The 72,089-nt window shown below is 35.9% G+C and overlaps 1 long non-coding RNA gene across 1 annotated transcript; it reads left to right on the forward strand.

The window, feature by feature from the left end:
- The first annotated feature begins 28,955 nt into the window (after window positions 1-28,955).
- LOC122479603 lies at window positions 28,956-54,476 on the forward strand. Its single transcript, XR_006296374.1, has 2 exons — window positions 28,956-29,093; window positions 54,258-54,476. It is a non-coding gene; the product is annotated as an uncharacterized LOC122479603 (long non-coding RNA).
- The last annotated feature ends 17,613 nt before the right edge of the window (window positions 54,477-72,089 follow it).

Here is a 72,089-nt window from a genome sequence, read left to right on the forward strand (position 1 = left end):
ATTAAAACGTTGGATTTATCTCAGGTGAGATTATGTAGTAGACACATGTTATGTAAATAATGCTTGTATTTTACTTTGGGACATCACTCCTTCACTCTTAGTCCATGTCTTTATGTAGGATGACTTCATTTCTGAAATCTAGGAGAAGCCACAGGATTCGTGCCTGGCCATTGAAGTACCACCGGTAACGTTTTTTGAGAATTACTGGAAAAGAGGGATTTTCCACTGCCTTGGTTACTAAGTAGCAGCATGGAATTTGGGAACTTCCGGGGCCACTAGAAAGAAAGTACCTACCTGACAATGAAGGTAACATGGAGCAAAGAAAGCATGGCCATGGTGGGGGACAGATAGGGTGGGGCAAAAACAAAAACAAAAGAGTCCTGATGAGTTTTGAGTCTCTGAATACAACCATACCTGAAGGTAAACTGTAGGACTTCAGGGTTTTATGAAGTCAATAATTCCTATTCTTTTTTTGTGCTTGACTCTATTTGATTATATTTCTACAACTTTCCAACTTCAAATAGCTAATTAATAGAAATAAGAATTCAGAACTTTTCGCTAATCTAATAGATGTTTATTGAACTCCTACTTAGGGCTTTAGACTTAATCGCTCAGCTCTGATTTTATATAATCTAATAGAATACTGTTTTCATGTTCTATATGATGTAAATTATAGAGATGCATAAAAAAAGTGTACGTTTGTAAAAAATGATAAAATTTACATTTGTTTAAATAGATAAAAAGTAACATCTCCAGGCAAAAGGAACATGCACATTAGTTTTCCTTCTGTTCTTGCAACAATAGGTGTGTCATTTTTGTTTACAGACCTAAAATGCTAATAAAGGCAAATCGGTTTCTTTAAATTAAAATGTAAAATTACACATGAATATTGAAATGATGCGGCTGGAGGGCTGGATGCTTTGTAGAAAAGATCTTTTGTAGCATTTAGTAGCATTTAGTCTGCCATGTCAGCCAAGCTTGAATGAAGCAGCAAGTTCAGCGAACTCAGTCACATGCAATATCATCTTTTGCAACCATATTACGTATCATCACTGATACCTTTTATATTCTACTGATGTTTATTATGTTGCATGAATGGATTGGCTAGTTCATAGAGACAGAGGGTCACACTGTAGAAAATAACATTCTTATTTAAAAACAAATAACAAATAACATAATGTCCTCAGTGTGGTTAAATCACACAATGTCAACATTATCTGTAAATTATAATGGCTCACTAATGTTGAAGACATCAGGATGAGATATCAAAGCCATCTCACATTTGAACCAGGAATACAACTATTCTCGTTAAGAATTATTAACATCCAAATAACTTTGAAAAAAGAAGCATCCATTCTAGTTTCTCTCCCCTTTCTACACTGACTTTCTAAAACACATCAAATTTGTTGAAATCCACAAAAAAATTGAGAGATGAGGTACAGAGCAAAAGGGTGAATGGCTAGAATAAAAGTGAGAATTGAGCATACTTTTGATATTGCCCTTTGCATTATTATTCTTTCCTCAATTTCTCCTATGAATGAGAACTCTTAATAGAAAATAAAGTGACTTTTTTTGTCTCTTCCTTCCATCTTTCACATTATGACATTATGTCACATTTCCTTTCAAACTTTCCCTGTCAACTTGAATAGTTAGTAATTCAGAAGGTTCTTTTATGTGACGGCCGGTGGGGGGAGTGATGACGGCCGGTGGGGGGAGTGAGGTCATAATTCAGATGTTATGTTTTCCTTTGGGTCAGTGCACAAATTTCTTTCCTATCTAACAAACAAATGATGACTCTAGATCAGAAGGATCAAGATCAAACTCAAACACCCTAAATGGATGGGTTTCCTTTTTCATCTAACAAAAGAGGAAATGCCACTTCCCCACCCCTTCCTCTGAAAATGCGTGGCCCACTCCTTTCCTCCCGGGAGCTGGAGAGAACAGGGGGACAGAACAGATAGCTCATCTATTTGGTCGTGGTGTTTTATGCACCTAAATTAACATGCTTCTTGGGCTTACTGATAACCCTTCAAGGAAGATGTAAATCTATTTCCTCAAGGTCCTATTCGGGAGTTTTTTGTCTAGAATAAATCTGGAAGTCCTAATGACAAAAAGAAATTCCTCATGTACAAACAAATAAAACACTACCACCACAACAAAATCTTAGAAATAGAATGAACTTGTGTCCAATTATCAAGACAAAAAAAATGTGTGTGTGTTTGTATGTGTGTGTGTGTGTGTGTGTGTGTGTGAGAGAGAGAGAGAGAGAGAGAGAGAGAGAGAGAGAGAGAGAAAGTCTTGATTCTTTGTATCTCTTGATAGACGGATGACGTTTGCCTAGGACAACCATCATGGTATTACAAAACTGTCTCAACAATATCATATATTGCTAACTTCTTGTTTCTTTTTGTTTAGACACAGTAATAATTAGCTTAAATACAAACTCTAGTCCTCATGTTGAATTTTCTCTGCTTTGTTTCAGGATAGTATGAGCATGACTGTAAGAATGACAGCTCATTATTTCATGTGAAAGCCTTCTTATTTCTTTAAACACCAACCATCATCCCCACAAAAATAAAAACTAAACTACACTGAAAGCAATTCAATGAACAAAGGGTAGACATCTCTGATGCACGGTTTAGAAATAGAAACCAATTTGAAATTACGCAAATCTGAAGTTGGCTCATAGTTTCTCCATTTATTGAATGTGTGAAGTTCTTCATTTCTAAGAAGGAAGAAAAGACACCATGGGTATTCAATGAGGTGCAGTTATTAAACCCTGTGGCTCATAATGCACACATGCAAAATATGTTAGTTCTTTCCAATTTAATTTGAAAAGATTTTTGAAAGTTTCCTTCATGCCAGACGCAAAGCTGAGTTGTGTGGATAAGATGGGTGGGAATGTGGTCCGAGTGACAGGTCTCTGCAGAGCCTGGCCAGGAGGGCACCACCAGCTACCTGGACACAACAGCCCGCTCTTTCTCAGAGCCCTCTTTCTCTTCTAAGTGAAGGCTTTCCTCAAGCCTCTGTCCTCTACCCTATTCTCTCTCACATTTTTTCCTTCTCTGGTAAACTTATTCATTCTAATCTCAGCTCTGTGAAGCTAATTTCCAAACCCAAACTGGAGTTTTCTCCAACTCTCAAAACCAACTCCATGAGATTACAGATCTGTAATTGGAAATACAGAAATAGGAATTCATCTTCTTTTCTGCCCAGAGCAGTTCCTTCTGATATCGAGGTTTTTGTTAATGACTATCGCTTGCAGGCCACTCTCCCAATTAGGAGGTTATAAGAAGTGAGAGAAGTATGGTGCAGTGATTAAGAGCAAGGTTTATGGGGGAAGGCTGCCCAGGTCCAACCCAGCTCTGTCATTGGAATAATAAAGTGCCTTAACACCTTAACCTCATGTTGCTGCTGTACAGATGAAATTTTATAGTTAATAATACTGTGTCGTGTATTTGAAAGTGGCTAAGAGAGTGGATCTTAAAAGTCTCATTGCATACAAAAAATTAAGACCGTTTATGGTGATGGGTGTTATTATGATGCGCATTTTGCAACACATACAAATATTTAATCATTATGCTCTACACCTGAAACTATACGATGGTAACTGTCAAGTATATCTCAATAAAAATAAGAACATTTTATAACATGCGTACGGTTCTTAGGATAGTGCATGGCATATGGCTAGCACTGTAAAGGTAGTTTATATTGCAGCAAACGCTTTTATTTGCTGCTGTATAAGTATACACTCAGGATTTGTGCCAGGATGGAATTAGGCTCCTTTCCCCTGTGTTTCCGCCTGTCCAATCACCTGATAATCATGAAACTCTAATCATCGTTCTCCAAAATCTACCAATCTGCTGACAACTATTTCTAATAGATAGATAAGGCTTTTTCTTCTTTACCCTTAACATATTTAATAATTTCTGTGCTTTCTGCTTCATAGTAACACTGTTTGTATGCTAATCTTATCCATTTTAATTAGTAAGATATTAAGATCAAGAAACTCTTCTTTACCCACTTTTGAATCATCAAAATATATATTTTTTGAATCTTCAGAACAAAAGATCCTTCACTGCAGGGATTGGATTGTAAAATCACTTTGAACTGAATGAAAAATATTACTCTACAAAATGTTAGAATGGAATCACATGTCACTAAGTTGTATACTGGATGTCCTGCAATTTCTTTCAGTTGTAGCTGCATAATTTATATGAAAAAAAAGCTATTTGGGATTTTACTATGTTATTGTGAGCAAATTCCACTTACCTGAGAATGTATTGTGAATGGACATAATGAATAATTGAGGTAAAGTCCCAGGACACTCATGTGGAGGAGTTGATGAATTACTTAACCCATCAATTTTACAGCCCTCCCCCACCCCCCCCAGAATAAGACTACTAATAACAACCGGTGACTGGACTTTATTGATTAAGGAATTTAAGTGCATATTTAGGAGAGAGATCTTAAGATGACTGATGTTGTTTGCTTGGTGTGACCTTTATAATGTGAGGTTTTTTCTTCTTAAAAGTTAATACAGGATTGTTAGGGCAGGAGACATTGCAGGATATGTTCTGCACTCAGTGTAACATTAGGAAGGATGATAGAGTCGCCGATAGGAGGAGACAGAGGCATGAACCCAAATCTGGCAGAGAAACAACATTTCTGGGGTTGGGACATAGGGTATGAGCACTAAGCTTTCACTAACACTTCCACTTGGGCTTGTATGTCATAAGAGATCTTAGTAGGCAAATCGGGAGGAAAAAGCTACTGATTTTGTAGCCTACTGAGCTTCCTTGTCAGTTTCCAACCGTTCCTTATCCTATGTTGGAAGCATGTGGTGTTTTCTGCCTGGGGCCACAGCTAAGTTCTCCATTTATTATTTCACTAATTCCTTTTCCCAATATATTTTAAGCACCCACATCGTTCATACATAACAGTAGGTACTAGGGGTAGAATGATTAATGAGATAGGGTCCCTGCCCTCACAGACTCAGAGACAGGATTAATTTTAATTAATTAATTAAAGACAAGATTAATTTCAATACTCTGAGATAGTCTCCCTCCTATTTCCAAAGTAATTATACTTTTCATTCATCCAGAAATGTGAAAACTGACAAGTCTTGCTTTATGAGTGAGATTCATGGTTCTGCAGATGTTGTGCTGGCCTTTAGCTCTAGACTTCACGAATATTGTTTAGTTTTGTTGGATTTTGGAAGATGTCTTATATTGTCTCATTTTCCATTAACGGTTTTTAAACCCGATAGCTTCTGCAAACCAATAATATCATGTCAGCATTCAAATATTTACTCAAAAACTCTATTTAATCACAAGAGCACTGAATCGTTTATTTTTCTTCTACTTTGGGTGTATCTCAGGATCTACCTGTGAAAATGAGATCTTGGTGCAAGCACTGGAAAATTTTGAAATCATATTTAGTCTCAACTTTTGTGGAGATGCCCCTCCTTTGATAAAAGGCAGCTGTTTGGGTACAAGAACTGATTATTCTTGAAGTGGTTCTTAATAGCTTCCTAGTTATTTTGCTGACATTTGTCAAAGGCTATACAAATTTAGCTTTCTTGGAACAGGGATGGAAGAAATGTTATAATAGTAGATTTCCTGAAAGCACCATGGAATTTATCTTGATGCTATAATGGACACTTGGTAGCCACAGATGTGGTCACACAAATCTTTTGTACCAATGATTCAATCTGTATCTTTGAGCAATAATATCCAGAAATCCAGAAGATGAAGCAGAGAAGTTATACTTCAACAAAATGGAAGAAGCAGAAAAAATCAAAAGTATAGTTGCTGAGCTGTTTAGAGGGAAGTTGAAAAAAATGCCTAGCCTTATTTACCACACTGTCAAAACAAACAGTTGAAAAAGAACATCATTAGCCAAAATAGTCATGTCTGATACAGTATCTGCACAGTGTAATGTAAGTAGCATAAAAATTAAAGTGGAACCAAATCAGGTTTAAATTCCTGTTTTGCCATAGCGCTACTTTTGTGGGACCTTACTTACCAACCTTCACTTTCCTCAGCTGTAAAGTTAGACTATATAATACTTACTTGTTAAAGACTTAAGTAAAACTAAGTATGTAATATATGGATCATAGCATCCGATGCACTCGATAAACAAATGTAGTCCTCCCTGGAAAAAATATATATCAACCAATTATAAAGAAAATTTTCCAAAATATTTTTTTTTCTATTGAGATAAGTACAATTGTTGTTTGTGAGGAAATAGTTTTTAAAAACTCTGCCAAATAATTGAGGAGAATGGTCTTTCTAATTCATTTCTAACTCTGCTCACAATTGGATTTCTGAGCAGCAACATGACATTTATTCTATTTTCCTCCGCATTGGAATAAGCACACTTTAAAATGTATCCTATTGATCAGGAATTGTCTTGACTCCCATGAGCAATCTTTTCACAGCTGTGTCTATGTAAGTAGACAACACAAAGAATTATGAGATTCCTTCAGTTATTAGAGTACATGCAAGAGTTCCCTGGCTTCCATTTTGAACTAATATGCATCAATGGTGGATACAGGAAGAGCATCCAGGTTAAATATAGCTGTCTGTTAAACAGCTCTCCTGAAGAATTGAACACTTGTGGTTAATGGTGACCCTCCCTGCACTTTGCTATTGGGTGTGAATTTCAGTGAAACTTCATATCCAATAAGATCTCCCTGGGGAAATCAGTTCTGAACATTGGAACTCTACCCTCAGCTAGATGGGGCCATGTTTACAGATACACTCTATCAAGGCTCTCCCAATGGTAACCCCTATTTGATAAAGTTGAAGAGATATGTCCTTAGATTGCTCAGTCTAGAGAGCAAAAGAAGAAAATTATAGTCTATATTTGTTATATTGGGGAAAAGTACACATATGTGCCTCATGTCATGCAATCCTGGCAAGAAATCTTTTACAAAGGCTTCACTAGAGATATATAAATATATGTCTATTCACATTTGTCATGTTAGAATAGTTTTGAAATTGCATCATGTACCTCTGGGTTGAAGAATCATTATTGGAATCTTCATGACGGTAAGTGTTTATATAGCCCTTACTATATGACAGACACTGAATATACAAAGCTCTTTACAAATGTTAATTCATTTAATTCTCTCTCCAGCTTTATGATCAGTGTCATCAATTATGAAGGAAACGTCAGCTGGGACCCAGAGGAGGAACCATCTCAAGGTCATTGAACAAGTGTGGTTCCGCCTTGTCCTTAATTGTTTTTCTACATCAAACCATCTTTTCAAAAAGTGACTTGATTCTAAAGTTAAAAATAAAAATGTTAAATAAAACCTTCTCCTAATTTAGTAGAAAAATGTTGTACCCAGAAAGTTCCTTTTGTATTTATTCCACTATTTTATCGGACATGTTGAAAGACCAGATAGCTGGGTTTTTTAGCGGGGGAGAATTAGAGAAAGGGCATATTTGTCACCTTCCTAGTTACATACAGTTTGCAGATTGGTTGCCAACATTTTAAATCTTCCCCAAATTACTTAAAAGTAAAGAAGGAATTTTATCGAATATTAGGACATGGCAGCATCTGTAGACACAGTGTTGTTGTTGTTGTTGTTGTTGTTGTTGTTTTTCTGTTCAGGACATAATGATTCAGTTTGTTTTCCATATATACATGAAATAATGGATCACATAGTTGAGAACTTAACCCAGAAGTACTATAAGAAAATACACTGTCAACTAATAGAAAATATGTCTGCAATCCTTGAAGGATGTGATGACAGACTGGAAGCATTTCTGTGGACATAGCAGTATCTATTTATTCTATTTTAATAATAGAACAGGGTCTTTTGGCTTAGAGTACACTTTAAGAGGTAAGGAGAGAATATATTTTGGAAGGAGAATGGATGTAAATGTTTTCAGAGAATATGAAGAAAGAGAAAATGACTCACTATGTGACAAAGCAGGTATGGGAGAATTTTAGACAGTATCAACCAAAGGTTAGCGTCTCTCAAAGTCTTTCTACTGGGACACAGATCCAAATACATGTTTTATGTTGTAATTTTGAGTTTGATGAAGGTCAGAGCTATGTTGTAGCCATGGTCTACAATGCTAAAATGACGTCTCTATTATTTTCGTCCTCATGTTACCTTTGAAAAATATTCTTGAAAATACCTAAAAGTCATACATATCATCTCCTTTTTTTTTCATTTTTAAATACTTATTTCTCCCTAACATTTTAGGCATTCTGGTCTCCTGCTCCATATGCCATTCTGAGACTCCCCACACCAGAACCAATTTTTGGTTTTACTTTATTTCCTCTGATGGGAATATTTTTATGCATTTTTTATGTTGGAAATTGTAATTCATTTTCACTTCCATTAACGATTTTCAGAGAATTAATTTAGGGTCTGTTCCTAGGTGGGACTTTCAACTGGTCTTTGCAGTTAATTTGAGTTATTTTTTTTTTCTTGCAAAATTGGGATTTCCCTTTTAAAAGATAAAATGTAGTAACAGAACTGGGGGAAAAGCGAGTTTCACCGAAGACATGTTCCTGTTTGTGCATACACTTCAGGACAGTATTTCAAATATTGCATTTCTAAGCATATTTCATATTTTTAAGGAATTGCTCTTTCTAATAAATAAAAGATTAATTCATTTAATTTTACTGTTGTATGTACATGTTTCAGAACCAGTTTTTTTTGTCATTCTAAATCTTTCTGCTTTCCAACAAATTACATGCCATGGAGTATAATTTCTGTTGCTGCCGTATACCACATCATCCCACACTGACATATCACTGCAATGAAAGGTAAACCTTACAAACGCATGCTAATTTAAAGATGCAATGAATGTTTTATAGACTCTTAAGTGTTTTCTGTTCTGGTTTTCATATAAAAATTATATAAATGAAGGAAATAATTTTTGAATACTTGGCTTACAATTTTCATCTTTATGTGTATAAATGTTCCTTTTTTATTTTTTTCTTTCAGTGGTTGGAGAATAACTTCTCCAAATGCACAACCTTATTATTATTATTTACTATTATTTACTTATTATTTACTATTTACTATTATTATTATTTACTATTATTATAGTAAAAAAGATACACTTAAAATACAACATGATTATTATGTAGTTTGATCTCCATGATAAATATGCAGCAGGTAATTAAGTATAATAAAAATAGTTTTGGAGAATTTTAAAAGGCAATTTCCATACAAATTTAATGGTCCATTTAATTTAAGGAGCTGTCGGTTATGAGAAGTTCCATCACGTATGACACAGGGCCATAGAATATTGACCAGTTTGAACAATAATAATGGTAAAAAGTGAAAGAATTTGATTCCAAAGAGAGAGTGGCCATAATAATAGTATCAGGATGAGTAAATTCAAACCAAGTTATTTTCTTAAATCTTACCTACAATTAATTTTTTTTAAAATTTATTTATTTAAGTAATCTATGTGCTCACCATGGTGCTTGAACTCATGACCCCGAGGTCAAAAGCTGCACGTTCTACCAACTGAGGCAGTCACGAGCCCCTACATTTCATTTTTAAATTCATTTATTTAACAATCATTATTGAACCCCTGCTAGGTTTTACACACTGTGTTAAGAGACAAAGTGCTAACTAGAACAAACACATTATCTGCCCTCATAGAACTTATAACCTGGACTACTATAATTTCTGAGCCATGATATTTCTGGACTTGCTAAATACCTATAAATTCACTGTGCTAGAGTGCATCAGGGAAATAAAAATGTTCCTGGGACAATTTAATTAAAGCTGGGAAAGTAGAGAGCCAAGATTTATGAGCAGAAACACAATGTGCCAATGCATATTCTGGAAGACTCCGTAAGTCTAAAATCAGCCATCTCTGGGACAAGCAAACTCAGAGTAATTTCCACAGGACCTATGTGTTAGGAGCTTCTGATATTATCTTAAAACAACAGTCATAATTTGAAGAGGCAGCTGAAAGAAAAGAGAGTAGTTGAATAATCTGACATTAAAAAAAAAAAGGAAAGAACAAGAATAAAGCTCTAAAACTTGTAGATAACCAGTTCATAACTATCCATTTCACTCCTTTATGCATGTGCATCAGAAAGAGTATAACACTACTAGGTATTTACCCAAGGGATACAGGTGTGCTGTTTCGAAGGGGTACATGCACCCCAATGTTTATAGCAATGCTACTGACAGTAGCCAAAGTATGGAAAGAGCCCAAATGTCCATCGACAGATGAATGGATAAAGAAGATGTGGTATGTATACATAATGGAGTAATACTCAGCAATCAAAAAGAATGAAATCTTGCCATTTGCAACTATGTGGATGTAATTAGAAGGTATGACTCTAAGCAAAATTAGTCAGAGAAAATTAGATATCATATGATTTCACTCATGTGAGGAATTTAAGATATAAAACAGATGAACATAAGGGAAGGGAAGCAAAATTAATATAAAAACTGGAGGGGACAAAACATAACAGACACTTAAATATAGAGAACAGAGGGTTGCTGGAGGGGTTGTGGGAGGGGGGATGGGCTAAGTGGGCAAGGGGAATAAAAGAATCTACTCCTGAAACCATCGTTGCACTATTTGTGAATTAACTTGGATGTAAATTAAAAAAAAATTTAAATAAAAAAAAAAGAAGATGAACTTGGGAAAAAAAAGAAAGAGTGTCACAGTTCAGAGATGCACTTTAACAATGATTTAACTTTGTTGTTGTAATCGTTTAGAATGATGCTTTGGCCATAGTAGCCAAAATCACACACAAGTAATGTGACTGACTCAGAGCAGTGGTTCTTAACTGGATGTACAATTCCTTAGAGGTCCTTTGAGAAGTGTGTTAGGACATTTTGATGTTACGGTAAGTGGAAAGACACTGCTATCATTTGGTAGGTAATTGTCAGGGATGCCAGATGCTCTGGATATGTATGGAAAAGTCTTGTAAAATGACTGGTTGAATGTCCCTGTCTGACTTTCTTTAATGCCCTCTGAGTATCCATGTATGTGAAAGACCTGTTTATAAATAACCAAGCCTGGTAAAATCAAGTGTTTTTATGAATAGTTTTTGTCACAGATTTTTCCAGTATTGCAAGTGTTGTTTAAACTGAGGAAAGATTGTACTTTGTTTTGCTAAGAATTATGCCAAGAGTGGTTCTCTGTTTCTCAAAATCACATCACTGATGGCATTGTGTTTCTCTGGTTTTTGAGGCAACAATACAACAAAATGAATCGATTTGGATTTTCATCTGTAGCATTTGAAGTGATGATACCTATAGGAAGGAGCATTTACCTATTCTATTGTGGTTGCTTGCATAGTCATGTCTAAAATTTACATATTGAATGTATATTTTGTTATAAATTAATTTACTTTTCTTCACTGATATACTTAATGATTGATGTTTTTGAATTGTGTGCTGACAGATGATATTAACTGTGAATTTTTTATTGGGAGAATTAAAGTGACATAAAAATATTTGTCATATAAGAGAGGTATTGAATTGATCAGATAGAGAACCAATGTCCTGTAGTCTTGCTAGTTCTTGATAATAGAAGTTTCTAAGAACAATTCTGTCTGTAACATATTTTTTTTCTGCAGCATCATATGTTCCAGACTTTTCTTGTCTCTAATTTTCAGTTGTGTGTTTGTGTGTGTGTGTGTGTGTGTATTTCCAATGATAAAAGTCAGTGAGGCAATTACTTGAAGATTTCAATAATTTAATTTATTGTATTCACTAGTTGTTTTGACTTTGTTGTCTTTAAAAATAAATGGATAAAAATACCAAAATACATTAGATAAGATATAGAACATTTTATTGATTGATATATTCTTAATCTTTTAGATAATTTAAGAACACCATTAGATACTTAGGTTTGTTGACTAGTTCCATCTAGAAATGATGATGCCGGGAAAATCAAAAACCTGATTATTAACCAGAAATATGATCACTCAGGTCATTCAGTAAGTAGCCATTTAAAGTTTGCTTTATAAAAACAACACTCCACCAGAAAATCACCATCCTTTAACTCTCTGATTATATTGTCATGTTGTTATAAACAGCTCTGCAAAAATTCTAAATTTAAATGTTTGCAGTGATATGAAAAACTCTACACATGCATTTATGTTTTCAATTCCTGTAATAGTTTTACAAATGAAAACAGAGGCAATAAAACCAGCCATAGGTTGTTGTGAAGCAATCATTACAGAACTATGGAAAATTGATTATATAGAACATCAAAACATTTTAGAATTGACTTTATAAGAAAAATCTTATTAAAAACCACTATTGACAAAAAGGGAAATGTGAAAACAATGGGAATATATGTGACTACTAGTGAAATAGAAAATAGAATATAAATGTCATATTAAAATGTGAACAAATAAAATGCAATATTACTTGTTTATATTACTATGAGTGTCTTAATGGAGAGAAAAATCTTGAAATGGCAAGGAGATGAACTGGATGCCTCAGATTCATTTTCAGTGACTATTAATGAATAATTACGTTCCATTTCAGAACCACATCTTTCCCAATACTTGCACGTGATGTGCCCTTTCTCCAGTAAGCTATTTCCCAGCAACACTGTGTGTTCATCAAGCCTCAAGAAAAAATCTCAAGAATAACAGACTTCAAATTCATAGACATCAGTCTGACAAACCATAGAATCTAGCAAAAACCCAAATTGCTTGAGAAACCAGTCCTAAAGTCAAGAGAGAGCTGCTTTATTTTCAGACATCTTCAGTCTTTGCCCTTAGAGTGTTTTATTTGTCCTTATATGAATCTTTGTGTAATGTTCTTGAACATTTTTAATCAATAGTTGTTACCTTCAGTGTTTAACCAATATTATTCAAACCCCTGTCTAGAATTTAGCCTTTAAGAAAAAAAGGAAATTCTGCAATATGAAACCACATGGATGAATCTTGAGGACATGATGCTGAGTGAAACAAGCCAGTCACAAAAGGACAAATACAGAATGATTCCACTTATATGCTTTATCTGCAATAGTCAAACTCCTAGAAGCAAAGAATTGAAAGTGATTGCCAGGTGCTGGTGTAAGGGCAAACTGTGGAATCACTTTTTTGTAATCTACGGTTATAAAATTTCAGTTATGTAAAATGAATAAGTTCTAAAGTTTTGCTATTCAACATTGTGTCTATAGATAACAATACTGTATCATACACTGAAAAATCTGTTAAGAGGGTAAATCTCATGTTAAGTGTTATTACTACAATAAAAAATAAAATTCCATTACCACTTACATTTCAATAGAAGCTCCTTAAAAATAAACATTCAAGGGGCGCCTGGGTGGCGCAGTCGGTTAAGCGTCCGACTTCAGCCAGGTCATGATCTCGCGGTCCGTGAGTTCGAGCCCCGCGTCGGGCTCTGGGCTGATGGCTCAGAGCCTGGGGCCTGTTTCCGATTCTGTGTCTCCCTCTCTCTCTGCCCCTCCCCCGTTCATGCTCTGTCTCTCTGTCCCAAAAATAAATAAACGTTGAAAAAAAAAAAATTAAAAAAAATAAACATTCAAGCTTGTTCTTTGGTCAACCCAAGAGGAATGTATCAGCAGAAAATCCTGTTAATAAGTAACAATTGCTGTAATGCATCCTGAATAAGGTATCATCATCAACAACAATAATAAAATAATATATAGTAAAGAGAAAGCAAGCTTTCGGTCTTGGAATACTTTATAATCTAGTAGCTCCAGTTTGTGCTTTTACATGACTAAAGTAAAATGATTCAAGCAATAATTCAAATAATATTCAAATATTATTCAATTAATTCAAATATTATTTGAACACTTTGTGTTCTGGTAAATATTTTTGTGTTTTGTACTAGCGTATGATAGAGAAATTTCCAAGTCAGTTAGGCTTAGTTTGTTGACTTGGAAAATATTAAAAATGCTTTGGAGATTAAAAACATAATTTACTAGGTTCTGTTGTTGTAGTTTCTCTATTGTATTGATTGTAATTATGGATTCTAAGAAAAAATATTCATGGGAAAGTTTTTTCTATCTCCCCATGTAAATGCTCACCATCCCTCTCCCTTACCTGTTTTCCATCAACTCTAGTCATCCCTACCGCCACGTTCGTATACCCAGCCACGTATCTCAATTTAATCCTCAGAGAAATTAAAAAAAAAAAAAAGTGGTGGCAGAAATACTAAAGTAAAAAGGACGGGATATTTCCAGAGCAGACCTCTCTTCCCGATGTTCTGCAACCTGAATTTAAGGTCACGATCCCAGCAGGAGTTCGGGGGACTCAAATGCTCCTAACTGTGTTTGAGCAATCGATGGTGACCAAACAGCTGCTTTGTTTGCCCACATTTTCTCCTGCACTGGGACCCAATTGCTCTCTCCTTAGGTCGGAAGGGAAACTCTGATTGATCTCATTGGGAGGTTTGCCAGGGAAAGGACAATAGTATCGGGCTCCTGACATCAAACTAATTTTTTACAGAATAGCTGCGAATCAGATTACATCCTTACCGGCATAGTGGAGACTAGAGAGAGAATAAAAACAAGGTGGGTACATATTTGAGAAGAATGATGTTCTATGCAATTAATTCATTGCTGTAAAAAGGAGATCCTACTTTGCATTGCCCAAAAATAAGTGTGTTAAGAAAGTGAAAAGTTCCGACAATTAAATAATACTTGAACTATTTCATATTTAAAAACTCATTAAGGTTTTTGAGACAATGTTACTTAGAGGAGTAAAGATGTGTGTGTGTGTGTCCCAGACGTGGTTAGAAAGTTGCACTTTTCACATTGGAACTGTGGATCTATGAACATCCCCTTCCTTCGTCTCTACCAGGAAAGTGTTCCCCTCTCCCACTGCTGCTGGCCATTATTTGGTAGAGTTGATTCCACCCTGAAAAACCTCTTGTTTTTAGCCCATGACGCCTCATACTGTGCTGTTGCTCTTATGACGTGGTTGAGAGGAATAATGAGGAAGGAGGCTGCCAGGCCCCACAACTGCAATAATGCTTGACATTTATTTGGCCCCAATAAATGTATCAGGACTATTAATGGCTGTTCCGATATTTTCTTGTTCGGAAATTAACATGAAAGAGTGCAGAAATAACTTTTATTCTCCTAAGAATCAGTGTTTCAGACTACATGAGGTTCTTTAAATTTTGTCCTTGCAGAGACATGCTCACATAATCTTATGCAAATACAACAATTATAGTGAATTATATACATGCTTGGAACTTTGGAAAAGGAGTGTTTTGTTTTGTTTCGTTTTGTTTTCTATTTCATCTCTTTTCTCTTCTCCCCTTTTCTATATCACCTCTGACCCACTACCACAACTCATGTTCATAAGTTTATGTTGCTGCAGGCTTATAAAATAACAAAAGAGGTCTACCGAACATCTATCTATCTATCTATCATCTATCATAATCACAGTAATCATCTACGTGCAATCATGTAAAGGAGTTATTTTTGTCATTATTTTACAGAAATGAGATCTCATACAAACTTTTCAGTATCCTATTCTCTTCTTTCAGTGCTAGTGTGAAATTTGCCATTTCAGACAACACCACGGGGGAGGAAGACTAAGTATAAAGGCAGAGTAGCCCCGCAGAGGAAAGCACTCATCTACTCTTTTCCACTGGTGTCCTTGGCAGGAGACTCAGGGTCATTTGAGACTATTCTAATTAGGAAATTTGGCTCTAAGGTATCTACTACTCACAGTGCTATTTGGGGACTGAGCTCACTGTCTCATTTAAAAGTACAGAAACCAGTTAATCTTGTTTTGAGTATACTTTCCTCAAAATGCCCAGGTCCTGGTGGTTGGACTGCCCCTCATAGCAGAGCCCTTGTCCTCTCTTCCTGGGCTTGCACGCTATGCAGGACATTGGCAGACCTCTTTTGTAATAACCACTTTGGAGGAAGAGGTTTAATTAACATAATGCAGCCTGGCAGTAGTAGGTAGCATATGGAAAGCTGAAAATTCCCACGAAGCCCAGACTGTTACATGTCCTCAGCCTCACTCATGATCAGCGCAGGGGCCGGGAAAGATCCTTCTGTCTGAAACTGCAGGGTGCCCTGTCTCACGCCTGCTTTCAGTGCTGTGAGAACCATACTTCTGGCAATCTGGCCTCTCCCTGGGTTCTTTGCCCCCATCCTGTAATGGGTTTTCTTCTCTTTGATGCACTCTCAGCAGAATAATCCAATCCCTCAATTACCCTGAAGTTGGAAACACACATCACTGCTCTCCTTTCCTCTTTCATGTGTCTTTCTCAAGTGGAAAAAACTGCAGTAACAACAAAAACCTTATTGGAAGACACCAGGAAGCCTTCTGCAGTTTTCATTTACTACACTTTTTTACTCCCTCTTAGCAATAGGACCAACAAGGTCTCTACAATGATCACTTTACAATGAAATATATTATATCCATCTCTTTTCTATTAAACAAATGGTTTATCTTGTACAAATACGATGAAGATGGTATTAGAAGGGCTAAAAATAACCATTCTCCCAATGTTTTCAGACATCAGTAAAAGAAGACAATGCAACTTTAGAATGAGAACATAGAGATGCTATAATAGAGTGCCACTGAAAGATCAGAATTGATGGGGAGAATTAGGACCCATTTCCTTCAAAGGGAAGGTTGCATTTCAAGAGAGGTTAATAAAATCAGAAGACACTATTAAAATAATACCAAAAACATCCAAGCGTTGGTGGGAAAATGACTCGACTCTCTCAAGATTATTAAGCAGCGTTTTATTGCTAATTATAACACAGGGACCTTGGTGCCTGCTCTAAGGACATGGGTAGCCCACAGTGAAAATGATAGCAACCCAGATTTTTCCCCTTCTTTCTTAGATTTAAAGATTTTGGTTTATGAAGTCTTTCTTTTTCATCTTTATTTTATTATTTTTTATTTTTTAGGTTTATTTATTTATTTTTGAGAGAAAGAGACAGAGAGAGCAGGGGAGGGACAGAAAGAGAGGGAGAGAGAGAATCCCAAGCAGACTCCACACAGTCAGCACAGACCCCAATGTGAGGCTCAAACTCATAAATGGTGAGATCATGAACTGAGCCCAAACCAATAGTCAGACGCTTAACTGACTGAGCCACCCAGGCGCCCCTCTCTTTGTCATCTTTAAAGCAAACTAGTCCCTTTTCACTACAGGTCACACTGCTGTGTGTTCACAGCCTGATCTATTTTGCACAATTGGAAGATAATTCTCATTTAAGCTATATGGTACTCCAGTGCTTTACAGGGGGTTACACTAGACCTGGGGATTACATGGGTCTGTTTTGTTGAAATGTGATGGCTCCATACACACCCACTCAGATGCATTTGTACATAGTTTATCTGGCAGACGTCTCTACAAAGTCTAATAGTAATCCTTGATGATTCCTTAAAATCCCTTCTTTTCCTTCCAAATATATTTTTTTTCTTTTCAATCTATAGACATTTTAAATAATTTCATTTCCTTATTTATTTTCAACCTTCCCTCCTAGTTAATCAAATTCTGAAAATTAAGTGAACAAGGGTGGAAATAGCAGACTGCATCTGATTTTATTAAGTAATTTAATTAGAGTTTTTAAAGATTGATTATCTTTGTTGAAATGCTGAGAACAACTCGGTGATATAAGAAGGTGCAGAATTAAAATATCTCTTGTGGTAGATTGTAAAATATAATCACGAATTCTCCCCATTCCAGTCCACCCCTCTGAGTATGCACTCATCTTAGGACTCACCTTGACCTGTAGAGTCTGGTGGATGTGAACCATGTGACTTAAGATCCAGCACTCCAAGTCATTTTGTATCTCCCGCTGTTGCCCTTTTCCATGGCTGGCTTCTTGGGGATGCAGCCTGTGCAGTCTCATGGGGGCCCTGATTAAAAGGGCCCACACTTAGTTTAATACTCTGCTGCTCTCATCTTTAAACTCTTAATAATTTTTTAAAAAGGGGCCCCATATTTTCACTTTGTCTGGACCCAAGAAATTCTGTAGCCAGCCTAGCTTATGTGAAGCTCTAAGATGACCATAGTCTGAAGAAATCAATGGAGTCTCCTTGAAGGACCACCTGGAGAGAAAGACTCAACCAGCCACTGATTGACTCACAGTTGAATGTAAATGCAGGAGTGAGTCCAGGTGAGACCAACAGAAAAATTGTTCAGGCAACCTGTTTGGTTATGAGAAATAATAAATTAAGGTTGTATTAAGCCAGTTAGTTTGGAGTGGTTTGTCACATAACTGAGTCTCAAATACTCAGAATAGGAACATCCATAATTTTAGAAAAATAAATTTGTATTACATACAGAGACAATTTTTTCACCGCATTAAATCCTTAGATTCTGTTTTGCTAATAAATATTAATGCATTAATTATGAAAGCATATTACACAATAAGTGGTTGCTTTAAGTTTAGTTTTTAAATGGAGAATACATAGAGACTAAGAATATGTAAACTTCTACTTGGGACCTATGGCCAATTATTTGCAATATGATTCAGACATATTATTATATTGAAATTTGCAGGTAACACCTATTTATAGTGTTGTTTATATAGATTTTTTAGATATAAAGTTTATGGAACTAGAGGTTCAAATAGTACCAGGAAAAAAATCTTCATAAAATATTATTTAATAGCTGTTATTATGAGAGAAATGGGATTGCTCTAAAATTGAGATAATTTTGATATGTGGGTGATCTGGCTGTGACATCTGTCACCCCACTGGTCACCAGGATTGATTGGGTTGATCTGGCTGGCTAAGTGGTGTCACCTGTCTCCCTCAATGCTCCATGTACCTCCCTCCTAGAGCTGTGGGCCCAGCGGAAAAGGGCGACCTTTCCCCACAAAGGAGGGCCATTCTTCAGTCAAAGGTATACAAGTAGCTGTGCTCCCTGCCAGAACCTCCAAACAAGTTCTGAAGGTCCGTTTGTAGGAGACTGTTGGGTAGTCAAGCTTCCAAGACTCCAGCCACATCCAAATGGGGCAGTGAACATGGCAGTCTGCTTTTCCTTAAAAAAAACAAAAAACAAAAAACAAAAAAACCCAAAAAACTACATAAAATTGTGATAATATAAAAAGAACAAAAATCAAAAATGAAACAGATGGACATAGCTCTGAAACTGAGTCAAAGCAGAGTGTAGCAAGTTGACACAATTAAGCGTTATTCAAGTAGTGTAAAATCTAAATATGTATAAACCGTTTTTATCAAAAAGGGAATACATCGTTGTTGTTTTTTAAACATTTTCTAACGAAATTCTTGATAATTAATGCAAACTTTTTCCTCGGTTCTTATGAATCCTCAAGTCTTAATTTTTTTTTAATGTCTATTTTTGAGAGACAGAATGCAAGTGGGAGAGGGGCAAAAAAAGAGGGAGACACAGAATCCGAAGCAGGCTCCAGGCTCTGAGCTGGCAGCACAGAGCCTGACGTGGGGCTCGAACTCTTGAACTGTGAGATCGTGACCTCAGCCAAAGTTGGACACTTAACTGTCTGGTCATCCAGGCACTCCTGAATCCTCAAGTCTTAAAAATGATATTGCACTGATGGAAATAACTGTTGCTACAATTAAAAATAAGGATGGTTAAATTAGATCAGTCTTTGGTCTGTTAAAAAATAATTATGAGTCTGAATCCTTTCCAATAGTGTTATCTTGAGACAAAAGAGGTAATCTATACGATTCATTAATATAGGGCTGTCTAGACATTTTAGATTTTCGCATGTTTGAAAAATCAAACTCCTCTTAATCGTGAATGAAATGGAGTGCAAATATTTTCAACGTAAGTATTTTGGTATTAAGATAAGTCAACAATTTGCAGCACAGGCATTATCAGGAGCACAGGTCAAAAAATTTCATTTGAATATATTGCCTTTAATGTTCCTGAGTTTATTGGAATAACAGCCTTCCTCAGTACACATGAATTGCTTTGTAAAAATAACATATTTGTTTCTACTTAGGAGAAGAATCTCTTAGAATCACTAAGAGATATTTTGAATAATAAAATAAATGTTTAATGTAGTTTTATTTATAGTTCTTTACTACTATCCATTTAAGAGGCCTTTGTTACATACACTTAAAAATCTCAATAATGCCTTCTTAGTACCGGATGTTAACTAATCTCACATAAATACTTCCCCATATTCTAATACACACCTAGAGCCATAATCCCAGGCCAAGATGAAAAAGTGAAATGCTAAGGAGTTTGTTTTGATTCTTCTAAATTGTGAGCAAATAATGCAAATTGCTTTTCAGGATTGATAGCTCATTGAATAAGTCTATACAAAATAGTTATATATTACTTAAAAACATTTCTTAATGCTTCTGGTGTTTGAAACCAATCTATGTTTATATGAACTTTGCTAGTTTTGCAGAGTTGTGAAGTATGGAATATGTCAACATAAATAGTATTACATTTGGTGTTTGTTAGCTGAATACATGAGACAAATTCTGAAGCGTGAATAAAATATATGCTGGTGTAAGGACTTTTCATTGCTTTAGTAACTCAGAACTGTAGGATATAAAATTTAAAACGAAATTCCTATATCTGGCCAGTATACAAAATGGTGTCCAATGGCCTAAAATGATAACATAATATCCATAGAGAGGAAAATGCTTTAATAAATTGTAGCATAGCCGCATAAAGTAATGCGAGGCAATAGTGAAAATGATTGAAATGGAGCAATGTGTTTTAAAATGGTAAAAACTAAAAATAAATAATGCTGAGTATAAAAACACATTGTAGATGATAAAGAATGTTATCATCACATAAAAATTTTTAAAATGGAAAACACTGCTACATTTTGTTTACAGAAAAATACTTTTATAGTAGAATTATGAAAATGCATAAGGATAATAAAAAATGAGGTTGTTGTTGTCTCTGGAGTATAGCAAAGAAGGAATTTGATGGTAAGTTACACACAGAGGCTTCAAAGGTATTTGAAATGTTTATTTCTTATTTGGAGAGATATACAGCTCTTAATTTTAAGATACCCAATACTTTTATATTTGCCTGAAATATTTTATAAAATGTTTTAAAGATAATGTATCAAATATCTACTGCCTAAAACAATAACAACTCTAGATCCCCATGTCTTAAAACAATAAGCATTGACTAAATGTACAAATGCAGGACATCATTACTATTTGGCTCATCAATGCAATTTTCAGATCCTAGCTGGTCACATTAAGTGTTTGGGGAAGAGCTTGATATTAACCGGGATAGGCTGGTCTCAGTTTGTAAGACTAGGGGGACTTAACTATCCTCCATGTATCTTTGATCTTACTGAGTAGGTCATCAGGGTGATGACAGAAGCTCAAGAGAGAGAGAAAACAGAAGCCCACTAGGTCTCTTGAGTTTTGGGCTCACAATTCTGTTGGTCAAAATAGGCCACATGGATGAGCCAAGAGTCAGAGAGAAAGATGACCACAAACGTATGTGCCAAAGAGTGTGAATCCAGAGAGATGAAGAATTTGAGCCATTATTCAAGGTCCCAGTCTGCTCTTAATGCCACAATTATTCATATTTGTCCCTGATACAAAATATACTTGCCCCTCACCAATCCCACATAAGCTTCAACTCCAGGATCCTGTGGTCTATATCAATTTGAATGCAGTTATTTTTTTTAAACATTTATTTATTTTTGAGAATAGAGCACATTCAGGGGAGGGACAGAGAGAGAAGGAGACACAGAATCTGAAGCAGGCTCCAGGCTCCCAGCTGTCAGCACAGAGACTGATGTGGGGCTCGAACTCAGGAACCATGAGACCAAGACCTGAACTGAAGTTGGACACTTAACCGACTGAGCCACCCAGGTACCCCTGAATGTAATTACTTTAAATTTGGAGTCCTATGAAACAAAGAAGACAACTTTTCTTTTTCACTAACATCCAACATACAGTGATCAAACAGAAGCAGGGTGATAACAATAAATACTACTATTTGAAAAGACCAAGAATCTGAGGCTCTTTAGAAGTCACTCATCTGGACTTTTAATGACAGAGAACAAACTGAGGGTTGATAGAAGGGAGGTGGGACATTGCTGTGTTGAGCACTTGGTGTTGTATGTAACTGATGAATCATTAAGTTCTACTCCTGAAACCAACATTACACTATATGTTAACTAACCAGAATGTAAATTAAAAATTTGAGGGGAAAAAAAAAGAAGTCACTCATCTCAAAATCCAGAAATTTCAGTCTGTGATGATAGCCAGGTCCTCTATCCTGGGGCTGGAGAATTTTCTTTGGTCCAATTCTGATATCTAAGAAAAGTTTTTCATTCTGTTATTCTCTACAGATTTTAGTTCTGCTCTTTGGAGTATCTTTCATTTCCCGCGAGGTCCTTTGGTACTTCTAAAGACATCATTGGAAAGTTTGCCCTATGAAGATTATTCAAAACTTGTTTTCTAATTATATAAATTTAGGGCTTTAAAGATCTATCTACATTTTGCAAAATCTCAGTCCAGTTTTGATCAGCTGGGTTATTCTTTTGCCAATACATCTCTCTCAAAAATGTTGAATGCGTTTTAAATATTTGATCCAGTACACCTTAGGATTCAAAGCCATACTCCCTATTCTGTTGTAGACTTGTATCTCTTTCTAGACTCAATTATCTGGTCCTTCTAGCTTCCCTCTACTTGTACACCTCCAGCACCACTCTGAGCTCATCTCTTGATGATTGGACATTTTCATATATACAGCAGCTATTGTTTTCAACTTTTTGACTGGAAATCTCTGTGTTTGAGGTTAAATATTTATTAGCTACCCTTCTAATCTTGTAAGTTAATGCAGGTAAGAGGTTACCAAGTTTTGCAACGACATAATACGTCACCGTATTTTAGCTTTCCTTGGCAGCTCCCTTTCCATTTTTCCAACCTCCTTTTAAAGTCTCTTTGTTGTACTTACAGCCCCCACCTGCCACTCTGTCCCTAAACCCGTGTCACATATTTTAGATTTTTGCTGTAGTGTCACCCTGCTCTTTGTATCAATTTCCATGTCAGTTATTCTTACTACAATAACACTCCATGGGCAAACATTCCAAAAGTAAGTGACAGGTAAGAATCTTACTATTTAGCTGAATAGGCTGTGTGCCAGCAATTTAGATTTGACTCAGCTTGGGGTTCTTTGGATTTCAGACTCATTACCATGTCCAAGGCTGTGCTGACGACTGTGGGTTAATCTAGGCTGGCTCTAGCTGGAATGACTTGGGCAATTCAGCTATGTTCCACATGTCATTCTCCAGCAAGCTAATCTGAGCATGTTTTTTACGGCAGTGACAGAAGTACAAGTGTTCAAAGACTCATGCGACCCAGAGAGAACTGACACACTGTCATTTCCAATTTTATTGGCCAAGACCAAGTAATTATAAAGTAGCTATGAAGTTACTTGGCAAAGGCAAGGACTTGGGAAAGGTAAATTTTGGCAATGTTTGTGCATTCCATCACACATAACAGAATCTTATCATCAAAACCAGTTTATAGATTTACCGTGACAGTGCTTATGTGAATTACTTTTGTAGTGGGGAAAACTTTCCCAGATTTAATTTTAAACAGAGCCATTACACTCACTCCTACCTAACATTTTATCTTCCAAAAGAATTATCTGTACTTCAGAACAGAACCATAACTGTACACACTTGAAACATTTAGATAGTTATTATTTTAAACATGCATTTGTAGACTAGTTACTTTACAACTCAAAAAACTTCCTCATGAAAAGCAATGATATGAATCTTAAACACAACAAAATTATTTCTTGGAGAATTAACTGCTGGTTTCAAAGCAGCCTTCACATAAAAGACACCCAAAAGCCCATATCAAAATATGCTTTTTATGAAAGTGGTTCTGTGTTGTAGAAATGTGTGGTACATTATAAATGGCTGCCAAGCCATTTACTACTCCTCTCATTAAAAGATGGAGTGTGGTTTTCATCACCTTAAATCTAGTTTTTAGTGACTTCTTGGACCAATCGAAAGAAATAAAAGCGACATTCGGGGATTTTTAAGACTATGCTATTGGAAGCCTTCAATTTCCATACAAATCTTCTATAACCTGAAGCCCTAAGACACTATGCAAAATGTCCTTCTGTACTAAACTAGATAGACCACTTGTAGGCACTTCAGTGGATAGTCCCAGCAGAGGTCAACCTTCTAAACATCCTTGTGAAGGCTTCAGACATGTTTTTATCCATATTTGACAATCTATACCACCCTCTGCCAGCTGAATACCACCACATAAACTCAGGCAATGTAAGAAGAATTTTCTGGGTCCTGATCTAATTCCTGACCCACAAAACCATGAGACATAATAAAGTGATTATTGTTTTAATCTGCTAATTTGGTGTTATTTGTTTTGCAGGAATAGCTAACTAGAACACAATTTGACAGTAGGAAGTAGGAAACTGAGCACAGGTAAGAGGTGGAAGCTGGAAAAAATCTGAGGACATTTTCTGAAAGTTGGAAGAGCCTTGAAAAGACTATTAGTGAGGGATTGAAGAACCATAAGTAAAACATTTAGAGGTTAAAGCAAAAATCACACCTTTTATATAGTGGCAAAAGTTTAGCAGCTCTGTTATCTACAGTATGATGGAAAATAGGAAGGTCACCAAATGAAGTCATCGATCTCACTGGAGAGATTTCCAGGCAGAATATAGAAAGTGCCAATTGACTCTTTACAGATCCTTAAGATAAAATATGAAAAGAGAAATAAACTATAGATAAAATATTTCAGTCTTCCAGCAGAATTTAGAGGAAACATAAAGGAGACAGGACATGCTAGACGTGAAATTAAAACTGTTTCTGGACACCTGGATGGCTCAGCTGGTTAAGCCTCCGACTTTGGCCCAGGTCATGATCTCACGGCTGCTGGTGGGTTCGAGCCCTGCGTAGGGCTCTGTGCTGACAGCTCAGAGCCTGAAGCCTGCCTCCCCTGCATACACTCTGTCTCTCTCTCTCTCTGTCTCTCTAAGATAAATAAACATTTAAAAAATTAAAAATAAAATTGTTTCTCATCCTCTCTTTCTTTTAGTAAAATATTCTCAAAGTATAATGTGGTCTTGGACAAAGAAAAACATGAGAGTTTGGACAAGAACCTCTTTATAAGTCTTCACAATATTTAAGTTTATGATTTTTAGACCCTCTCTTTTAGACAAAAGGATTTCTAGTAAATTTAAAGATGTTATTTCACGATGGTCTCCCAGGTAGCCAGTGATGGAGAGGGACTGGTCTCAAGGCAATATGTGGGTGTATTTTTTTTGATTGAGTTCCAATAAAGCATGTAGAACACACACAAAATTTTTAAGAGCATTATACGACCAGCTTAGACTAAAGGAGAAACTGATAGTACAATAAGAAAAGTGGCTTTAGGACTCCAAACTTCTGCAAAAACAAAGCAGGATGAAAAGGCTACATAAGTGTCAAATACTGGCCATTTCTTATAGAAAAGGAAGGGTGAATCAAGGGCTTGACGAATATCCCAGAGAGCAGAACCAAAGGATCACTTCTAAGTTCTAGTAGGAGGTCCCTAACAGATGAATTGTCAACATGTGCCCAAATGTATTTCAGAATTTCTATGAACCATACGACTGGTGGGGGTTCCTGTTCTCCCTCTGCCCCCAAGAAAGGGGGTGTCTATTTTAAGCAACCTACAATAGCATAGGATGTGCTATCTCATCAATGTTTGGTGGACGTGTGTGTGAGAGTGCTAGATAACTTATCTCATTATTTCATAAGGCTTCAGAATGAATGGAAGCCTATGAGGCCATGTGCTAGGGAAAGCACACCCAGGGAGCCTCATCCACAACTGAGGCTCATTTAGATGACAGGATCCTTGAACCTGAGCATGATACCCTAATTTGATAACACTTTAGGAAGTCTTTGGAGGGCATGAGTGCATTTTGGTATTTAAAGAAATGTAAATGATTTGTAATTAGAGCTGGGACTATGGCAAATTATTGGACACTTCCCTCGCGGGTGTGCAGTGTATTTCCTTTCCACTGAATCTGGGCAGCTTCTGAGTGATAGATTATGGTAGAAGTGACATTGTGCCAGTTTCAGTTCTGAGTCTTAGAGGACTGGCATCTTCTACTCTCTGTCTCTTGTAATGCTCTCTCTGTGGAATGTCAATCATTACATAAGATGTCCAATTACTCTACCATGAGAACACCCAGGTAAGCCATTTTAAGAGGCTGTATTGGAAAATATGGATTATCATAACCCAGTTTTTCAAAGACTCCCAGCCCAGGCACCAAAAAGTGAATAAGGAAGTCTTTAGGTAAGTCTCTTCCTAGGTCCTGACTGAGTGTCATAGCATGACAGATACTGAACGAGAAACACATAACTGGGGCCAGTAAATCTATAGAGTCATGAGAACTAATAATTTTATTTCTATCTATCTATCTATCTATCTATCTATCTATGTATCTATCATTAGTGTGAGCAGAGGAGAGGCAATGAGAAAAGAAGACACAGAATTCAAAGCAAGTTCTAAGCTCTGAGCTGTCAGCACAGAGTCCGAAAAAGGGACCCTGAGATCATGACCTGAGCCTAAGTTGGAAGCTTAACTGACGGAGCCACCCAGGCATCACACGCTTCCCTGCCTTTTTCTTTTCTTTTCTTTTCTTTTCTTTTTTTTTTTTTTTTTTTTTTTTTTGAGAGAGAGATAGAGAGCAAGCAGCGGAGTGGCAGGGAGAAAGGGAGACAGAATCCTAAGTAGACTCTGTGCTGTCAGCCCAAAGCCAGATGCAGAGCTCAAACTCATCAATCTTGGAATCATGACCTGAGCTGAAATCAAGAGTCAAATGCTTAACCAACCGAGCCACCGAGGTGCCCTTCAAAATAAATAAACTAAAAAAAAAAGTTATTCAAAAAACTGACGTGGAGCAGAAAAATCATTCAGTTAAGCCTTGTTCAAATTGCTGAATCATCAAAAATATAATACAATCAATTATGTTTGTCAACCTTTAAATGAGGTAATTTTTAAGTAATAGGTAACTGATACAGAATGTAAATTATACAAAAGAGTAAGTCAATTCAAACCAGAATATATGTTTCAAGATGAAATAAGAAAATGAAACCAACTCCAGGAAATTATAAATTTTTCCAACAAATCCTTGTAGATATCACTATGTGATGAAAAAATAGAGAAAGATAGAATCACATGTTATTTAGTGAAGTTTCTCCTCTTCAAAAAAAAAAAAAGAAATATTGCATTATATTTCACAGCCATTTTGGCCTGAAGCTCTTAACTCTACAAGTTTTCTTTAACATAAATCGTCTCAACTTAATTCCCTGGGCACAGGCTGTCTACAGGACCACTGAATTATAAAATTAGCACATTCAAAACCCTAATACACATTCCATTACATTAAATCTTCATGTCCAGTATAACCAAGAGCAAGAATATCCTGCTCAAAGTCCTCCATAATTAAACCAGATACCTCTCTGAAATTATAGTCACTTTTCAAATGATTTTGAACTCTTTGAGTTCTTTACTTTCTAATTCATATATTTAAGAGTTACAAAATCTTATACAAAAAAGTACATAGGAATATTACGTGCTTTCAGGATGGTATCAGTTGTAAATTTCCCTAGGAGAAATTATTTGCTCTCTCCTCTGTGCTCTCCTGGAGATACCAACATTGCAAGTCTCTACCATCAAAGTACTTATTACATAGTACTTACTTATTACATAGTACCACAGCCATTGGCTTCTGTGCTCTTCCTAAAATATATGTTACAGAAGTACATTTACTGATGCTTGCAATAAAAGGGAAGGTGATTACATAAACCGAGCATATTTTTTTCTTTCCCAATATTAAAAAATCTTTTAAATTTGGAGAGCATCTTATTTATTATAGGTACCTTAGAATGCTAGAATTTGGGCACATATAAAGCAAAGAAAATGCATTGGAAGGAGGAATTACTTAATGGGCATCAAGAGGAAACAGAGAAGAATAATGGGAAAAATAATAAGTAAAGAATTTTGGGTTTCCTGAGTTACCTAAAATAGAGGAAAGGGGACGAAGGAGATCTGGAATGAGACAAGAGGGAGCTTCTTTAAGTTCCTGCATAGAACTGGTTGTTAGCCACCTCTGAGAGTGCTCCAGAGATCACAAAAAGTTTTATTTGCAAGTAAGTCCTACAGACATTCATCTTCTATCCTAAGTCACCAAGCAACAATAGAGTAGCCAAATATATCTTCTGAATTGCTATTTCCAAGTAGACAGGCTTGTTCTAACACTATGTTTACAACCACCCTCATCCCAGCCCCTTCCCAGCCACCTTTTAAGGAATATTCATTCTATTGTTAAACAAACTAAATACAAAACCAACTTCTATATTCTATCCTGAAAAGAAGCAATGAAGGGTTTGCCTTCAGTCACTCAGAATGGGGATATATCAAGTATTCTATGGTATTATGGTTGAAACTCCTAATGGTGATTTGGAATGATGCTTTCCTCTAATAGAATGTGCAAGAATAAATACATAATAAACTTGAGGCATTAAATATTCAAAGAAGAATCAAAACAATGCTTAATATAATTTCTGTAGTCAAGACTGGATTATGAAGAACAACTTCTGGAATACATATGAAGTTAAACTCAGGTCTCTGCCATCCGATTGCTGCTGTGGAGCTGGAATACTGCTGAGTTTAGTTAAATAGTTTGTGTTAATTATTATTTCTTTTTTATGCCTTCTGAACCTCAGCCCTAAGTAAAAGCAATGTGATATTGTGCAATTCTACATTTTTATTTTGTTTGAAAACTGAAAGCATGTGGATTCAACTACTATATCTTCAAAGTCTGTGGCACATGACATTTCATGCTAAAAAGGCTATAACAGTGACTTGAAATTCAAAGTAGTTCGCTCTGCATTCTATATTAGCCCTGGTTTTGAATGGAATGCTAGTATAACCCCTTAACTCCAGTGTCCTGGGGAAGCTAACTCATTAATCAGTAGACATTAAGAGATGACCCATTAAGATCATGCTCACAGATACTTAAGTGAACTCTGGAGAAATAGCAGCCCCTTTGAAGCAGTCTGCTTGCAAAATCAAAAAGAGCCATTTAGAAAATCCTCTATAAAACTTAAATTTCAAAAAAACTATCTGGACATTGTTGGCTGCCATTTGGTGTTCCAAGATTCTGAGTGGGTATAAATTTTTCTTCTATCTTTATCCAGATGTGAAATTATTCATGAAATCACCATATCAGCATGTTTATGGACTAAATATATCTATTTGTCATAGTAATATGTTCAACTTCTGTTATGAAAATAAGAATGCATTCCATAGAAAACAAGTTATTCAACAGAATTTGATAGTTTAACTTGTTAATTTCTTTTGGCAGTGGAAATGTTGGCGGTGATTTTACCCAATAACAGATTCTGACATTTAGAACTTGCAGCTATTACCTACAGCAGATCGTGTTTCCTCTATAGCGACTAGCTATTCCCTCCCTTCATCATCTTTTACTCTTTCAGGGATGTCTTTTAGATGAGCTCTAATTTAGGATTTTTATAAGTGAAAGCATCATATTAATGGTACCTAAGGTGACAGAGTGTCTTGATTTTTGCATGTATGAGTATATATTTGGAATAAAAATATTCTTGGGGAAGGGGACTGTTAATATATATTATAAAAAGAAAATTTGCTCTTATTTGGATTCCTGGGTACTTGAAAGGAAAGGTCACTTGAAAAAAGAGCCAAGATAACTTAATGAGTGAACTATTCATTTAGAAGAACTGATTATTTTACAAATTTACTGAAATCGAGATGGACGAGGGACATTTCCCCCTTCAATTTGTAGGAGTTCAGACTCTAAGATATAGCTTTTAAATTTAATTATTAGGTATTTCCTTTCCAATTATTTGTCATGTGTAGTATATTGAAATATTCCATCCTGAGAATTCACCTTGATTTAAGCAAAGTGGGTATAAAACTCTGGACAATTCTTTGGTAAGGGATTCATAATTTCCCCTTAATAAAAAGCATTTAGTACATGATTTGATTAGACAAATTCAATTTGCGTAAAACTTTCCAGGACACATCTATCGCATAAAAGGAAGGCAAGCTTTATTTTATTAATAAAACTGTTCTAAACCCTTGATAATAGTTTGGTATGTGATTTGTGTTTTTGTTCAGATTTTAATTATTTGGAGAATCTAAGCATTCCAGAAATATAATCTTCTACTTTGACATTGCTACTATTTTACTCTTCAGTTGTGCAGTTTGGTACTTGATTCTCTTTATTTTTTGATGGCCTATTATTATCTGGCACACCTGACTAATCAATGAAGCCTAGTAATTTAAAATGAGTTTTTCCATTTCACAAGAGATAAAGTAGCATTCTGATAATTTACAATCATGGCCCAAACAATGGAAAAATAGGAGATGTTTTCCTGAATTCCAAAGCAAACTGTGTATATATGAACAGGAAATAGAAATGCTTTAATTCAGTCTTAAAATTATAACATCATGGTAGTTCTTAAGACAACTATATGCATGCATAGCGATTCTCAAAAATTTGTTGAAGAAGTGGATAACGAGCAGATTTTAAACTTATCCCAATTAAAGTTCTGTTGCTTTCTATTCTAACTGCCACAAACAAGGACTACTCTTTATTGTTAGGTTGGGTTCTCCAGGAAGCAGACACCAAGGTGGAATTAAATGTAAGAGAAATTTGGGGGTGGGGTGGGAATGGCTATAAAGGGTATAGGGGAGGAAAAACGGAAGAAGGCAAAGACAGCCTATAATGTGGGTGTGATATCTGTGAAGGAGTGAGGTCAATGAGAAAGAATGGATAGGAAGAGCCTCAAATTACAAAAAGCTTTGAGAAAATCTTGACTAGACTACTGGGGTGTCTCAGAGTAATGACTTCTCATTAGAGTTTAGCTGCACTGGGCAGGAATGCCTTAGCTCTGGTACCCCCACCATGGTCAATTTATGGGAGTGACCCAACACGAGTGTGCCTCACTTTGAACATTGCAGTAGATCCCAAAGGTATGGTAGGTAGAGACTGTCAACTGACTATATTTCCCATTACTGGTTCTCCCTTCAAGGGAGACTGAGAGACTCCTATGACAGCCACAGTCTGTGTTCTCCAAAATATTTAATTACTCAACATAAGGTTTCTGATCCCTTGAATTTCCTGAATTTGTGTTCATTTTGTTCTCTGATATCTTGAAGATGATATCTATCTGTTATACTCTGTGTTCATTCTCTTTTCTCCCATTGGGAAAACCTAACATTCAATCATACACTCTTATTTCTGTAACTCTTGGAATATACTGGTTGTAACAATGGTAAAGAGAGTGAGGTCTCTCTGCAAAAATACAGGATAGAAGGCAAGGAGAATATTTATAGGTGAAAGAAATGACCCACTGAGACCAGAACATGTATCAGAGTTGAAAATAACATGCCTTACTTTTATGGTATTAGTAGAAACACAAATGATGATTGAAGATCTTTAAAAACACAGTAAATAGAGTAAAGGCCAGAAAGAGATGGTATGTTTGTTAGTGAGTGGTATATTTATATAAGGTACTCCAGCCAGGGGACTCAAGTGACAGAAATAAATGTACAGTTGTGCATGGAGGAGTCATCCAAGCATAGGCAATAGGCAATCAAAGGTCCTGAGCTAAGCACATGTTTGGTGGAGTCAGAGAAAAGTGAGGAAGCTACTATAAGCTGGATGGAATGAGGAAGGGGGCAGGGGTAAGCGATGAGCTAAATGGGGCAACGTTGTCAGGATAAGCAGGGAGATTCTACTGTAAAACCTTGATTTCTATTCTCTCTCTCTCTCTCTTTCTCTCTCTCTCTCTCTCTTTTTTCCTAAGTTCATTTATTTATTTTGAGAGAAAGTGCGAGTGGCGTGTAGAGGAGAGAGGTAGAGAAAAATCTGAGATGACAGTGCAGAGCCCGACCCAGGGCTATCTCACCAATCTCAAGATCATGACCTGAGCCAAAATCGAGACTCAGAAGCTTAATCGACTGAGCCACCCAGGCACCCCTATCCTGAATTTGATTTTGAGTCAAAGGACAAGCATCATAATTTTCGCCAGATGAGCAACATGCTCTGATTTGTTTTAAAAGGATCACTCTGGCTGGTGTCTGGCAAACGGGCTGAGGGACTATTATTAAGGATAGAACATCCTAAGCATCGGGGAGGGTCCCTATATGAGAACAGAATGTCCAGTTCACCAAAAAATATAAAAATTCTAAACATGTATACAATCAATCAAAAGGGCTTGTAAAACATGAAACAAAAGTGCCAGGAGATTTAGAAAACTTAGCATAAACATAGGGAATTGCAATACATATTTTTTAACTTCAAAGGAACAGACAAAAAGTCAGGACAACAAAGTTTATCCAAGAGATATAACAAAAATTCTGCATATAACAACTAAGAAAGTTTTCTCAGACTTCCATGGAACATTTATAAATACTGATTATGTAAATAGGCCAAAAAGCAGGCCTCGGAAAACTCTGCGGTAAGATAGGTATGGGATAGGTATATAAAGGTCTTCTTTTCTGGTCACAAAATGATTAAATTAGAAGTACATAGCAAAAGAGATATGAGAATTTCCTGAATAATTAGAAATTGAGTAATTATACACTGATATTTAAATAAATCATAATTGAAGAAGAAATCCTAATAAGAATTTAAAACTGCCCAGAACTGAGTAATAAAGAACACACTACATATCAAAATTTAGACCTTGAGGTAGGCAGACTTTTAAAATCAAGACAATTACATGTGGCTGTGAAAAAAATATATATTATATTTTACTATGTTAAAATGAGTTTTTCCCTTTTTTTTGGTTAAAAATACTAAAGAAACTAAAACTGACAAGTCAAAACCAGAATGCCTACAAATAAAAAAGAATTATTAATACCAGTGATGCACAAAGAACTTCTTAGGATTTGAAGTTCAAGAACTAATTAAAAAATGGTGGAAAAGAAATGAGTCAGCGTATTATTAAAAAAAATATGAGTATGAAAACTATATCAAGATCATAATGAAATGCTAGTTTATATTTATTCTATGGAAAAATTTTCAAAAAATCTGACAATACTAGGCCATGAAGATGTGGATCCACTGGAGAACTTGCGTATTCTAGTGGGAATGTAAATTAACACACCCCCTTTGAAAAACAAAAGCTGTCTTGCAAAATTATGCTTTTTTATACCCTACAACCCTAGGTTTGTTTTGGGCCAAACTCCCTCGAAAAGGAGACAGGGGTTCTTGGGCAATGCTCTGTTAAGGTTGTGCACACAGGAGAAGCTTGTAAGGGAGCGGGTATGCAGAATAAGGAGAGCGGGGAGCCAAGCAACGCCGTAATAGGGGTGATCTCTCCACATCTTCCCTGCCTTGAGGCAGGGTGGCAGGCATTTGTACACTTTCATTGACTCCCAGCCACCCCAGGATGATAAGGAGATGAGGAAGAAACGCAATCCAGGCAACTCAGGTGATGCTGCACCTATTTCCCAAGAGCAACTCTCCAGGGAAGGTTGCAGGTCCAAGATTTTAGCGGCAGCACCACAGCAACTGGTAAACGGAATCTGGGAAAATCTGGGCAAGGCAGTACCAGCATCTCCCACAGCCTGAGAGAAACATTCTACACATATGAGATTTTCATAGATGCATTGCTCACAGTGGCCCCAAACTAGAAGCAACCTTTGTTTGTTTTTTGTTTGTTTGTTTGTTTTGTTTTTTGAAGTTCATTTATTTATTTTGAGAGAGAGAGAAAGTGCGAGTGGCGGAGTGCCAGAGAGATTGAGAGAGAATCCAAAGCAGGCTCCACACTGTCGATGCAGAGCCTGATGCGGGGCTTGAACTCACAGATTGTGAGATCATGACCTCAGCCAAAGTTGGATGCTTAACTGACTTAGCCACCCAGGTGCCCTGTAACCTTTGGGTTTATTGATATGACAGCTCATATATCAACCGTGGGATATTCACATAATGGATTTTTATTCAGTCAGGATGAATTAACCTCAGCCTCATGCAACAAATGGTTAAATTTCAGCAACATAAATATGAAGCAATAAATAAATTTTCATATTCCATAAAAGCCTTTTTATGGAGTTAAAAAGTAATTAAAATATATAGCAATACATATTGATGAGTTTTAAAATATACAAAACTATGGAAAAGAAGTGATGAACAACAGATCTTGATGGTTGCTACTTTGGCTTACGACTGGTAGGACGATGGGATGGGGGTTGGGGAACACATATAAAATATTCACAGGGTGCCAGTTTTTATATTGAATGATAAATTTAGAAGCTTATTACATTATCAAAAACAAAAAAAATGAATAAAATATAAACACATTTCAAAAAGACTCTGGATGGATGAGTGTGTAATGAATCAATAAATAGGATTAATAAACTTCTGGGCATCTATAATATTAAAGAAATAAGATTTTCTAATTATAAAATAAAGTTTCTGTTTAAAAGATGAGTTGGAGATGGTCTTAAAATTTTGTTTTGCACCACCGGAAGAATGATTGTCTTTTACTTAAGTGGGAAGATTAGAAGGAAAGAAAATATGGAAGCAGATGGATGGTAGGAATTGAGATACTGGTTTCGTATTAGGCTAAGTCTAAAATGCTTATTCAATACTCAAATAAATACAATAGGTAGGCAGTTGAATTTTGACATTGTAGTTAAAGGGATAGTTCTGGACTAACAATACTATTGTAAGTTGCTACCACATAGTTAAAGCCATACACCTGGACAAGATCACGCAGGAGGTGAGTGTAGATGAAGTGTTAAGGTCTGAGAATGGATGCTTGCCAAGCACTGCGGCCATTAAAGGTCCAGAAAAAGAGAATCAAGCAAAAGTATGTGAGCATTAGCGCATTGAGGTAGGAAGAGGTTTAAGACCGAATAACCTTCCAGGAAGCCGTCGTAGAAAGCAGATAATTCATTGTGTCAAATGTAGCTGAAAGGCATAGTAAGATAAGGACAAAAGATCATTGGATTGTCAATATGAAAGTCATCGATGTCCTTAACAGGTGGTTTGGGGGGAGTAGATGTAAGGATGACTGGAAGGAGAGAGGTTGAGGGTGGGGGGCGGCAACCATAGAAACATCTGATTTAATGTGTGTCTAGTGGAAACAGGTTTAAGAATTGGTGCTCTGGCCCATTTTCTTTCCCTGAGACAGTCAGCTTCAGTGTTAGAAGTAATTACAGATATACAGATTTTAAAATCCAGAAAACACCCCTAGAATGAATTAATGCAATTCCATCATTTTTCACATGAAATACTTGGAAAATTAATACCCAGAAAAATAATGCTAGTTGCCTGAGAACATAAAGCTTATGAGTTAATGAGAGAGCCAGACCGAAATCGAAATTTTCTGAATCTTAATTCAAGAGTATTTATATCTCACTGAAAAAGTCAGCTAGGTTATAATTTTAATTTTTTTATGCAAGCAGGAATAAAATGTATTTGATTTAGCTATCAATATAATAGAAAGCTTTGCTGTTGGACATTATACAAGATTTATTCAACTACTTCATTTCCAGGATGTACCAAGTGTCTCCACTTTAACCCGTCCAAGTCCGACTCATCATTCTGGTTGCAGCTTACATGTCAGGAAAGTAAAGCCTCTGACCCCAAATTATGGAGCACAAAGCCAAATATAATACAATTTGTTATTATTCATGCTTTTGAATTATGCATGAAGTTACCTCTTCTATTTGCAGGAATAATTGAGACGTTATAAGTATATGAGAGCAAATGACTTCTAGCTTCTTTGAGAACCAGGAAGAGCCCTTTTCTCATCCTAGTAGTTTTTTCTTTAGTTATCAAAATGCAAATATAAGTTGAAAAACTTAGAACTGTATTGTCGATTATTTATACATTTAACCTGACAACCAATTCAGCGCTCATCAAGGGGCTTTTACAGTGAAAAATATAATATCCCAAACAAATGACAGATAAGATATACACATTTTGTGAAAAACTGACTTATATGTACGTTCAGGTCAGGATACATATCCACTTATGAGGAATTATAAGATAATTTCTCAGTCATGTCAATTGAAGGTAAAAGGAAAAGCTTCTTTGAAGAAATAACATGTCACGCTCTTTGGGTGCTTTCATTCAGAAGAAACATAATACCCTAGTAATATTAAAATCCCCTAGAGTGTGTGATATGGCTAATGTCATCTTTTTCTCTTTCTCCCTCTCTCTCTCTCTCTGACTACTTTGGAAGTCATCCAATGAGAAAAGTAAGGATTTGTTCCTTTCAGTGCAAGGAAGAGACAACTAAAGCATATCCATTATTGGAACTGGAAGTTAATGCAGTGCTCCTTAATAATACTCAGGACTAGAAATCAGTACAGGTCCTACATTAGACTTCCCTTTGAAGGATGAGTATATTGATTTCACTGGCATAATGTTCAAAAGGGTGACCATTTGCTAACTCTCTTCATCTTCTTCTTTGGTATAAAATCGAGGCTTTAGCATGTATTTTGAAAATCTCCTTTGTCTTTAATATTTCTCATTAACTCTAAATGTTGGGTACATTTTAAAGAAAGTTTAATATGCTAATTTCTGATTCATTTATACTGAAATCTTAAAACTGTTAAGTTTTGATATTTAAGAAGACTGAAGAGACCTATTAAATCCTTCAGTAAGTGAAAAAAAACATATTCTGAAGAAAATACTGTTAGAATACTTAAAATTTAAGTGTTCTTAATGTAAAAAAAATCCATAAATAAAGATGTGTTTTTCATTACAGAAATTTCAGTCCCTTTTCAAGATAGCCTGGTAAGAAAGGGGAAAAGGTGGAGTAAATTAATATTTGGGGGGCAGCTCTCTGCACTTTGGTGCCAGGTACCTTTTGCATATTTCCTATTTAATTCTCACCTTAAAATTTGACAGTAATATTGTTGAACCCACTTACCAGGTGAAAAGACCAAATTTTAGAAAATCTAAGTAGTTTTCCCAACAATACTCCCAAGTAAACTAATTTTCCCACAAAAGATCTCTGAATATAAATATTGGCCTTGTTACTAGAGCTATATTAATGAATAAATTAATGAATAAGTAAATAAATTAGCAAAAAAATATTCCCATAATTTCACTTAGTATAGGTCTTACTGTTTTTGTATTATTATCTAATTAATTCTTTCTTCCCTACAAGAATGTAAGCTTTTTGGGAACTTGTTAGATACCTATTTTTGTGTTTTTATAGGATTTAGCCTAAAGAAGTGATCTATCTATCTATCCTTCTATCTATCTATCTGTCTACATCCAACCATCCATCCATCCATCCATCCATCCATCCACCCATTTATCTATATGAATGATTGACCAATAATCTATGTTTACTCTTTTGCCTCTTGTGTGGAACTCAATCAAGCTTCAGGTATTATGTGTTTATCTTTCAAAGTGTTACAAATTTGAACTTTCAGGTTTGGCTGACCAATCTATCAATTTACTTCAAAGTTATCATTAAACACTACATTTTCCAATAATTTACATATAAATCATTGAAAATAAAAACTCCACGTGTATATTGTAATACTTATGATGAACACCTATAGTGTTTTTATATCTCAATGCTTGTTTAACTGTATTCCATGCTGCCACATAGTCTATTCTAGCTTATATCTGTTATAAAATGTTCCACTGAATGAATGTGTCATGCTTTATTTAAATATTCTCTTATTCCTAGGTAAAAATGTTGCAATGTAACTATTTCCTATAGGTATTTTCTTCAGGATATATTTGTATAAATGAATACCTAAGTCCAAAGCCTGTGAACACTTTGTAAAACTTTTGATAAATATCACCAAATTTGTTTTCCAATTTGATTTTCTAAATTATTTTGCCCTTAGAAATATTTAATATGTCTGCTTTTTTTGAAAGCTTGTTCAAAGTATTACTGACACTTAAAAAATGAAGTAATAATTTTTAAATGGCACTTAATGTTTAAGTATTTATTTAAATTAGTGAGGTATAAGACCTTCACATCCTTTTTACTCATTTTATTTCTTTTAGAACATGACTTTTGAACAAAAGTAGATGATTAATTTGTTATCTCAGTGTACACAACTAAATTTCTTTTGTTATAGAGAGGATTTTGAATAAGTTCAGTAATAGTGCCACTCCAAGAATTTAGATTGGAGCAAATTATTTGATAGCCAACATATTATCAGAGTTCATGTACCTGTAATCAGAAATTCTGCTAAATGGCTATTTAATTTATCCTTAAAAGTCTTTTCTGAAATAATACACTGCAATTTATTTCAACATGTAAATTGCCATTTTTTGGTGTTGGGGGGGGAAGAATCTTTAGGTTTGATAAATGACTGTACTAGTTTTTAGAAAAAGGAGGAGATGTTTTTAATGTTTTTAAAATATAAGACATTTCCATTGTTACTTGATATTTGTTAATTAATCCTAAACTAGAACCTAATTAATTCATTAATGGTATCTATGTATCACCAGGGATCTAGGATACTCAGTTTAATATTTGTAACAAACCAATATTGAAACGAGGGAAGAAAGAACCTGCGACAGGACAGAGATGAACTAGTTTATGATCCTGGCAATGCCACTAACTAGGCATAAAGTATTAGGTTTTCTTGCCCAAATTTTGAGAAGTTTCTTCCCTTTCATAATTCACAAAAATGTAGAGAATCTAGAGTGTGAGACTGCTTGTCAAAACTCTTTGTAACATTGTCATGGCTAAATTATTATTACTGAAAGACTTAAAATTATAAATTTCAAAGCTTTGTACTAGTAAAATGCCAGATAGCAGGGTATCCATAGTTGGATATAAATTGGTTTTGCTGCTAAATCATCCTTATTAACAAAATGAACTCCTCTAAAGTCAGTGTTAATATAGAGTTAGATACTCTTAGAACCTGAGCTGCAGACTCCATCAACATGTAGGGAAAAAAATAAACTTATACACAGATAACAAAGTTTGTTCATTTAGATTATTCATTCATGCACAGAATCTGTTCAAATACTATGAGAACACCTAGTATGTGCTAGTCACACATGAGCTATCTCACACACTGAGATATAATGACAAGCAGAACATGATTTTCTTTTCACATTCCGCTGACATGGAAAAGTATGAAAATAAGTACAGCACTAAAAATGGTTCTATTTGATTTTATAGGAATATATCGGATTTATTTACTAGAAGATTTAATAAGTTTAGCCAATTTGAAGTATTTTGTAACTAACTTTAATTGGTAGCTGGGTAATTCCATTTGGGGTCCAGTCATGCAACATTGCCTTCTCTCAGGTAGATAGTGGTTCTGATGCAATCAGTTGGGGGCTGAGGATTTCCATTTCTGTCAACATATACCACACAAAAAGGGTAGAATATACCCTCAAAAGCATTTGATAGGTACTAAAAAGAAAATTAAAAGTACATAGATTTAGGATTAAGGGAAGGTTGAACCCAGCTGGACATGTTGAGCACTGAAGCTAGCATTAGCCTTGAGGGGATTTGCTAACCTGATGACCTCAAACTTTGATTGTCATGGATTTGAGGGACACAAGAGACAGGAGACAAAGCTCAGGAACTAATCACAACAGGGTATCTATTAGGAAAACCTTACTATAAATTAATTATCCTAAGAGCTACACTGTCATCCTCAGTGTACCAGTGGATAAGAAATACCCATTTCCTTAGTATCATCTCACCCAAAAGATGAATTACTACTTGAATCTTAGTATTGAGCAGGAGAAGTATCTGAAAAGTTGTAACAGTAAGGGGGACCTCATAGATTTGTAGCCTATATTTATAATATCTGAAATACCCAGAACATATCTGAAGAGACTGAGCAATTACGCTAAAGTGATCTCAAAATGGTAGTGCCTTGAGTCACCTGACAGAAGAAAATGTAAATCTTTTCTAAGGGAACTCACTTTTACCATGTGTCTCATGGAAAATGTGCAATCTGCAATCAACACTCAGTAAGTACATCTCAAAACAAGGCTAATTTATTCATTAATTTGTTCAATAAATAGTTATTGAACATCCACTATATATCAAGCCCTCAACAGTGAAGAAAATAGTTGAAAATCCTTATTGTCATGGTGCTTATTTTCAAATGGGGAAAGAAAGAATAAAATAATGAAATAATTAAAATAGAAAACATGTTAGATGGTAGTAAGAGATAAGGAGAGTGTATATTATTGGTTTTAGGGATGGAGGATGGGGCCACAAGCCAAGGAATTCAACTAGCCTCTACACCTATCTCTCTATATCTACATCTACATCTATATAAATGCAGAATAAATCTTCAATGGAATGCCATTCCCAGCAAACTGGCCAAGACAAACCAGAGTACTGGTAAGGATAAAGTACAGCAGAGATACTTGCTCATTGTATTCATTTTATTTTGTTGCTGTGAAAAAGTCTTACAAATTTAAAAGGATGTAAATTTATTATTTTACAATTGTGTGGGTTAGCAGTCTACCAGTCTCCCTTTTGGACACTCTGGGGAAGAATCTGCTTCCTTGCCTTTTCCAGCTTCTAGGAGCTGGTTAAATTCCTTGGCTCAAGGCTATGTGTGTTCTTCAAATCTGGCAAAAGTAGGTGAAATCCTTCCCATGTTGAGTCACTCAGCCTCTTCTGCCTCCCTCTTCTACTTTTTATGGGCCCTTGTTTATTGAGTCCACAGCAGGATAACCCAGGGTAATCTCCCAATCTTAAGGTTCTTATTCTTACATTTGCAAATTCTTTTTGCCACATAAGGTAACACATTTACAAGTTCTAGTGATTAGGACATGGGCATGTTTGAGGTGTGAGGGGCATTATTACTCCTACCACTAATGGGAACATTAATTAACACAATTCTGAAAAAACCATTTACATTACCTAGAGCAGTTCAACAGGCACATAGTCTAAGACTTAGACACTTTACTCCTAGGTATACAAGCTAAGAAATTTTTCCACATATTCACAGGGAACCATGTATAAAATGTTTTTAGCAGAATTGTTTTTAATAGCCCCAGAGTAGAAAAAATCCAAATGCCTATCAATGGTAGAATGGATAAATATATTGTGAAATGTTCTAAAACAATATTATAGAGCAATGTCAATTAATGGTTAAACAATTATAGGCATCAACATTAATGAATCTCCAAAATGAGACATTGAGGTAGAGGAACAAGTCATAGAAGAATGCATAAGGCGTGATACCATTATATAGAGTTCAAAACATTCAAAATTAAATAGTATATTCTTTAGGGATGAATAATTGTTATGAATTTTAAATAACAGGAGAGTTTTCAGCCTGAGTGATGGGTCCACATACACAAATGATTTCTTGACTATTCTTTTTTTGTTTCATTTACTTGATTTTAAATCTTTTCTGTAAATTATATTTTTTTTTACATTTTTTTATCATGTAAGGTATATTTTACAATAACTTAAAAAAGATTTGTTGGGATGATCTTAGCTTTATTACATGCAGGCCTGTGTTTTGGGGCCAATTATTTCACTGAGTTTCATGGTTAATCATTTGCAAAATGGAGGTAATCCTATTTACCAATGTAAGAACAAAATTAAATAATGCATATAAATGGCTGAAAAAGTAACCCATAATATGAAAGATTTATATATTTAAGATTGATATAGTCAGTAATCATAAAAGAAAATTTGTAATTCTATATCTGGAAATCCATCAACTGAGGCTATTAAACCGTTAAGACTTTTTTATAAAATGATGAGCTGACATGATGGCAGACCAGGGGATGCTTACTTTTGAGAAAATTAAAAAAATGATCACATCATAAAAATTTGATAATTGTTTTTATCCTCAGCCTTTTTGTGCATTCTAAACAATAGGTCACAGCCTTCTGTTAGTCTGAATTGCCTTTCTTCTAAAACGTATCACAAGTGTGATTTTTTATTTTCCTCCCGAATATTCTAAGCCTCATTATAATGAATTCCATTATCCAAAATAATTCAAATATTCTTTCAATTTGTTCAACAAGTATTTATGGAGTTAGCCATTGTTTCAGATACTAGAGATATAGCAGTGAACAGACCATGCAGAGTCTTTGTCCTGATGGAGTTTAGAGTCATTCTTGTGGAAGGAGACAGAGCATTAACATATCCATTATTGATTCATTCATCTGTCTGTCCATATGCCTGTCTGTTTGTCCATCTATCCATCAATCTCCATGTATACAATGAATTTAGATAGATACATATGACCATGAAGGTAGCGAATGAACTGGCTACTAAGACTAAGAGTAAGAATAGTGGATCAAAGGTTGGTGAATGGCAACAGAGCACTGAGGAAGGCTTTCCTAAATAAGTGAAGAATGATGAGTTGACTGCTGTGAGGCAAGATGGACTTAGGAAACCATGGCAGAAGGTGTGCTATTCTTCTCTGCCCTGTGTTCATCTTTTTCCACCTGATGGGAGACTGATTGGCATAGACTGCATCAAGAAGCATTCTGACCTCTGACTTCCAGTTGAGTTTAGCCAATGGGGAGTATGAGCAGGAAATCAGAGTAGAGCGGGAGACTGAGGTGTAGGGGATTTATTTTTTCCTAGTGGGTATATGTGAGGTGACTTTATACTACTAAAAAAAGTCAAAAGTCCCATCAGCTGGCCCTGAACACTTAGCTTTCTCTCTCTTCTTACTCTTTCAGGCCTCAAATGGCAAAGTATCCCACTGTCACTATCATTGGCCATTCTCCCATTCCTTGTAACTTTTCCTAAACCCTTTCCACCCCTTTGTAAATAGTATCCCCAATAAGCTTGAGGATGCCATCTCTTTTTTGCTGAGGTCCTGACTGATGCAGAGGCTGTTGAAGTAGACCATGTGAACAAAGCCAGAGAGAGGGGAATAGAAGTGGCTATGGGGAGAGGTCATTTTCTTCATATATTCTGGAGATACAACCAACTTGATGATGAATTGAAAGTTCTATCTAAAGTAAAAAAAGAGAAAGAAAGACTCCCATGTTGGGTTGTCGTGGAACGTGTAGAAAGTGGTACCATTAAAAGAGATAAAGAGCATTGAAGAGCTGGTGAGGAGGAGGATGGAAAGCAGTCTGTACTTTCTGAGTATGTTACATTTGGGATTTTTTAGATTTCTCCTTTCTGCTCTTGTCCTCCACGTGCAAAGGTTTAAAGGAGAAGGAACAGGTAGGAGGAAGCCAGGCTCATGAAGATGTATACTGGGTCATGAGGTTAAGGTTAAGGTCAATATTTGTTTTAAGCGAGGTATGGTGGTCAGGGGAGAGGTCTTTTCTGTGGATATAAATTTGGTCATTGTCAGCATGCAGTTGATATTTAAGCCAAAAGTCTTGATAAGATTCCCTATGAGGAGTGCATGTGTCTGTTCCCTAAAACCTCCAAGTTCTTAATAAACACATCTACTTTCTTGGTCCACTACCATTGAAAAAAATCTCTTCTGTACTCTATATAGTTTGGGGACTACACAACTGTAGATCTCTATTAACAGTGACTGAGTGCCAAATTATTTCTATTTTTCTATATCTTTCCCTCCTTTCCTGAAATAATTATGGACAGCCTTTCTTCCTACTCACTTGCTTACCTTAGCTCTCAAATGTTATGGGAGTTACTATATTTCTTCTCACTTTTCCTTGTATATTTTTCACCTTCCCTCCTTTCTATTTATTGTTAAAACACTTTCATCTTTCAGTCAGCAAATATCCTCAGTCACAGCATAATGCACAATGTTTCTTTAGCTGCCTTCTCTAAGTGAATTCAATTTTTGTGCTTTTAATTTTTTCCTCTATTTTTATGCTTTATTTTTTCAAGCTTTAGTTTTCAGAGCTAACAAACTGTATCATAATGGATAGGTTGGCTCTAGATTTCCCTTAATTAATTCTCTGCATAGAAAAAAGCAGTAGTTATTTTCCTTCAAAAAAAAAGCCATCATTATGAAAGGATAATTATTATTTTTTTAACTGGAGTACTACCAGGGACATCATCTCCTAAAAACAAAACAAAACAAACACTTTCCCTAGGTTAGTTCCCATATTTGTAAAAACTGTTAATCATTATTCTATTTCATCTATGAGATAAGACAGAAAATGATCAATTCTTAGGCTTTTAGGTAATGGAATCATGTCTTCCTTTTCTTCCACTGACATACATGGGTTGTATTTAGAGATTCCTTGGTAATTGTTGATCCACTGGGGTAATCAACAGTCCTAGTTTGCCCAAGATAGTCCCAATGTCAACACTTCAAGTTCTGTGTCCAGTGAAATCCATTGGCTCCTGCCGACCAGGACTGTTAGTCACCTTACAATATGTTGGACTTTTTGAATCATTTGAAAGTTCACAGATGTAATGTAGAGATAAAGAACTTGCTGGAATGATTCAAAGTAACAATTAGGTATGGAGCTGATAGGTTTCTCATTTATGAGGATGCAGTTCTTAGAAAATAAACTACTTTTATAAAAATAAAATTAATGGCATCCTTTTCTCATATTTTCATCCTGATAAAAGGGAGTGTAATGTATTTCTTATCTGGTCTAGGGTGTGTGATTTATATGTGCCAATATTTAGTATTTGGGGTACATAGCCAAGCAAAAACAAAACAGAGATAAATATTATATAGTATATATTCTTGGAGTTTTATAAGAACTCCAATGTGATGAGAATTAAAGCAAAACAAAACAAAACAAAACACCACATCCTTCTTGCCTACTATGTCAAAGGCAAATGTATTCATTTTCTATTCAGGGCTCTAGAAAACCAGCTTTTGTGTGCAGTCTCATGTCCTTGGCACCCTGTACACTTTATTTTTTACCCGTCATTGTCCTATTATTTTCTTTTCTACAACTTTATCAAAATAAATTGTTTCCATGTTTTATACTGCATCATCCTCTTACAAGAAAGGAAAACTTGGGGCACCTGGTGGTTCAGCTGGTAAGCATCAGACTCTTGATTTCAGGTCAGGTCATGATCTCTGGGTTTGTGGTAGAGGGCCCATGTTCAGCTCTGCACTGATAGTGTGGAGCCTGCTTGGGTCTCTCTCTTTTTGCCTCTCTCCCATTCGTATGTGTGCACATGCACACATGCACATGCCCACTCTCTCTCTCAAAATAAATTATGACTTAAAAAAAAAAGAAAGGAAAACCTTCATTTTCTTATCTCTATTAAACAATTATAATTACACAATTGTAATTAAACAATTACAAATGTTTTAAGATTGTGAATGAAAATGGCAAGGTTTGAGAGAATTAGCTTCTTTCTATTACCCAATACAAGCCAAAAAATACAAGTTCTCTTAGAATTATGTAATTTGCTTACAAGCCATAATCATCAAAACAGTATGGTATTGGCACAAAAACAGACACATAAGCCAATGGAATAGAATAGAGAATGCAGAAGTCGACCTACAAATATATGGCCAACTAATCTTGGACAAGGTAGGAAAGAGTATCCAATGGAAAAAAGACAGTCTCTTTAGCAAATGGTTCTGGGAGAACTGGACAGCAACATGCAGAAGAATGAAACTGGATCATTTTCATACACCATACACAAAAATAAACTCAAAATGGATGAAAAGCCTAAATGTGAGACAGGAAACCTTCAAAATCCTACAGGAGAAAACAGGCAGAAACCTCTTTGACTTCAGTCTCAACAACTTCTTGTTTAACATGTCTCCAAAGGCAAGAGAAATAAAAGCCAAAATGAACTATTGGGAACTCATCAAGATAAAAAGCTGCACAGCAAAGGCAACAATCAACAAATCTAAAGGCAGACTACAGAATGGGAGAAGATATTGGAAAATGACACATCGGATGAAGGCTTAATATCAAAAATCTATGAAGATTGTACCAAACTCAACACCCAAAAAACAAACAATCCAGTGAAGAAATGGGCAGAAGACATGAAGAGACATTTTTCCAAAGAAGGCATGAAGATGGCACACAGACATATGAAAAGATGTTCAACATCCCTTATCATCAAGGAAATACAAATCAAAACCACAATGAGACACCATCTCACACTAGTCAGAGTGACTACAAGTAACAACTCAGGAAACAACAGATGTTGGCAAGGATATGGAGAAAGGGGAACCATCTTGCACTGTTAGTGAGAATGCAAACTGGTGCAGCTACTCTGGAAAACAGTGTGGAGATCCCTTAAAAAAAATTAAAAATAGAATTACCCTATTACCCAGCAATAGCACTAGTAGGTATTTACCCAAAGGATCCTGGAGTGCTGATTTGTGGGGGCACATGTACCCCAACGTTCATAGCAGCACTATCAACAATAGCCAAATTATGGAAAAGCCCAAATGCCCATCAACTGATAAATGAGTAAAGAACATGTGCCATATATATATATATATTATATATTATATATTATATATATTATATATATTATATATATATATATAATGGAATACTACTCGGTGATGAAAAGAATGAAATCTTGCTAATTGCAACAACATGTATGGAACTGGAGGGTATTATGCTAAGCGAAATAAGTCCATCAGAGAAAGACAGATCATATTATTCACTCATATGTGGAATTTGAGAAAGTTAATAGAAGAAGGTAAGGACAAATCAGTTATAAACATAGAGGGAGAGAAACCATAAGAAACTCTTAAATAGAGAACAAACTGAGGGTTGATGCTGGTGGGGGTGTTGAGAGGGTAGAGGAGGTGGGTGATGGGCATTGAGGAGAGCACTTATTCGGATGAGCACTGGATGTTGTATATAAGTGACAAATCATAGGTATCTACTCCTGAAGCCAAGACTACCCTGTATGTCAGCTAATGTGACAATTAAAAAAATATATATATGTAACATACCTACTTTTTTTCTCAAAATTTTTTTATCTAAATTCTCATTAGTTAACATACAGTGCAATATTGCAGGAATAGAATTCAGTGATTCATCACTTACATATAACACCCAGAGCTCATCATAACAATGATGCCTATCACCCATCTAGCCCAACTCCCACCCACCTTCATCCATTAACCCGCAGTTTGTTCTCTATCTTTGAGTCTCTTATGGTTTGTTTCATGCTCTCTCTCCTCCCCCTCCATATGTGCATCTGTTCTGTTTCTGAAATTCCACATAGGAGGGAAATAATATGGCATTTGTCTTTCTCGGACTGATTTATTTTGCTTAGCATAATACACTCTAACTCCACCCATGTTGCTGTAAATGGCAAGATTTCATTCTTTTTGATGGCTAACATTCCGTCATCTTTATATATATAAAACATCTTCTTTATCCTTCATCAGTCATAGTTTGGCTATTGTTGATAATGCTGCTATAAATATTGGGTTGCATGTACCCCTTTGAATCTGTATTTTTGTATCTTTTGGGTAAATGCCTAGTAGTGCTATTGCTGGGTGACAGGACAGTTCTATTTTTAACTTTTTGAGGAACCTCCACACTGTTCTCCAGAGTGGTTGCACCAGTTTGCCTTCCCACCAACAGTGCAAGAGGATTACCCTTTCTCCATATCCTTGCCCACACCTATTGTTTCCTGAATTGTTAATTTTAGCCATTCTGACAGTTATGAGATGGTATCTCATTGTGGTTTTGATTTGTATTTCCCTGATGATGAGTGAGGTTGAGCATCTTTTTGCTTGTTAGCCATCTGGATGTCTTCTCTGGAAAAGTGTCTTTTCATGTCTTCTGCCCATTTCTCATCTGCATTATTTGTTTTTTGGGTGTTGAGTTTGATAAGTTCTTTAAAATTTTGGATACTAACCCTTTATCTGATGTGTCCTTTGCAAATATCTTTTCCCATTCTGTAGTCTGCCTTTTAGTTTTGTTGATTGTTTCCTTTGCTGTGCAGTGTAATATACCTACTTATTAATTACTGAAGCTTAACAGAGAAATAGGTAGGCTTTAACCTGTCCTCTACTTACTATCTCCTTCCCCTTAACTCAAAGTGGAGACAACATTTTTTATGAGAAATGCATCAGAATTTGCTCTTTTTTTCTTAAGATAACACATATTTGTCTATGAAAAGCTGCAAAATACATCAGTTGGTAGAATTTTTAGTTACTTTGTCTACATTATTCAAATAATCAGAATCCTGAGTCAGAAGAACGGAGGTTTGGCTTCTGTGTTTAATTTACATTAAAATGACATGGTTGTGCTAAATTCTAAATTCCTGTCCTTTAAGTGATCCATTAGTTATCTTTATTATTAATGACTACACTCAGAGAACATCAGTATTCAAAGATAGAAATATAGTCATGAGGGCCAAGTTGTCCTTGAGGTAACTGGAGTTAAAAAAAAAAAAAGTAAAAGACAACTTTGTCTGTTCTTTTGCGCAGACCCACGATGTAATGATGCATGACTATTGGAGTCTGTATGCATTGTTTTCTCCTTTTAAAATTCCCTCTCCCCCTCACAAATCAATTTACTGCTTGGCAAATAAGCACATAGTATATAAAGGCAATTTACAGGTTGATACAATTGAAAGGAGACCATGAATTTTTTTGGCAAGGGACCACATTTCGCCTATATGACAGTTCTGGTGATGGAAAGCTGTTTACAATGTTTGATATATGATCTATTACACCTGCTGTATTGTGAGGGAATGAAGATATGGTTAAATGGAACCAAGTAAAAGTTTAGGAATCCAAATTCTCATACATCTTTCTCCACTTGTGTATGATTCTTTTTCACAGTCTTGTCAAAACTGGAAATTGGTTTGTTCTGATAAAAGTAATTTCAATATCTAAAGACATTGCAATTATTTTACCAAAATGCTATTAGGGTTCATATTTGTTAACAGTTTTCATTATGGTATTTATATGAACAATGGAAGTAATTGGTTACACTTCAATGTCAAAATGACATTTCACATACTTATATGAATTATAAGGGTCTCCTTTGTGAGTTATTTTGTTGTGCCTGTACCCTTGGAGGTCCTGTCTGTGAAGTCAAGGCAAGATAGATGTTGGCTTAATAAGAGAAAGTCTTTCTACGACAGGAGATTCTAATATAGAATTTTAATATAGAATTTTCCCTGTGAAGTTATAAATTTCCTATAAAAGTAAATGTTTGACCAAATGCTGGAAGACCCTCTGACAGGAGTACCATTACAAAATTTCCATGTTGCTTCTGGGATCAAACTAGGTTTCCTCAAAAATCCCTTTTAAGTTTTTGTTAATGTTTATTTATTTTTGAGAGAGAGACACACACGAAGTGCGAGTTAGGGAGTGGCAGAGAGAGAGAGAGAGAGAGAGAGAGGCACAAAATCCAAAGCAGGCTCCAGGCTCTGAGTTGTCAGCACAGAGCCTGATGCAGGGCTCAAATCCACAAACTGCGAGGTCATAACCTGAGCCGAAGTCGGATGCTTAACCGACTGAGCCACACAGGCGCCCCTCAAAAGTCCCTTTTAAATTTTTTTTTCAACGTTTATTTATTTTTGGGACAGAGAGAGACAGAGCATGAACGGGGAGGGGCAGAGAGACAGGGAGACACAGAATCGGAAACAGGCTCCAGGCTCTGAGCCATCAGCCCAGAGCCTGACGCCTTTATCTATAGTGTCCACACGTCAATCATGGAAAGCTAGTACCTCTAGACTCTTGGTTTCTTATTTTTTTCTATTACTATTCTTTGTATGAAACTTTGGCAAAACTGTGGGATTTAGTCTTTGGCCCTTAACATTCTTAATGTTAATGTTAAACATTCTTTTTTTTTTTTTAATTTTTTTTCCAACGTTTTTATTTATTTTTGGACAGAGAGAGAGAGAGCATGAATGGGGGAGGGGCAGAGAGAGGGAGACACAGAATCGGAAACAGGCTCCAGGCTCTGAGCCATCAGCCCAGAGCCCACGCGGGGCTCGAACTCCCGGACCGCGAGATCGTGACCTGGCTGAAGTGGGACGCTTAACCGACTGCGCCACCCAGGCACCCCCCCCCCCAAAAGTCCCTTTTAAATCTAACGTGCTAACATTCTCAATAAGAATTTTATAACTGATATTTACCACAGCTGTATATGACATATAACAAATCCGCCACGAGCACAACTTTAAAATTTGAAAATGATTTTGGTTGTTTCTGTGAAAGTAGATGTGAGGATGTTAACCCCTCTTAAAGGTAGTGAGTGCTATGCTTTTTCTTGAACATTGTCTTTTCCATTGTACTGTATGATTTTAATATATATATATATATATACACACATATATACACACACATACATATATATGTGTATATATATGTGTATATATGTATATATATATATATATATATAAAGAAAACATGTCTGGAGCTTTTTAATAATTCATGCTCTTTTTCATTACAAAACCAAAAATCAGCTTAAAAACTTTTTTAAGCTGTAAAATTTTTATGAAAGCTGGAGCCTATAATAACTTTGACTTTTTTAAGGAGTGGAGACCACAACATTGCTTCCTTATATACCTCTTTTCAATAAAAACCAATTTAAAAATTTACATTTTTCAAGGAGGGCTGATTCTCACAAACAAAACATAAGTATGCATCACACTGCACCAGGGTGGACGCCTGTCACTCAAATCACTGTCATGCCGCAAGCTACCCTGATACAATCAGAAAGGAAAATAGAGTTAGTTAGATGGGTTTACAGAACGATGTCTGCATGAGTGGCAGATGTTTGCACTATAACAACGTTATGTGCACTCAATTTTTAGTATAGAACAATTGTTCTAATAACTTTTATGTTCATGATCAATGTGTCATAAATTCACCTGAATTTCAAAAATGATCTAAGAAATCCAAAGAATTGCTCTTCTGTTGTTTTCTCCCAATATATTCAATAATAACAATAAAAAAAAGTAACTTATGTGAGCAGGTATTGAACTGTGGATTCCGACAATCTGTGAGATCTCAATATGTGGCCCAAGTCTTCCTGGTTCATGGAAGACCTGCCATTATATCCAAGATGATTATCAATCATCACCTGCACAATATTGTCTGCTGTAAGTGGGTCGTGTGACTAATAGCAGCAATTCAAGCATGATCTGGAAAGCTGTGATCTTTATTGACTAAGTGAACTGGTGACTCTCTCTTTTCATGTTGTTTGTACTCAATTTGTGCTGCTTTCAGTTATTGATATAGTCTATTACTATTTCGGTTATGATATCGTTCCACATTATATGAAATCAATAGTAAGTGTCACGTGAAGCAAGAAACATGTTCATTTATCCTGTAGAAATATTTTAGCTTATGTCTGTCATCCTCAATTTCATTCTGCAATAAGTTGATGGAAATAATCTAGGCTTGATTATCAATTTATTTACATATATAATAGGCTTTTACTTTCACATTTGTAAATATTTCTTCCATCTTTACCGCAGACTACTGATTCCTCAACATTAATACTGATAGTGACCACCTTTTCAGCTGAATGAAAGCAGAAAACAGGCACAATATTATTTCAGGGAAGTATACATTTGTTTACTGTCTTGGAAATCAACTTCTACCTAACTTTTGTCCTGAGCATATATTTGTATAATCTTTAAGTACAGGTAGTATATTTACATATACACACACATTCATATTGCATTGGTTTCTACTAGAAACATATCTGATTTAAATTAAATGTCTTCCTGTATTTAGTCTGAAATGCCAGCTGTTAATTAGCCAAAAGAAACACAGTGTAGTCAGTAAGAGCATAGGCAGGTGGAACCAGACTGTTTAGGGGTAAATTTGGTTAAATAACTTATTAGCTATATAATATTAAGAACTTAATTAAGCACTCTGTGTTTAACTTCATCATCTGTAAAATTAGTTGTTGGGAAATAAAATGTATCAGTTCATGTTCTGATTGTTTTTAGAACAGTTTCCGGCTCATAAAAGTACTCAATTACTGCTACGCTCTTATTGTTATCCTAGTGAAGTATCAAAACTAGGCACTTGGCTACGTGGATTTGGGCTCCGCAACATACAAATGGCATTTAGACATGAAACTGAAGCTCCCGAAGAGAAGCGGGCTAAGAGAAGTAAGCCAAGACTGCATGTCAGTGGCTAGACCTGTATTTAGAGGTTTAGCCAGAAAGTGAGACTAAAGAACAGCTGACAAGATTTGAGGAAACAAGGACACTATTCTGAAAACCCAGTGCAGAAAGTATATCAAAAAAGGAAAGAGGGATCAGCTCTTTCTACTGTGAAGATGAGGTGATGGTAGGAGTAAGAATTGTCCATTTGTGGGGCACCTGGGTGGTTCAGTCGGTTGAGCATCCAACTTCAGCTCATGTCATGATCTCACAGTTTGTGAGTTCAAGCCCCGTGTCGGGCTCTGCTGATGGCTCGGAGCCTGGAGCCTGCTTCAGATTCTGTGTCTCCTCCTCTCTCTGCCCCTCCCCTTCTCATGCTCTGTCTCTCTGTCTCTCAATAATAAATAAATGTTAAAAATTTTTTAAAAATTAGAATTGGCCATTTCTGTTGGCAACTGGATAATAGCAGTTTCATAATGTGATGGAGTGAGAAAGAAGCAAGGTCATGGGAAAGGATGGTACAGAGTACAGACAACAGATTCTAGTAGCAGAAAATCATGCCAATAGACGGGAACAACAAAAGTATATGGATTTATTTCCTGTTGGGATGTATTGTAGCATGTTTATTTGCTGATAGAAATGAATCAGTGGAAATTGAAGCTGATGATGCAAGAGATGAGGGGATTGGTTATAGAAGCGAAATCCTTCAAAACATGCAAAGGACTGGGCACCTAGGTGGCTCAGTTGGTCAAGTGTCCAACTTATGCTCAGGTCATGATCTCACAGTTCATGAGTTCAAGCTCCACATCTGCACTGACATGCTGAGCCTGCTTGGGATTCCCTCCCCCATTTGTGCCTGCTCGCTCTCTCTCTCTCAAAATAAATCATAAACTTAAACCTGTAAAGGACTGGAGTTACCATGTTCCAATTTGCCATCAAGGGTAATTTGTTGTAGTTGTTTTTATTGTCTTCTTGGCCCCGCAAGTAAGACTCTTTGTTGTTGTCCCACCTACAAGAGAGCTAGGAAACAGGCATATAATAAATATTTGTTAAATGAACATAGGTACAAATACATGAATGAAAACATAAGTAAACAAATGAAGCAGTGGTATGGCCTTAGCTGGGAGGACAGACAATTCTTTCATTGTATCCAGAGGGAAGAGAAGCATATAGGAGTAGATAGATATACATTAGTGGGGTTGTTGATCTAACACATAGGTGTTTCTATCAGACTACTTCTATCATATTACTGAAATATAATATGCATGATTTATTTTAAGGTGGAATAATGAGATACAAAGTTAAGGAAATCTTATAGAGAATAACAAAAAAAGATAATGAGACAATGGGAGAAAACCATGTTTTTTTAATGGTTAGAGACTTGACACAGGAGATAAAACATCTGACTAATGAATTTTAGAAAGAGAAAATAGAAAAAGAGATGGAAGAAAATTATCAAATCAGTATTACAATAGCTATGTTAAAATAATGTGGAAATACATAATCATCATTAAATTTTCATAATCAAAAATATTAAGTGAAGAGCTCAAAGTTTGCTGAGAGAAGAAGAATAAGACAGTTCTTATATAGAGTTTTCATACAAAGTCAGAAGATTCTCAACAGCAACATTGGCAGTCAGAAAACAAAAAAGAGTAGTGATTTTAAAATTCTGAGGAAATCTTGGTTTTATCATAGAATTCAGTACTGGGACAATTATGAATCCAATGTGAAGATACAAAAATACACTATCAGATATGCAATTTCTCAAAAATTATCATCTTTGCAAACGTATTCAGGAATTTACTAAATTGCGAAAGTTAAATAAGAAATGACAAGAACATGAGATCAAAGAAACTGGAAATTTAAACCAAAACATAGGCATAAGATGACTGGGACACTATTCTGATTTCTATATACAGAGTTATGCCTGATTTTGAGTGTCATATGAATGGAATCGTAGAGTATATCTGGTTTTGTGTCTAATTTCATTTACTCAAAAATGAGGTTCAGAATAATCCATGTGTGTTGAGGTTCAGAATAATCCAGTATTCTGTTCTGATTCCCCCACTGAGAAAGAACTCACTGCCCAGCTGCAAGAATTCTGGTTAGCTGATAGCCTCTACCTGAAGCTCCTTCAGGATCCAGCTCAGCTTTCAGTCCAGTTTACACTTTCCTTGAGGGCAAATCAAGGCAGAAATAGGTTGAGGTCATGCTGTTATTCAGATGGCCTCTATCAATGATAGTAAAGCCTTACGCAGAGCCCCTCTGATGGGAAGTCCTTGCTCATGAGCTCTCCATTGAGCTGACACAGACTTTCAGTAATGAAAAGGCATGAGATGTCCTGACCAATCAAGTTTTCTCTTCTCTCCTCAGGTGTTACTTTCCAATACTGTCCTGCAGTCAGTCCTACCTCTTCAGTGGCTGCTTCCTGCCAGACGTAACCTGTGATCATGGATACGTTGTTCATGTAATTTTTTTGACGACTAGTATTCTATTGCAAGAGCATATCACAATTTCTTTATCCACTCTCTTGGAATTTGGAGTTGTTTGTGGGTTTGGTTTATTATGAATAAAGCTGCTCTAAACATTCTAGTTCATGTCTTTGTTTATGGACTTACATTTTAGGAGCAGAATGGCCTAACTAGAGGGGAGGCATAAATTCATAAGAGATTTCCTAAAGTAGTTGAATCATTTTACATTCTCACCGGCAACACGGAAAAGTACAAATTGCACCATATTTTCGTCAACATTTGTTGGTGAGAGTCTAAATTTTAGCTATCCTAGCAGGCATAAAGTAATACTTTGTGATTTTGGTTTGCCTTTCCCTAATGATGCTAACATTTCCATGTGGCTATTAACCATTTGTTTATATTCTTTTTTTAATTTTTTATTAAAAAAATTTTTTTTTTCAACGTTTATTTATTTTTGGGACAGAGAGAGACAGAGCATGAACGGGGGAGGGGCAGAGAGAGAGGGAGACACAGAATCAGAAACAGGCTCCAGGCTCTGAGCTGTCAGCACAGAGCCTGATGCGGGGCTCAAACTCCCGGACCGCGAGATCGTGACCTGGCTGAAGTGGGACGCTTAACCTACTGCGCCACCCAGGCACCCCTATATTCTTTTGTTAAATATCTGCTCAAATCTTTTGTCTGTATATTCGATTGGCTTATCTTTGTTTTTGCTTGTGTTTTAGTATTGACTTGTAAGCATTCTTCAGCATTCCTTATAAAACCCTTTGCAGGTATAGGTAGTGTGAATAGTTTCTTCTGGTATGTAGCTTGCCTTTTCGTATTTTGTTACTAGTGTTTGGGCTAACTGATGTTTTAAAATTTTTCATGAAAATATTTTATCATTGCTTTCTTTCATGATTAGTACTTTTAGTGTTCCATTTAAGAAATTTTTGCTGACCAACCAGTTGCAAAAATATTCTCTATTTTCTTCTAAAAGAAGTTTTATGGTTTTAGCATTTACCTTGAATTTTATGATCCTGATCTCAAATTAATTTTTGTTAACAAGGATATAGTTTGGTTCGTTTTTTTTCCTACTATTTATCTACTTGATCCAGCAACATTTGTTGAAAATATTTTTTTCTCTAATAATTTGTTTTGGCATCTTTGCCAAAAATCAGTTGTGTTTGTTCTATTTCCAGACTCAGAATACCGTTTCTCTGACCTATTTGCCTATCGTTAAGCTCCTATCAAGCTGGTGTATTATTGTAGCATTACAGGGAGTCTTGGAATCAGGCAGTGTTGGCACCCCAAAGATGTTTTTCTTTTTAAATATATTATGGCTATTCCCGGTCATTTGCATGTCCCTATGAATTTTAGAATCAACTTCTCAATTCCTACAAGGAAGTGGATATTGATCAGGGTTGCATTAAAAGTATGAACTAAATTGGGAAAAATTGACATCTTAATCATTTCCAATTCATGACTATGGCATATCTTTCCATTTATTTAGGTCTTTAATTTCTCTAAACAGCATTTTGTGATTTTAAGTGCAGATATCTTCTCTGTGTCTTGTTACATATATCCCTAAATATTTTATGATTTTGATGTTATTGTAAATGGTATTTCTTAAATTACATTTTCTAAATTTATGCTGGAAGTATATGGAAATACAATTATTCTTGGAATATTGCCTTGCTAAATCTACTCTTTATTTCTGGCAGCTTTATTGTAGATTCCTTACAATTTTATGTGAAAAACAGTATCATGTTGTCTGTGAATAAAAAGAGTTTATTTCTAGTGCATTGTTGAATAGAAGTGTGGCAGTGGGCATCCTGATCTTAGAGGAAAACTTTCAATATTGCAATATTAGATATGTAATTATGGTGTTAGCTGAAGTTTATTCAAGAATGTGTTTCAGATAGAGGAAACTTTTAATTTGCTGAGAGCTTTTCAAAATAAAAAAAATGAGATGTTGAATTTTGTCAAATGCATTTATTTGTTTCTAATAATAGTTTTGTAGAGATATAATCTACATATAATAAAAATTATGCTGTTGAAATGCATAATTTTGTGGTATTTAGTATACCCACAGTGTTGTGCCATCATCTTCACTATCGAATTTCAGAACACTTCATCACCCCAAATAGAAAACCCATATCCATTAGAAGTCACTCCCCAGATTTTTGTCCAGCTAGGACCTCCAGTAAAATGTAAACAGAGGACACTGTGTATCGTCTTGTTCTTGATATCAAGGGGAAAGGATCCAGTCATCACTGTCTAACATAATGTTAGTGTGGGTTTTTGGGTAGATGTCCTTTAACAGGGTGACACAGGGCCTTTCTATTGCAAGTTTGTTAAGGACGTTTATCCTGAAAAATGTTCGATTTTGTTAAATGTTTTCCCTGCATCTATTGAAGTGATCACATGGTTTTTGTTCTTTCTATTAACATCATGTATTACGTTGATTGATTTTCTGATGTTAAGCCTATCTTGCATTCCTGCGATACATCCCACTTTTTTATAATCTATATTCCTTATTATATGTTGCTGGGTTTGCTTTGTACTATTTTGTTGAGGACTTTTGTGTAATAGCCATAGGGGATATTATAGTTTCCTTTCCTGGTGATTTAAGTATCATGGTAAAATTGACCTCATTGAATGAATCGAGAAGGGTTCCTTCCTCTATTATTTTTTTGAAAGATTTTATAAAAGTTGGCATTAATCATTATTTAAATATTTGGCAGAATTTGCCAATGAAGTCATCTATACTTGAACTTTTCTTTGTGGGAAGTCCCATGATTACTAATTCAATCTCTTTACCTGTTATACATGTATTCAAATTTTCAGAAGATGGTTTAAAGGCAAGGACCTGTATGAGAGTAGTTTATTATGAGGATACCCCAGAATTCACTCATCAGGGCTGAGGAAGGGAGATATAGGTATTTTATTTTTTTATTTATTTTTATTTTTATTTTTATTTTTTTATTTTTATTTATTTATTTTTCAATATATGAAATTTATTGTCAAATTGGTTTCCATACAACACCCAGTGCTCATCCCGAAAGGTGCCCTCCTCAATACCCATCACCCACCCTCCCCTCCCTCCCACCCCCCATCAACCCTCAGTTGAGATATAGGTATTTAAATGAGTTGGCCAAAACTGGGGGGTGCTATTGAGGCTCAGTTCCTCCAGGAATTTAGGGAGATGGAATAGAAAATCCCTCAGGATTATCACACCCAGGGCATGAGGATGCTTGAAATTTTAATATATCTTGGCTGAGGGCTGCTCCTAGCAGCATTAACCGTTGGATATTACCAAAGGGCTATGCCAAAGTCCTCAGGCAGAGTGGACACCATTTGCAAGTCTGGAAAGGTGAGCACCCAGAAGATATGAGTAATGTACCAACAGTGTCTGTTATATGCTCCCAGGCACAGTATCTGTTACAGTGTTATAACTCTGTTACACTCTGCTGCATTAGAAATTCTTATATACAAGTCTGTCACCACCAAATTGTATGCTTCTTTAGAGTTTTATGTCTTAAACATTTCTCATGTGTAACACCTCCTTTTCATTTCTAGGACTTCTGTCCCAGGTAAGGCTCACAATAATCTTGACTGGATGATTTCTTTAGCCTACCAACTTTTATCTCCCCTTCTCTTCTCAGATTGAAGGGATAATGAATAAACTCAACTTCTTTTATCTATCTATCTATCTATCTATCTATCATCTATATATCTATCTATCCATCCATCTGTCATTAATATTATAACATAACATTATAATGTTATATTTGTTTCAGGTATACAGGATAATGATTCAACATTTCTATACATTTGTCAGTGTTCATCAAGATTAAGTGTACTTTTAATTTCTTTTATCTGTTTCATCCATCCCCCTCCCCAACCTCCCTTCTCTCAACCACCAGTTTGTTCTCAAATTTTTTTCTTTTAATTTATTTTGAGAGAGACAGAGAGAGAGGGAGAGAGCAAGCACATGAATGGGGGAGGGGTGGAGAGAGACAGGGAGAGAAAGAATCCCAAGGAGGCTCCTTTTTTGTCAGCTCAGAGCCTCACGTGGGGCTGGATCTCAAGAACAGTGAGATCATGACCTGAGCTGAAATCAAGAGTCCTGAGCCACCCAGGCACCCCAAGAGACTCAAATTCTTGATTAGAAGAGTAACAAAGAATTTTGCATCATGTCTTTTCAACTGCCCTATGGGGCAGAGCCCAGCTATAGTAGATCACACGCCTTCAAAGCCAGCCTCCACATTGCCAAAATAATATTATTTTTAGTATCCAAATTCTATCATTGTCTCCCCATGCTATGCTGAAAATATTTCAAGCCTTCTCATCCATAGTGTGTATATAGGGCTCTGAATGATGTGGCCACTGCTTATCTATCTAGCTTATCACTTTCCTCTATGTACCTACACTCCAACAATATGGAGGTACTTATAATTCTTACAATGCTAGCAACATTTACACATATTTTTTTGTCTTTTAAGACAAACCTCTTTTTACTCCAATTAACACCCACACTCACCCACCTCCACAAACACACACACACACACACACAGAGCTCTCCTTAGTCTCTTCTCCCACCATGGAACCAGTACCACATTTCTTTTTATGTCAATAAATATAGTTAGTACATAATTTTAGTCTGAATATTTGTCTCTGCACTAGATTCAGCTACTTGAGGATATAAAGGATGATATATTTTAATATTTATATTCTTAATCCTAATCGTAGGCCTAACACATAGTAAATTATTAATAAAATACGTGAAATGAGTGAATGGATGCACTTAGCATTGTTGTATTTGCTACAACAACAGTGCCTAGTTTTTCTGTAAAGCTGGGGGGGGGGTACAAGAGAAGAGAGGAGGATGTAATTTAAAGAACACAGTCTTTCAAATCGATAAAAATGTATCTTCTGTTCCACCTTTAGTTCTGCTCTTTTCTATCTATGTGACTCAGGGCAAGTTACTTAAACCCTCCAATCGGTTTTCCTCTTCTTAAAGAAAGGGATGATCCTATTTCCTAAAGGTAGGATTGTAAGCAAGTGAGTGCACATGCAAAAGGTGCAATGCTTAGTGAGACATTTAGAATTGGGAAATAATCAATATTTCCTCATTTGGGTATGTTACTCCAGCCCTTTCATTGGTAGACCTAAAGAGCTTCTGGTTTTACGGGGCGCCTGGGTGGCTCAGTCAGTTGAGCGACCAACTCCCCCTCAGGTCATGATCTCAAGGTTTGTGAGTTGAGCCCCTTGTAGGGCTCTGTGCTGACAGCTCGGAAGGAGCCTGGAGCCCACTCGGATTCTGTGTCTCCCTCTCTCTCTCTGCCCCTCCCCCACTCATGTTCTGTCTCTCTGTGTCTCAGAAATAAATAAACATTAAAAAAAAAATAGAGCTGCTGGTTTTGAGTGAGGCTCAGAATGAGAGAAAGCTCTGCAGAAGGTCCAGGGTACCTTGCTGGCTACTCCACTAGGGCCACATGATCCAGCAAGTCCAAAAGGGCTTAACTTGTCAGTGGCAGGCAGGAATGCTGCTTGGGGCCTTTGGGAGGTCCTTTTAGGTGAATTACAGCACAGGACCTTAGGATTTTGAAGCAAAGCTTTGCTCTCCTCTGCAGATAACTACTCCCCTGGTGAGAAACAGTTCTTGGCCTGTTACAAAGCTCTGTAGACTGAAGAGTCTTGGTAACAGATTTAAAATTGAATGAAACATGAGTTAAATGTTTTTTTGTATCGTAGATTGGAGTATTTCTGTTACAAAGAAATAAATCTGATGAGTATGCCATTGAAGTTCTTCTAATTGTCAGAAATTTTATAGCTTAAAACAACAATGAATTAAATCCTAAATCAGAATTATTTTCCTATGGCTCTCAAAAATTATTTATGTGCAATGTATTATATATTATAGGAAAAGCTATGTGACATTGGTGATGAATAATTTGGTCAGAGATTAGAATCTGTAATTTGAAAATGGTTGAGTCATTATGAAATGAAAGGAAGTCAAAATGCATCTGGATATGGATGTGAAATGTCTTATTTGTTCCCTGAGATACAAGGAACACTGGGCAATATTTTATTTTACTAGGAAATTCCTTTTCTTCTACATTTAGATGATATTATTCCCCACCCAAGATTTGCTTTTTACTTCCTCTATTTTTAATAGGGAGGACATTTTCTAGAGTAGGACTATAAAATGGGATATTTCTTGGAGTATACTTTTGGTAAAATAACCTGGCAGTCTTTGGAAGCGAAATCTAATGTTTGCAAGGTCAATGAACTGTGTCAAAAAGGTTTTTGGTGATTTTCAAGATGCTATTTCATTGAAAAAGTAAATTCCCTTAGGAATGATTATCTATTACACTCACCTCAGTGTCCCCTTTGAAATGTAAGATATAGAAGATACACTTCAAACAAATACTGAGAATTACTTTATTCTTACTAACTTTTGATTATCAACTATGTGGGAAAACTATATACAATTTCTCTTAGTTATTACTGTTTGGGCAGCGTTTATCTTACAAGTAGGAAGAAGAAAAGAAACAATAAGTATATATTTTAATTATTCGTGGTTGCTTTCCCATGAGTATGTGGTTAATACTTCAATGAAACTTTATAAAAGAGATAATTACAAAAATATTGTATGTAAGGCAATTTTCTTAATATTTGAATGTCTTTGTATATTAAAATAATCAAATAAAACATACTTCAGACTTTTTTTCTGAAGTTTCAAAAGCAGCAACAATAATGAAGCCTTTCTTTTCCTATTGTCCCCCCCTTCCTCCCCCACCCCCGACCCCAAGAAACCAGAGCACTGTGTAGAGACTTCTCCGTAGATGTTGAACAGATCTATAAGTGAGCTTTTTATACTGTTCCTTTTCCGTAACATGTTGCCACTGCTGACATGTTATCTTCTATTAGCTATATTCAGTGAGCTTTGGTTACAAAAATGTGGGCGATAGCAGAAAAGAAATTTCTATAGTTAAAATGTTTAAATAAATACCTCAGTTTGTATGCTGCCTGTTCTCTCTTGAATATGTTTTTCCATTGCTGCCTAAGTGGGAGTCGAACAAGTTCTAAAGTTATTATTATGTATGCATTGATGTATACATGAAGCTATTAACACAGAAATCTTTGACAGGGCAAACTTGTAATGACTTCCCTGAAGCTGTTATCTTGAACTGTCTCTAAATTTTCCTTTCCTTTCTGTTGAACGGATCTTGTTAGGAAAAGGGCATAACATACATAGAGTCAGAAAACATTTAGATTTTGCCTTTTTGTAGGTTCATAGCAACCAAACTATTTCATTTAAAAAGTGTGAAAAAAAAACTAATGCTTCTGGGCGAAGGATATATGCCAAGTCTACGGCAGCATCGCATTTTTTATGGCTGATTTATAAACCTCTCAAAAAGGATGGAAATGCTGACACATTAATAACTCTGGCAGAATAAGTCCTGCATACTTCAAGAAAAAAAAATAGAGAAAAGAAATAAAATGGACAATGGCAGTCTAAAGAAAGGAAGTTTCTTAAAAAGAATTAGAGATATTTTATGTTTTGCACAAAGAATTTCACTTTTTATACTTGCTTTGATAAGAAGGAATTATAGATTATTTTATCTTAACAATAAGTATTTACTATCAATTTACCTATTCCTTTATAATAATCCGCTATTAGAATGATGTTCAAAAAAATAAGTGATAGTTTTAATGCCACTGAACATTTTTTTTCTTTTGAAATAGCACGTTAAATATGAACACTGTAAATCTTAAATTATAATAAAGGAAGGCAAAAGTCTTAAATATGGGCATGGTAGTTCCTATTTTTAAGTTAATCTAGTAAAATATCAAATATATTTAAAAATTATAATACCCAATGTTCCTATTGGTACAGAAAAAAAAAAAGGTACTACCATACTACTTACTACAAGGTAATTTGATACTATATAATCATAATCCAAAAATTCATGCACATAGACTCAATCATTACATGTCCAAGAGCCTGTCCTTAGTTTCTAATCAGAGATTTGGCTAAATATTTGTAAGTCAATATTGTTTTATATTATCTTACAGATTGTAAACAACTTTATGAATAGAGACATTAATTACAATGTATAAGCAAATGTAATGTTTAGTAAATTCAAAGAATAATCCTTGAAAGATAATTAATAAGCTGAGGAAACTGGTATAAGGTAAAAAAAATAGCCATATAAATATAATGATGTGGATATAGCAGCATGTAAAAAATTAAAATTTGTAGCAGTTACTGACATAAAACATGCTAAAATGTTTGGCTTATCACCAAATGCCTATTTACATGTTAATTCTATAGAATCTGGCCTAGAATTTTGAGTTTTCTCGGCCCCTTTGAGATTTCATGAGGGTGAATGAGGGATACTTCTTATGAGGACATAATATTTGTGAAGACTGTGTTTTGAGTTTCATTCCCTCCCTCACCCAAGTAGCGAGAGAATTTCTTTCCCTCTTTCGCCAAATCCAGAGTGGAGATCTTCTATGGAGATCCACAAAGAGCTTACCTGTGACCCTCCACCATTAGAAGGCAGGACAAATGATGGTCTAACTCCCACCTACAAACATGCAGGATAATTGTGGCCTGACTCACTGCCTTGGTGGCTGAGCTGATCCAAGCACTGTTCAATGGGGAAGGGCTTAGATGCCTGGACTGGGGTGAAGCAAGAATGAATGAGTGGTTGTCAGTTAGATGAGGACCAGCAGGAGTAGACCATGTGCATGACCTTTGTGGGTCTTGTCTCATTGGGCTGCCCGGAGGGGAGGCTCCAGTAAGAAGAAATCAGACGTTAACCACCTAGGGGCTGAGGAATGAGAGTACCAAGTGATCATCTGCATCACTTACCTGAGAAAGGAGAACTGCTGGAGAGAAAAGTCAGCAGCTGCCTTTTTCAGGGTTCATAAAAACAAGTTCAATAAAGTCAAGCAACTTGGGCTTACTACAGTTTTTGAGGTAATTTTTGAAGATTAATTCTCTAAAAAACTGCAGTTAGTACAATGATCAACTTGGAGAATGGTCAGTAAACTTTGCATTGAGAGGCCTTATCCAGCTTTACTGTCAGAGAAGTCTGCCTTCGAGTCTGGCCACACTAATGATTGGAATGAATAATCTCCGACAAATTAATTAACCTCTTCAAACGACAGCTTCAACATCCATTTTGCAAAGGGGATAATAATGCTACCTAGCTCCCAGAGTTAGAGTGGGGATTAAGTGAGATAATGAATGCAAAACATTTAATCCAGTGTCTTGTAAGTAGTAAATGCTCAGTAAATCTTAATTACGTTATTATCATTATATTGCTTGTCATGCAGAGCAAACCACCTGGGACAATTAGGGGGCTGTGAGAAGACCGTGCAAGTGTTGATCGGGATCCTTCCGCATTTATGTTGGGACGACACAGACGAACCCACCACGCTTAAAGAAGCCTTGTAAACCAAGGCCACGTGAACACTGAACTTCCAATGTTTTGAAAGTGCTAAAATGCATTTTTAAATGAAAACTCTTAAGCTTCCTGCAAATTGCCAACTAGGAAAAAAAGAAACAAACAAACTGCCGCTTCTTGGAATGCCAGCAATAAATGGAAATTCCACAAAAATATCTATGTCCCCACTGGGAGTATGGCACCAAACACAACATCCGTTATTTATTCTCGGGACACTTTGTACCTTGCTAGAAAATGACACAGGGGCTCCCTGGCCCTCTTCTGTATTATTTAACTAGGAGGGACGTAAAGTTCATCACCTCTCCCTTTGAACTCTGTTCCTGTCGGTGTCACAAACGGTGTCATCAGCAGGAAGCTCACAAATGTTTGTAATTAAAAAACAACATTACTCCCAGGCCCACGTGCAGTCTGCATATAGGAAGATACGTTTTTCACCATATGAACACACAGGCTATCGCAGAAAATGTGAAAGATCAAATTAGAATATGTGTATTGTTTTTGTGAAGGCCAGTTAGCCGCTTGAAGTGAGTCTGCATGACTGTGGTTGAGGACACATGGCTTTGGATCCCCGATCTATAACTTACCAAACATTCACGCTCCTTTCATGTATAAATATTCGGCTTGGCAAATCTGATTTCTTTTACCACCAATCCCTGTGATTCATTTTCTACAACTATGTGGTGTGGGCCCCCTGCGGAAAGCCCGATATCATTTTCCTGCTGCTCTGTCCACCTGTTTAGAATTTACATCCAAAATTCATCTAAAACATACCCCTTTTCCCCTGGAGAATAGCAAGTTAATATATTTACAAATTCCAGATGAACTAGATATGTTCTGAGGGCTTTGCAATTTCATATTTTGAAAACTGCACTTTGATGGAGTTGGCAATGTGTACTTTCCGGAGAAAAATCAAAACAGACCCCCCCTCCTTAAATAAAGCCCAAACGAAACAACAGACGAAAAAGAATTCCTCCCATGCACAGTTCATGAAATGCCTTTCCCTCCTTTAGCCATGGCGTTCAACATGCCAGAACCAGACACAAATGATTATATGCATTTTAGGCTAGATTTTTCTTAATAAAAACAGACAGAATTAATTTTCATGGGAATTATGCAATTTTTCTGAAGTTCTGGGCTACCTGGCCCCTCAGGCAAGTCTCCACATATCACAGCTCCAAGCCCCACTTCCTTCTTCCTAGTAAATTGCATTAGCATAGATTGCTTTGGAGTGAACATTGTATGGACTTATTTAATCAACGTCAGGAGAGTCTTCATGCTTGTAAGCTTATTCATAAGTTTCTCTGTTCTGTTTCTTAAAATATTTTTGATTGAGGGACACAAGTAGGGGGCAAGATGGCAGAGCTCCTTTAATTTAATATGCTCCTGCTAGACAGCTCCAGCTTCTGGAGAGAATTCTGAAAAACAGATGTCTGCCTTCCAAAGTGAAAAATATTCATCTGGTTCTTAAATGTCAAAACAATAATAGTAAAGTTACAGCATACACGCCTAAAGGTTTGAGTGGGTGTTCTAAAATCCTGTCGCTGGGCCTTATTTTTAGATAGCTGAGAAATCCCCCCCAAGAAAGCACACACGTTATCTTCTCTGGGCACACACATGCAGGGAGAAGGCAAGAAAAAGGCAACTGAGAATGAGGCGGGCAGGCAGAGATGACAATTTATGGAACGGGGTTTTAGTTGTTGGCTGGGATGATACAGCTTTGCTGTGCAATTATGACTGTCTCTTTAAATACCCCTCCAGGGTTTCTTTCCATCACTCTGTTTTAGACTTTACCTGAACTCATTTAGTCACACCTTCCCTATCTCTCCATCATTACAGAGTTTGGTTTCTGTTACCTGTGTACCGGTTTGTTTTCTTCCAGATGCCTGCCTTTATGGAATGTGGTCAGGAACTGATAGGGTCCAGAATAAACTAGGTTGATTATTTCTTCCTGTGCAGTACACGAGCTGGCAGGAAGGAAATCCCACCTTTTTTTTTTTTTTTTGCCTTCTTCGAAAATAGTGTTTTCACTGTTACATAAGAGAGAACAGATAAAAAGGAGGTTAGCTAGAGTGTCAATATTTCCTATACTGAATGATAAACATTTTAATGTAATTAAGTGCTAGGATTAATTTGTTAATCCTTATATTTTCCGTTGTCCATTCAAGAGATGTATCTCTAATTAAATTTCCCTTTGGCCACGCTAATGAAAAGAATCTCATCTAGAACTCTAGCCATAGTCAGCATGTGTGGGCAATGGCGATAAGGCTGGGTAATTGCAGGATTAATAATTGGCTTTTTATTGGGGCTGAAAGCTATGCACTGTCTAGAAACTCCCTGAATTACTTGAAATCACATCTGTAGACTCTTTGCTTTGTGCTGTTTGCTTTGTACTGCTTCTTCTAATAACTCCCTTTTCCCGTTTTTGTGTTTCTCTGATTTTTGCAAGCAGGTTAACAATCATGCTACGGCTACTCAATTGTTTCCAGGTCATTTTCTTATTATTGGTTTTACATAATCCCCATAAGCAAAAGTGCAATTTAAACTGCAGCAGTTCTGTGATTAAGAATACTGCCTTTTAGTATCTCCAACTCAGTTTCCTTATTTAATGAGTAGACCACAGAGTAATTGCTAATGTGGCAGGTAGACAGGCATCCCTTTCAAATCTTTCAAGGATGAGAAATAATCTTACAGTGGTGCTCAGAGTTTGTTATTTATACCGCTAATATATAACAGTAACGTAATTTTGTATCTTTTCTTTGATGGAAGTGAGATGGGGTTTGGGAGGGGTGGTGTCACGAGGAACCCTCATCTCTCTTCCGCTTCTTTAATATGGAAACAAAACCTTTACTACGGCTTGGTACAAATTATTTCTGAGAAAATCCTGCTGACCCGGGCATCAGTCGGGTCACTTTACAGCAATATCGGAGTGTATTGGAAACAACCCTGATTCTGGGCAGTGGAGAGAATGCCCTCTGGAATTGAAGCTATTTGTTATGGCTTGCCCAGGATATTCTTCAAATACTGGAAACAATAAAAACTAAATGTAGGATGCTGTCTTGCACTAGAAAATTCAGGAACTTGCCACTCATTTCATCTTTTGCTCTGTGAACCTGCAAACATACAAGGTGAGCATGGAATGTTTCCTGGTAGACTTCACTCCTGCTTTGTGTGGCAAAGCCTTCTACATTCTGCTTAACACGGTCTATTCCCTTGACTTCAGTATTCATTATCCAACCAAAAATGGGTAATATGGTTAGGATAGAAGCAAAATTTCCAGGAACTCCCAAACCCTACAAAATACTTTAAAAAAAAGAAAGAAAGAAAAAGACTGGTATATGGTAATTTCTATAGAAAAACCCTGATAAAATAGGCTTAATTATCAGCTGTAGCCAACTGAGTCAACTCACCTGGTTAATTACCTCCACTGTCCATTTTTCTTATGGTGACTCAAGTCATAAAGCTTTTAGGATCTACAATTCTCTTCAGGCTCTGCTTTTGTTAATATTTGTAGAGTCCTAAAATACTCAATGGCTTCCCTGAGAACTTTAGGTATATTATTATTCTTATTTGGGGCAGCTTCATCATTTAATATTCCTTTGCTATCTTCACATATTAATATTTATTAGCATTATCTAGTTAGAGCTTTATTTCATACTTGGGGGATACATTTCCTCACATCATTTACATAGTGCTCGTGATTTCCAATGCACTTAGCAAAAGAGAAGATTAATCTCTGTAAGTAAAATGTAAACTAAGTACAGTTAAAAATGAGGTGCTGAAATTCAAGGGCAAGTGAAGTGCATGCATGAGGTTCTTTCAAACCACAGATTAATAAAGTATGTTTTTACGCATCATACTTTGACTACAGATTTACTTTAAAAAATCTTGTTTGGACCCTTCCTATGAGTGCAACACAGAAGTTTCTTTTGTTTTTAGATTCTTTGCTCATGGTTTTACCGTGATGAAAAGAAATGGTCTTCAAAGATTATTTGCTACAAATTTCCATAGAGAATGTGATTTATCCTGCACTATATGTCCATTAACTATTACTGTCTTCAATCTGTCAGCTCTTCAACAATCTTTTCCTTAAATCTGTATGCAAAGCTTGTAAAAAACATCTTATTGACTCTTTTATGATTCAGCATGTTAATTTAATATTTTTTTGAAAGCTAATAAAATCTAAATGCCGAAGGAAAATGGAACTGTTTGCAATTCAGTGAGACTGAAATATATCAAATTAAAAAAAATTTTGAAGAGCATAGGAGATCATTTATTAATAAAAATGTTTAAAGATGATTCATGTAGGGGAAAGGAGAAGGACATTTTGCAATCACTATGATTGCACTTTTTGTGACGGCAGGAAGTAACTTAAAAAACAGTTAAGTGATTAAAGGAGAGAACTGAAAAACCAAGTGGACCTGTGCGTTGTAGATGCCTAGATCATATCCAGAGCCATGCGTTATTCTAAGACAGGAGTAGGAAGTCTGCTTTGGTAGAGCCTTTCATCTTTTATATCTAATTGTAGGCCAAACATGCATGTGCACGCACACACACACACACACACACACGCATGCATGTGCGCAATAAATAAATAAACAAACAAACACAACCAAACAACAGCAGAACAACAAACATAAACACAAGACAGCCGGGGCGCCTGGGTGGCTCAGTCGGTTAAGCGTCCGGCTTTGGCTCAGGTCATGATCTCGCGGTCCTGGGTTCGAACCCTGCATCGGGCTCTGTGCTGACAGCTCAGAGCCTGGAGCCTGTTTCAGATTCTGTGTTTCTCTCTTTCTCTGACCCTCCCCTGTTCACGCTCCCTCTGTGTCTCAAAAATAAATAAATGTTAAAAAAAATTAAAAAAAACAAAACAAAAACACAAGACAGCCAATGGGTCAACATATTGTTTGTTGGCCAGAATTTGGTTAATGGTGTTAATAACAGTAAAGTCATGATGACTATTATTGTACTGACCCTTTTGTGTGGCATGGAGAAAAACTCTGTTTCACAAATCATGTAGTTTTACCAGTAATTCCAATCATCTATGGCTAGAGTAGTGTAATCCACTGCCATTGCTGGAAAAAAAAAATTCTAAGTTCAGAGCTGTCTGTGATTCAGTGAGATGAACAGCATTGTTAAAAAATGCTGAACAGAGAAAGGAACTCATAAAACAATGGTGCCCAGAAAGGAGTTTTTTGAGTTGTCTTCCCAGAATAAATAAATCAAATACAAATTGAGAGGAACAGAAAAGATAGATTTCAATAGGACTTTAGTTGATTTGGAGCAAATGTTCAGTTAACTGGCTCAGAAGAATGTTGTTATATTTGGAGATGCAATAGGTTGTGGAGGGGTGATCCATAACTAGAGGTACTGTTAAAGACAGGAGCAGATGAGTGGTTATTTAGAGAGCAATTTAATTCCAGCCTTAAAAAAGTGGTTTCAGTTTTATTTTGGAGGTGATTGTCAATAGTACAGACTCCTGAAACAAATGTAAGATAAGTGCAATTCTGAGTAGCATACAATAAAGGATAAGGGACACATATTGTAAAAAGTTCTAGAGGCAGAAAAACCATTAATTTTAACCTATGCTGATTATTCTATAGCCATGCTTTTTATACAGAGGGAGAACATTGAAGAATACAGATGTTAAGAAGGTTATTATAGGTCCAGAGATGATGTAGTTAGAGCATGAGTTGTGACTTCTGGCAGACCACAAAACAGATTATTCCAAGAATCTTTTAAGTTTTCTAGGCTTCCATTTTTGGTAATATTGGGAGACTAAAAATAATTTCTAAGAGTTTTTAGATTTAAAATTTTTATGATACATGAACTAGTAGTATTGCAAATAATCTGTGTATATTTCTCCATGTCAGGTTACTTTTGTGGAGTGTTAGGTATGTCAGTGTTTTGGAATCCCTTGGATCAAAGAACTTGGTAGCTCCATTGATCAAGGAGGAAGATGTGGACTTCTTCATTATAGTAGATTTTCCCTTCTCCTTGTTTTTGCTGGCGCGTGTGTGCGTGTGTGTGTGTGTGTGTGTGTGTGTGTTTATTGAGTTGTTTGTTTTACTATCTGTATTTTTTTTAAATGAATCTTCTGGCTTCCACACAGCATATTCATTTTAGAAAGGAAGGAAAGTGGTGAAATTTGAAAAAATTATAAATCACTTCGCTTTAGATGTTTTTGTGGTATTTTTATGAATGAAATGGGAAGTAGTAGATTTTGTTGATATGATATCCAGGTATTTGAAGTGGACCTGATGGAACTTATCTAGAATCCTTCTTATAGTTTCTAAAGGGAAATTGCAGTAAGACTTTTGGTCACGATAACCAACTAAACTAGAAAGCCTGAGGCAAAGAAAATCCACTGCCAACTGAAGTAGGTAAGTCCTAAAGTATGGAACTGTTACAGAAACAATATTCCTTACTATCTTTTAAAAAAGAGACTTTACTTCTTTAACATCAATGACAAAGTTTATCTTAATGAAGTTTGTAGGCATTTTATTTTCCATTGATAACACCTGTGCTTACCTAACTGTTTTGTATATCTGTAGCATCTCAAAGAAATAGAGATACTGAATTAATAGCCACTGTTCTGGATATCAGCTTGATGCCTTGGCAAACAAGAATGTGTGTGCGTGCATGCATGTGCACACACACATGTGGTTTTCTCTGTGCTCTCTCTCACTTTACCCTAGAACAAAACTGGCCCCTCTGATTCAGGGTAATTGTTACCGGGAAGCCTTTCCCCAGACATGTATTGTAAAGACACAGAGAGAACCCCAAATCTAGTATCTATCAACTATATACCCACTGTCAAACTTTGCATATATTTTCTGTCCCTGCTTTGTTTTTCTGCTATGTTTGTTAGCATAGAGACTAAGCATCAAATTTGTGACAACCTTCGCTCCAGGAACGTTTTCTGTCTTTATCTTTTTTGTACCTTGCTCCCAACACCCATAATCCTTTGTAGCTTAGTTTGGTGTCTAATCCTTTCTATGTGCTTTCTTTACCATTTAGCACCTGTTTTGTAATTATTGGCTTAGTTTTCTGGCTTTACACTAGAGTAAAATGCTCTTGTATTTGCTAACTACAGAAATACATTAACAGAAAGCAATAAACTGGATTAAGGAAAACAGAGGATTCTAATGTAAAGATTTAGAAATGTTTAATGGAACCCAGGGGCTGAAGTACAGAAAGTCATCAAAAAAGAATCTGAAAATTTGACCAAGGTCAACAGAGGTTTTTCTCTCCATTGTCGTTGCTTCTTTGTCTCCATTCTACGTCATTATTTTCTCTCCTTGTAAACCAGCTGTCTATGATTCTATCCTCATGACAAAATACAATATGGCTGACCTGGAGCTCAAGAGTCTACTACAGACTCTATAGTTCTAGCTACATGAAGAATGTCTCTGAACTCCCTTTCCACATTTGCTGGGGAAAGAATGTGAAAATTCCAGCTTGGACTGAGAACTCTCCACTTTTTTCATCAGCCAAAGTAAGGGAGCAGAAGCAAAACATAAACATGACTGCTGAGTGACCACTCTTCCAGTAGAAGTTGGACCAAATCTTTTTGTTAAGTTCCGGAGACAGTATTTTATCTCTGAACCCCCAACTTCCACAATCTTGGTATATACCTTTCCAATATTTTGGAATGAATGAATGAAGAGAAAAATCAAGTTTCTCTTACATTCACTAGTATTTATATTCCGAATTCGAATATCTTAGGTTTTAATTTCTTTGCCATGACCGGAAAGGGCAATTGGCTTATTGTCACAATGATAACATTTTGAAAAAAATTGTTTAACATTTTTTGCTTGATTAAATAATTTTTAAAAAAAACATTAAATAATAACATTTTTCAATGGAAGGAAAACGTGATTATTGCCATGTGTTCATTTTAGGATTGTGATAAATGTGTTATTACCTCTTTGTATCTAGACAGAATAATGGCCTAATTGTTCCTCTCAGACTTGCACCCTCTTTTGCATTCTGTTGTTTCAAATATGTTTATCTGAAGATGTAAGTGACATTCCAGTGTTTTCTACTTTGAAGTTCCAGCTGTCCCTGGAAGGTCTGCAGGCTTCATTTTAGTGGTTTGAGCAATTTTTTTTTGTTTATTATTTTCCCAAGAAGAAGCAACAACATTACTGCCACAGACAATGATCCATCAATATTACCAACACTTTCTTAGAAAATTCACTCTCTAGTTTAGACGTTCTTACATTTTTATCATGTAGTCCTTGCAACTAATATATGTATGTATCAAA

Source organism: Prionailurus bengalensis, chromosome C1, assembly GCF_016509475.1.
Source record: "Prionailurus bengalensis isolate Pbe53 chromosome C1, Fcat_Pben_1.1_paternal_pri, whole genome shotgun sequence".
Lineage (NCBI taxonomy): Eukaryota > Metazoa > Chordata > Mammalia > Carnivora > Felidae > Prionailurus > Prionailurus bengalensis.